Source organism: Chenopodium quinoa, unplaced genomic scaffold, assembly GCF_001683475.1.
Source record: "Chenopodium quinoa cultivar QQ74 unplaced genomic scaffold, ASM168347v1, whole genome shotgun sequence".
Classification (NCBI taxonomy): domain Eukaryota; kingdom Viridiplantae; phylum Streptophyta; class Magnoliopsida; order Caryophyllales; family Amaranthaceae; genus Chenopodium; species Chenopodium quinoa.
In genome coordinates this window covers 6,939,840-7,003,745 of record NW_018742205.1, presented here as the reverse complement: position 1 = coordinate 7,003,745, position 63,906 = coordinate 6,939,840, and the positions used below count along the sequence as shown (strand labels likewise).

The 63,906-nt window shown below is 35.0% G+C and overlaps 2 protein-coding genes and 1 long non-coding RNA gene across 4 annotated transcripts; 1 reads left to right on the top strand and 2 right to left on the bottom strand.

Annotated features, from left to right (window-relative positions):
* Positions 1–3,873: 3,873 nt before the first annotated feature.
* Positions 3,874–12,814, bottom strand: LOC110731079 (serine/threonine-protein kinase HT1-like). Of its 2 annotated transcripts, none has more exons than XM_021910925.1 (6): positions 11,899–12,814; positions 10,782–10,914; positions 10,417–10,612; positions 9,865–9,989; positions 5,685–5,843; positions 3,874–4,524 (listed from the first exon to the last, which is right to left on the bottom strand). In XM_021910925.1, the coding sequence occupies exons 1-6, from the start codon at positions 12,060–12,062 to the stop codon at positions 4,219–4,221; spliced, it is 1,083 nt and encodes a 360-aa protein (XP_021766617.1). In that variant the 5' UTR covers positions 12,063–12,814; the 3' UTR covers positions 3,874–4,218. The 2 variants fall into 2 exon arrangements, with proteins under 2 accessions (XP_021766617.1, XP_021766622.1); XM_021910930.1 differs by having other exon boundaries at positions 10,778–10,914; positions 11,899–12,073.
* Positions 12,815–22,798: 9,984 nt separating this feature from the next.
* LOC110731073 lies at positions 22,799–33,641 on the top strand. The gene is made up of 3 exons (XR_002513251.1): positions 22,799–22,981; positions 24,071–24,132; positions 32,792–33,641. It is a non-coding gene; the product is annotated as an uncharacterized LOC110731073 (long non-coding RNA).
* A 5,710-nt stretch (positions 33,642–39,351) lies between these two features.
* On the bottom strand, positions 39,352–53,074 carry LOC110731063 (protein DETOXIFICATION 53-like). The gene is made up of 3 exons (XM_021910915.1): positions 52,804–53,074; positions 52,218–52,502; positions 39,352–41,244 (listed from the first exon to the last, which is right to left on the bottom strand). The coding sequence occupies exons 2-3, from the start codon at positions 52,359–52,361 to the stop codon at positions 39,859–39,861; spliced, it is 1,530 nt and encodes a 509-aa protein (XP_021766607.1). The 5' UTR covers positions 52,362–52,502; positions 52,804–53,074; the 3' UTR covers positions 39,352–39,858.
* Positions 53,075–63,906: the final 10,832 nt, after the last annotated feature.

Below are 63,906 nucleotides of genomic sequence, written 5' to 3'. Positions count from 1 at the left end.
ATGCTAAGTCCGGTGGTGGGTGTGGCGGCGCCTCATATGCATGCTCCTGATCGTCTTCCTCCTCCTCCTCGCGTCGACGCCTAGCAGGCATAGCTGGCCTACCAACGTGGATGTGCTCCCAAGCCCATAACTGTAATAAAAAAAACAAAAGTTTAGTCTAACCATAACATTCTACTGAAAGAACCCAGTCCATATTCAGATGATGGAATGTTATATGCGGGCATTTGTAGAGAGCTTGCATTGTATGATGGAAGAAATGTTGGTTGTTGAGTACATACAGGCACCGTTTCCACATACAAATCAGTAGGAAGAGACCTCATTGCAACGACACCCCTCAAAACCTCCAAATGGTCGTCATTCAAAACAGGTAAGATTTGAATCCCGCTAACACTTTCAAACCTCATTTTGATGTTCACTTCAACACTTGTTGGCTTTGAACCAATTATAGTATAAACTTTATTCAACAAATCATTGTAAGTCATACAAGGTTTTAATGCTAGCGGTTCCATTTTTCCTCCTCTATACTCGACATTGGGTCCGACACACAAAATTTCACCCCCCCAACGGCATAACAAAACAATCAATTGTGAAGCCATGTTCTACATAACATCAGACCACATATTAGGTGACACATATGCACAACTAAAACCACAATGATTCCAATAAATCCCCAAGCAAAGCGTACATACAACGCAGTGTTCAACAACATACTAACTTACCTACTTAATCTAACAATGTAAGATACATTTAAATGTACTTAACTCAACAATGTAGTTCGTACTTCCCTAAATGCTTCATATATGTAGTTCAACAACTAAATGCTTCATATAAATTATACGAAATTATACAACATACATATAACTATACTTAATTTCAATAATTAAACAACAATGTATTATGTAGTTATACATATTTCGCATACTTGAACAACACTATAGTACATACATTGTAAATTACAAACATAAATTCCCAAAAAACATCATACACAAGTAAAATAGTTAAATTCAAGACATACCTCAATTTCGATGAAAGTAGGGCGTAACAGTGTTGAACAAAGAAGGAGGATTAATTTTTATTGACTATGATGCAAAACTAAGCTACGGAATGTGATGAAATTGCTTCAAATATGGAGAATTGGAAGTTGGTATGCGCGGGGTTAGGGTTTGCAATTTGGGGGTTTGGTTGAATAATGAAGAACAGCGATATATGCTGTTAGAAATACCCGACTCTAAAACGCCAACGACGTTAGCGCTTTTGTGTTAAAAGTAAAACGCCAACGGTGTTAGCGTTTTTGTGTAAATGTTTTTTTAAAAAAAATTTGCCCAGCAGTAAAACGCCACCCTTGATGGCGTTTTACCTTTGACTAAAAATTAAAAAAAAAAAATTGTCCAGGGTAAAACGCCACCCTGGTTGGCGTTTTACCCTGAAAGCTTAGTTTGGTAAATAGTTTTGCCACGCGTCTTGTTTGGGAAATTGTTTTCCAAAAACGCTCAGTTTGGCAATTTTTCCTAAGATATCACTCCCTTGTCCCTTTTGTCTTGTTGTATCACGTTGTGTTCTGTTTGTGTTTTACTAACCATGGTTGCTAAATGCAACCCTATTTTACTTCAACGTAACCCTCTTAAATACTCCTAAACATTTTTTTCAAAACACTATGTCAATTAGATATTCAGGCCTTCGTTTTTTAATGAATTCATTAACTCAACTCTTCTTCTTACTCTTTTTATTTCAGAAATTCAATATCACTTTGCTCTTTTTTTTAAAAAAAAAAATCTGAACCAGTTAGCATTTCTTGACCATCTTTTAATTTTTGTGTTATACTCTTCTCTTCATCTTGCTCTATTTTCCCCCAAAATCTCTACATTAAAGTTGATAGGAATTCACAATGATTATTCGAATATAGTAGTACATTGCAATTTTATCGCGGAATTTAACAAAGAAAAGGCAAATTTAGAAACAGATTTGAAAATTAAAATCTATAAATTGAGGTGTTTCATATAGTTGGGCTAAAGCATATGGGTAATTTTCATATAGTTGGGCGGAATTAGATTGTTTTACTTCATGTAATTTGACTGAAATATGATCTATTGTTTCTCTTTATTGGATTGAAGTCTTTGATGTTGTTTCATTTATTGGATATTTGGATTGATGCCTGATATTTAGTTTACATGACAATCCCTCAAATTGTTTCGCGTTTCATTTATTTAGTTGTTTGATGAGCAGTGAGCATGGATTACATGAAACTTTGAAGAGGCAAGAGGAGTTGCTTGCTTGAATAATTACATGGACGGACAAGTGTACATGTAGATTTACTCAAATTCAAGTTGAGTTTGGTAAAAAAAATCATCCGTTTCAATTTGGAACTATTTAGAATATAGGTTGTATTTTTGAAAAGTGGGAGGAAAAAAAAAAAGTAAGAGTGGGAGGTTTTTTTTCCTTAAAGCTTTACAAATGATGGAAATAAGGGCTGCGTTAAGAAAAGTGAGGTTGCGTTTAGCAATGCCCTTGCTAACTTGTCTACGTAAATGTCTCGTTTCGCATGTCCAATAATGTCAATTCCAAGCTCAATGATGTAGATTTAAACACATAGAATGAGGCGTTTACGTTTTTTTTCCCCCCAATTTGGAGCTCAATTTGGAAGTTGAAGGACTAAATGATTCCTAATACTTTACCCAAGCAATTTTTGTGGCAAAAATAATAATAACGAGCAAATCGATACATTTTTGGACACGCAAAACGAGACACTTACGTTATATTTTTTGCTAATTCTGAGCTCAATTTGGTATCTTATGGGCCAAAATAACCCCCTAACACCTTAAAGGAATTTTTTCAGCATGCAATTCGAGAAAAAAATTAATGGCTGACCACTAACGAAACCCTAACAGAAATCGTTATGTGTTAGCAAAATCTATATTTCTATGTTTTTTGTTGGTAGTAAAATTAAATAAAATTTTAGATAGATAGCAAATATCAAAGCGGTGCTCTTTAGTGGTAGTAAAAGTCAAAATTTCCTTATATTTACCCAATCAAAAGCTAGGATTTCATAAGTTGCGAATAACCAAATTTCTCATAATATTTGGCAATTTTCGAACATTTCTTATCAATTTCTTCGTGATTTTGTTATTCGTTTTGGTAAATTTGCATTATTGTTTGAGTGTAGCAAGTGCCTTGAGATTTGTCCAAGTTCAGTTTTTTTAGTTTGAGTTTAGTATCTCTCATGTAGACTTACATGAAATCCAAAAGGAGATTTATTTTTCTTTTACGATCAGGTGAATTTTGAAAATATTTTATTTTTCACAATTATAAGAATTCGATATGCAACAATTATAACTTTGCTAAGGATGTTTTTATAAGCAAATTGAGTAATTTCAATGACATAAGATTATTACGGAGTACTCCATATGATAAGCTGATTCTTCAACCCCCTATGCAAATAAATAAATAATTACAAGAGTACCAAGACAATGAATACATTACCACCATCACTTTTATTGTGGTTTGTACTCGTGATGGAGGGCATAGGGGTGTAACTTTCAGCAGATTATCGTCAGGGGGAAGAGTAGAAGAGATAGGGAAATCCCCGACAATGAGCTACGCACCTGGGATTCAAAGGCCTTTTTCCGTAAAATTTATAATCGAACTGATAACATAACACAATGGACCAAGTAAAGCCAGTGTCCTTGCTGCAGCATTGCAACATGGTGACTTAATTAGAGGACTCTAACAAAAGATTCAAAACCTTCCACGTAACATACTTCGCATTAGGCTTACAAATTGTACTCTAGTTAATCCACAGCGACCACAAGGATTGATCACACATACTCTGAGACCATATAAACATGCTTAACGAGATACACCAAAACTGAAACAAGCTACATCAAAGGATATATACGTGTATAAATCATCTCATTACGGCACTACTCCACATCACACCACTCTAAATGAATCCTGCCGAGCAACGAAGTGATCAAGCCATATATATTTTCTTTACAATGAAGTGAACGTTGGTGTAATATTGACAACTTGTGTATTTCCTTTTATTTCTGAACATGAACATGTTCCCCCACTAACATGCTATCTCTTTCAATAATTATCATCCTGAGCTAATCATCAAGTTCTCCAACTAATCAAAAGATACTACACAAAAAAAAAAAAAAGGGAAGAGAAGAGAATAACCGTCTATTGAATGTTTCAACACAAAATTTTACCCGGTTTTCTTTATTGCAAGTTCCTTGTCCTCTTTGTAGCAGCAAAAAGTTGGCGAATGAAAGAGAATTTCCCCCTAGCACGTGCTGAGAACTCAGTAATGGCACCATTACTTGTTGAAGCAGCCTGATTGGCCTCTGATTCTGGCAAGCACGGCTGTGGAGGTGGTGCTGGTGGTTGGAGTGTAAAGAGATATTGATTTAACATGCGGATAATCTGACTGAAGCTAGGCCGTAAGTTAGGGTCTTCAACCCAACATGACTGTATGATGAATGCAAGTTCTGGGGCTATATCATCTGGAATTTTTGGTCTCTCTTGCTGCATTACAAATTATGACAAGAAAATTATTCAGACACTTTCACATTAAAAGACATAATATCATAGTTATATTGTATTATAGACGGATACTACAAGGGTATTTAGCTTTTAACAAAGGACAACCCATACTTTGTAAAAGACTGAATAAAGGTCCCCTTCAAAACTGGATTATTAACATACTCACTTCAACCCTCAATAATTTTCTTGTGTTTTTGCTTGTCTCAATAAACATTGTAAAATACAAGTAAATTTTAAAGCAGAGCTTACTAATTTTGTCTCTCCATCACATCGAGCCATCAGCCTTCCTCTAAATTCTCTCGTACTATTTTTTCTCTCTACACTTTCAAATTTTTAGGATACATATTTTACCACTTTTTCTTAATTAATTATCATTCAATAACAAGACATTCTTTTAAGATCATACATAATCTTGTATAAAAACGATATAGAAATTCTAAGTTAGATGAAGAGAGATGCATACTTCAGCAACCTCCAAGTAGGATCAACCCTATGTAAAGTACATGCACAATTACAACAACCTAGTATGGATCCATGTATTGGGAAGGTCAGGAGAGATCCAAATGGATGTAGCATTCGTAACCCTTATCCAGATAAAGTAACATATAATAATCTAGTTCAACATAGTATTTGAAGGCATATTTCTCAATATTGGAACAGTCCCAAACTAAAAGCATACTGGTCTACTGGATACGGTTTTCAGTTTTGATTAACAGAGACTAAGCTTGTGCACTGATCTGCACTAGTGCACCAGACTAATTAAGATAAAGTAGGAAGTTGGAACTATGCTCAAAAAACACAAAAGGTTCGCTAATACTAATACTGCAAGGGTGTCCCAGTTCTAAATTAGCATCCTACTTTCGCCAAGTTTTTTCAAAAGTTAGAACCCACGCCTACCCACTCACTTCAAACTCTTCACTTTTCTGCCTATTTTATCTTTGTGGCTTTGTGCCCTGAAGCAAAGTTGACTTACAATAGGGAGGGAAAGAGTAATTAGGAAACAAGCTTAAACAACAGGACCACAAGAAGCAAATAAAAGAAAATATCCATGAAAACAGAAGGTGCAAAGAATTAAATAGAAAAATCATTATATGCTGGGCACAGACACCTAACAGCAGCAGAGTGATTTTAACTCTACACACCTTAAATGCTGCAGCATACGCAGCTTGTAAATTGGACATGCCTTCAAAAGGCATGCGATTAGTCAACAACTCCCACAAGACAATTCCAAAACTGTACACATCTACCCTGTTGTTGTAATGCTTCTTTTCTCCTTGACGCAAAGTGACTGTGCTGTACAACTGCAAGAACAAACCAGGATGCATATACAAGGTTATCATAGACTACAGAAGGAAACTAAGGTCATGTTTAGTTCACCTTATTTTTACTTATTTCAAAAAAAATTAGTTTTAATCAGATTAGATAAGAAAAAATAAGTTCAAATCAAATCAGAAAAAATAAGTTCCGACAAACTTTATCGTTTTATGGTGCGGTTTTTTATCACTAAATATCTTTAATTTCATAATGAAAAAAATTATGAAAATTACATATTAATAAAGTACACATTATTACGAATTTAACAATACCCCACTTAGCGTACACATAAAGTCAAAGTTTGGTCAAATCAGACAATCATATCAGATCAGAGCAAACCAGATCAGATCATACTACATCAGATCATATCAGACCAAATCATATCAGACCAGGTAAGCAAAAATAAGATAAACTAAACAAGCCCTAAGACAATGTTCCAACCTGATTTAAAGCCTATATTATCTTCAACAACTTTACAAACTTTTGTTTGTTTCAAGAAAATGGAAATTACATTTCTTTAGAAAATATCCTAAGGACTAAAAGACCGGGGTGTTAAGTTTAGATAAGTTCAAACATGTTATAGGAAAAATTAGCTTCGATAAGGGCTAAGCTTACAACTAAGAAAGTTAGGATATGTTCAAACTTCAAATTAGAAAAAAATAAGCACGAATAAGGGATAGAAAGTTCAGATAAGGGCTCTCATGTAAAATGAAGGAAATTTAAACCAGGAAATACATCCACAACATGACAACAATCCAAATTCACTAAATGTAAGAGGCAACTACTTTGTGTATTTGAATGATATATCATGGTGCATATGATTTACCAAAAGGATAAAAGAAAGCATGCGATCAACATAATCTAGCAAATTACATACTAGTCTACAAGACAGTATATCACATAGTACTAGACACAACTAATAAACATTAAATCCTAAATTATGCCAGAACATGGCATCCTTCAGTTGTTAAATTGATTGGATGGGCATAAGAAGAAGAGAAAGTACCTAAGAGAGGAAATAGTAGTCTTTTGGTCAATCAACTGATTTAAACAACCTCTACAACAATGAAATTTCTTGCTCTGGACTATTCATGGTTCCACTCTATCACTAATTAAGAACTAAAGTACTAAAAGAGCATAGTCTAGCTAGAATCTCTTTTATATGACTATTTGCTGACTTCAATTAAATATGTAATAACTTAAAACAAAGTGATATGTCAGCAAGACATGCCTATAAAACTGAGGATCATCTTATAGTGCCAATATAAAGTACTTCCTCCGTTCTCTTTTAAATGCAACACACACTTTTGCACAGAAATTAAGAAAGTGGAGAGAGGGGATAAAAGTGTAGTCCCACATGGACTTAAACATTTTAATTAAAGAAGAGATTAAGTGGGATGTACCCACGTGATGGACTTGAGATCTTTAAACCCACCCACCTCAACCAACAACATGCCACCACACTCCCATCGGAAACCACCAACATCCCCACCACTCCAACCGAAAACCACCACCTCTTCTACTGAAACCACCACCATTCCCACCGAAAACCACCAACCCTTCTATTGAAACTACCACTCCAGCCGAAAACCACCACTCCAACCGAAAACCACCACCCCTTGCACCGAAACCACCACCCTTTCTACCAGAACCTACCAGACCACTACCACTCCCAGTGAACAACCACCGAAAACATCTAAGTCACCCTATCATGCTCACCGAAAATACAAAATTAACCTTAGGATTTTAGATCTACAAATTGAGGACTGAAGCAAGTAAAAAGTGGACATAATCCAACAATTTCAGAGTGTAGAAAGTTGATTATAGTGGTCTTGGGAAGAGGGTAATGGTGGTGGTGTTAAGAAGAGGATGATTCATCATAAATTTGAAGAGATGGTGTTTCCGGCGGCTAAGGTTGTAAGGTTTGTAGATCTTGTGGATTTGGAGATGGTGATGAAGATTGGTGGTGGTTTCGGTGGGATTATGGTGGTTTTGGTGAGATTTAGGGTGGTTTCAGTGGAGTTGGTAGAAGTATCGGTGAGGTTGATGGTAGATTCAGTGGTTTTAGTGGTGGTTTATGTGAAGGTGATGTTGGTGGGTGGATGATGGTGGAGGTAGTGGGCTGGTGGCTATGGGGAATAGTGGGGATGAAGAGAGAGGGAGAGGGGGAAAGTGCACCAGTAAAATGAGTGTGGGGTAGAAGTGGTTTGAAGTTTAACTAATGTTTAAGAGTGGTGTGAGAGTAATTAAAAAATGTAATGTTGTTTAAGTAAGGGTAAAGCTGTAAATTCACTCAAAAAAACTTACCATATATAGTGTGTTGCATTTAATATGACATTTCCATTTATGGGAAGTGTTGCATTTAAAAAAGAACGGAGGAAGTATACAATTAGAGGAACACATGGCAACTGTTTACAGGGATTCAAGAAAGGGAAAGGTAACCAACTACCATGATTCCCTTATCGTTTATTAGGCTAATTTAATCATTCGCTATACCCCATCCATTCCCCCACTTTCTTCTACCATGATTCCCGTTTCCCACACCCCCAAGGAAACATCCTAAGCCCCTCCCTAACTCTTCTACACCCAACCAACTAAACTACCACTTTGACCACCCTAATACACCATACCGCCACCATTTAATGCCGAAATTGTCATAACCTCTGCCAGATTCGCCCCGACCACCGAAAAAGTGACCGACGGCAAAACCATCCTAACCACTAGTGTCGCCGCACCCTTCAAAAAACACTCACTTTAAAAATTGGGAGAGGAAAAAAAAAAAAAAAAAAAAACCCTTCATGAACACCCAATCCACCACTAACCCACCACCGAAAACACAACCAACCCACATGAAACCACCCTTCCACCACCATGAAAACACCATCCAACCCTCCCAATTTCACCAAACCACTTCAAAAAAAAAAAAACCTAACCATGCCAGCATAGCCCTAAGCCCCTAATACAACAAAAACAACTCTTAACATTTAAAAATCACACCACTTACTCTAAAATTAACCCCAAACATCAAGAAATTTCATCAAAAATAATAGATCTAAGAGAAAGAGTCGAGAGAGAAAGGAGGAGAAGCGGCGTATCCAGGGAGAGGGGTGTTGGCCTCAATGCGGCAGTAAAGGAGGGAGGGCGACGGTGTTGGAAGCATAGAGGAATGGCACTAGTAGTGGTGGAGAATAAAGGTGGTGGTGGTGAATAGAGGAATGGCATGGAAGGATAGATATACATGGTTTCCCTTTCCTTTTATAAATAAAATGTCCAAAAAAAAAAAAAAAAAAAAAAACCTAGGAGTAATAAAGGAGTTGCTTTCCTTTCTCCTTCTACCCCATATACATGGTTTCCCTTTCCTTTTATAAATAAAATGTCCAAAAAAAAACCTAGGAGTAATAAAGGAGTTGCTTTCCTTTCTCCTTCTACCCCTTACCCCTTTACAAACCAAACACCATATGCCTAGATATGTTGTAGCCCTCTTCCTAAAATAATTTGCATTGAATTCATGGTGCAAAAATATAGCCGCAGCGTTTCAATACGGCCATATTGCAAAGGATTTTCAATTGATTGGTCCAAATTCCAAAATCATCCGGTTCAATACAGGATGCATCAAAAACCCGCGATCTCATCTAAATCAAATGATTCAACGTATCAACCCCTAATCGCCCCGCATTGAACTTTACATCCCGTGTTTCCCTCAAAAGTTACTTGCTATTTTGAGATAGAGCAAGAGTTTCCTCACATCTCCCCAATTAAGGCTCTATGCCCCTAATAGTCTAAAAACACTAATAGCTTACAATTATTGTAAGATCTTAACAATACTTTATAATCAAATTCGTATTGCAACAATCGCGTCACGGTCCGCAGTCAATGCATCAACTCTGTTCCCGCCACGCCAGGCCGTTCTAGGGATCATGACCAAAACCGAATTTTCGAACCATATTTGAGATCATCCAAGAAAATTCAATTTACCACTCATAAAAATAAATAATAAATAATACCTACCTCAGGAGCCATCCAGCGATATGTCCCAGTTTCTGCAGTCATCATCTCAGTCAGAGTTTCTTCTCTTGCAAGACCAAAATCTGCAAGCTTCACAGACTTGTGATTGGCAGTAAGCAGCAGATTATCTGCAAACAGCATAACAATAGACAATCGATATAGAGTCTCCACAATGAACAAAAACTTGTCACAGTTAATAACATAAATAAGCAAACAAATCAAGAAAAGGAATTATTTGCATTACAACCTGAAAGGCTGAAATGATTAAATATATGTAGTATAAATATACATTCAGAAACACACTTGGCAACAGAAAATGAGAGCAAAAGCAAAATTACATCATACAGTTGGAAAACAAGTAGAATAAAGTGAGAGAAATTAAATTAAAAAATCTAGTTTAAATGCTTCAATCTCATTACATCCCAAGTCTACCAAACAATTAGGTTATGAAATAAAAAAAAAAAAAAAAAATACAGATGGTAGTTGTACTTAGTTCACTTCCTAATATATCAGTATGTAAAATAGTCTACAAACAAAGGATAGTCCTGGCAATACCAGGCTTTAAATCTCTGTGTATGATTCCATTTGCATGCAGACAGTCCATTGCACGAGCAATGTCAAGTGCATAACTCAACACCACATTTAGCTCAAGCTGGTTTGGACGAAGACTGTTTAAGTACTTCCGCAATGATAGCCCTGGTAACAATTCCGTAACTATAACCATCAATGGGTCTTTGCAAGCTCCAATAAACTGCAATGAAAAATAATGGCTAAATATATGACATGCTTGAAGCAGATTTCCAAACCAGAAAAATACAGCAAAAATACAAGCTTCTCTGCTGCAACAGATAGAAGGAATAGGGAGGTTTGAAGTAGAAAAAGGGACACAAGCAATTCACAAATCAAAATTAAAGACCTGCCTTGACGAGGTTCTCATGTTTAACTCTAGACATCATGTTAACCTCCCGTATAAAGCGACTTTCGAGCAAAGCCCTCTCGTCAGTAGTACTCCCACGGTTAAGAACTTTAATAGCCACAATTCTGTCACCATATCTGCATTAAGGAAGTATAAATTACTACACCAATAGCTCATAGTACATACCAAAGCAATGCCCATATGGTGCTAGTGCTACACAAAGGCCCTCAATAATAAGAGTCACATAGCACAATCTTATAAAGCACTACAACAAAATTTTATGAACAAGACATTATTTACCAAGTCCAATGTGTAACTTAAAGACTGAATTCAGTATCAAAATGTTTTTAGCTTCATCTTTAACTAAGTGCACTATGAAAATCATAGGAAGAATTCAGTGCATTATACTCCGCAATATTTGTAGCTTCCCCCCAAATTGCTCACACTTAACAACTATGCTTTTCTTTCATACCCCAATCGAAAATACCAATTGTAATAGGGGCAAGACGGCATACATCCAGACCTAATCTCAGGCCAGCTTTACTATTATATGAAGATATAGGGTTCATCTAATCTCTCCTCACCCCACCCCACTTCCCTCTAAAACAGAAAAATGGTTACACTTTACAACTATACTATTCTTTTATACCCCAATCTAAAATACCAACAGACAACAGTAATAGGGGTAAGACGGCATACATCTGGACCTCACCGAACCTAATCTCGAGCCTGTTGTAGGCACTAATACCGGGTTGTTGCTGCTATTGCTGTTCTTGTTACAGTCTAATTAGCATGATGACAGCATACAAATCTACTTCTAAGCCCCCTATAAATTTTAAACTGTTCTATTGACCAAAGTAAAACTAAAACAGTTACAAGGAAAAACAAAATTCAGCAAACATTTACAGAAATCAGCTATTACTTAGCCAATTAATCAATTATAACAACAAACAAACAAACATAAAATAAAAATTACCAAAGCCTTAAACATAAACACTCTAAATTAAGCAACTTTAAAACACTATTAACAATATTATTACATAAAAGGGAATAATTAACAAAACAAAATCATAAAAAATACAATTTCATTTTTTTTTTTCTTTTGGTTAAATTAATCTGACCTGCCTTCATAAACCTTGCCATGAGCTCCTTCCCCAATTTTGGACCCAATAAACAACAATCTCGGGTCAACCAGAAGACTCTCATCAAGTGACCCGGTGATCGACCCGTTTCTAGAATTCGGGTTGTTTGACCCACAATCATTCTCTTCTCTTCCAAAACTCATACTCTTTAATTAATTTTCTCAAATAATCCCTGAATGCCTCATTTCAAAAAAAAAAAAAAAAAAAAAAAAAAAATCCCCAGAAAAACCCAAAAAAATCAAACTAAATTTTTAAAAATAAGCCTTTTAATGTTGCATCAAAAGAAGAATCTGGGGTTTATCAACCCCATAAAAACCCAAACTTTCTCTCTCTTCTGAATAGTCAAATGTTGAATTTTTTTTGGAAATTACCAAAACAACAAACAAACAAACAACCCCTTAATACTATTATTACTATTCTTTTTCTTGAAATTTCTTGATTGAACTTGAAGTTTCTTAGTACCCGAAAATGGAAGCAAAATTGTGGGGAGGAAAAAGGGTAGCAAAAAGAACAGAGAAACTTACACTTGAAGCAACAAAATAAAGATTAAAAATAAAAAAGAGGGGTTGAAATTTTAGTGGGATTATTGTAGAAAATTTTAAAAGCAAAGTTTGAATCTTTTATTGGTAAATTGAAAAAAAAAAAAAAAAATAGTCTTTTTTGAGCTAATTTTGAGCTGAAATGAAGATTAAATGAACACTAATTCTGAATTTTTGTGGGGTGTATGATTTGCAGAGTATTTTTACTTTCTCTCTCTAAGCACTAATTTTCTCTCTCTAAAAGTGAAAATGGAAGTTCCGGTGAAGATATTCGCAGGAATTTGTTCCGGTCAGTATTTTGTTGTTTTTTTTAATTTAATTTTTTAGAGCTGATTTGGTATTGTTTTCTGTTTTTTTTTTAAAAAAAAAATCAAAAATAAAAAACAGGAAACAAGAAAAAGATGTTTTCATTTTTTTGTTATCAGTTTTCTAAATTATCAGTATTTTAATAAGTTTGACTAATTTTTTATTTATTATGTGACATATATTAAATGATTTTGAAAATCAAAAAACCAAAAAACAGAAAACCACAATAATGCCAAACGAACCTTTATTTAAAAACTTGAAAAAAGTGAGAGGTAAAAAATTTGATTTGATTTTTTAAAATGAAATCGAGAGAGAGAAAAAGGAAATATGAAAATACATGTGTCGAATAAGACGTACACACGTGGAGAGCATATGAAGTGATTCATGTTTTTTTTAATAAAGAAAAATATTGATGTTCTTAGTTTAGTATTGGGAGCTCAATCATTCTCCAAATAATTTTGCTTGGCTTGGCTTGGCTTGCTCTTTGCTTGGAATTTGGAATCTAGGCCACCAACAAAATGGAGGGGGTTAAGGCATAATTTTTTTTTTATTATTTTATTTTATTTTTTTTGACGGGGTTAAGGCATAATTGGAGTATACTTCTTTCGTTTCAAATCAGTTGACATGTTTTTCTTCATCAAACATATCAATGTACAAACCATAAATACTCAAATTATTAGTGATAAAATTTTGGATTTTTTGACTTTCACCACCAAAATAAAACTCGAAATTTACCACCAAAACTTTTAAAACCTTTATTTACCACAAAAAAAAATTCTAAAAATTGCATTTTACCACCTACCATTAAGAAAATCGTTAAATCTAATTGTTTTTTTTATAAAAAAAATCTTTAATTTTCGTGTGCAAAACATGTTCTTTATAGGTTTAGGGGAGTATTTTGGTCCTATGGGTCCAATTTGAGGTCAAAATTGACCAAAAATGATCGAAAATGCCTCGTTTTGCATGTTTCACGTAAATCGAGGTGTTTTTAGTAGGAAAAACGAGTCATTTACGACCATTTTTTTTTGTAGATTTTGACCTCAAATTGGATCCAAAGGGCCAAAATGCCCCCCGAAACTCCTAAAGACCATGTGTTTGGCACAAATTCGAAGAATTTAAAAAATCCGTTAGTTTTACCGGTTTTTTTGACGGCAGGTGGTAAAAAATCATTTTTTTTTTTTTTTTTTGGTAAAATAAAACTTTTAGAACTTTTGGTAGTAAAAAACAATTTCGTGGTTTTTTTTTTGTGGTAAAAGTAAAAAAATCCTTAAATTTTAGTAGGTAGATATTTTGAATATACACAATGAATAAGAAAATCTAACAAAATCACACATGACTATGATTATTCTTTCTACATGTGTTTTATTTAAAACGGGGGAATGATATATTGAACTTATCAATGATAATGATTGTCAAAGAGAGATGTGTGAATAGTGAAAAAGTGCAAATGATGCGATTGAATAAAAGGAGGAAGTATATGATTGGTATACTATTTGATTTTTTTATTTATAGTGAAATCATTTCATTAATAAAAATTCATATGGTATCTACAAAAAAAGTTTGAATCTAATAATAAATAGATAACATATCAAATCAAATAAAAAGTTCCTTCGTATAAACTATGATTGTCGATTAAATCTCACATTGTGGAATATTTTATGCTATTATTGCTGGAAAGCCCATTTACAGAAACAAACTCACGATTAGTTGTAGCTGTGAGGATTATCTTCATTTGTTTTTTCTTATAAGTGATCAACAATGCCCCAGCCCAATGAACCAAAAAAGGTGCAAGTTTGGGCAACCCTAATAACATACTTTGTATATTTTAGTTCAAAAAGCTCAACCCTATGAACTTTTATGCTTTGACTCTAGACCGAAGTTTGATCACCTCTAGTTCTTCTGATTTCAAATTTTTGATGACTTTTGCAATTCCTGCATAATTCTTCACCAATGAAACCATTTTATAGTATTCCATTACAGTACAAAATTAAGTCAATATAGCAACAACTAAAATTTGTTGCTATTCACCAAAAATCCATTGCCAACTCTAGTTAGCAACGGGTTGGAAACGAAAATCTGTTGTTACTAAAAGGCTTTTTGCCATGGGATTTTGGCTACCATTTGCAAAATAATTTTGTTGCAATATTGCATTCATCTAAATATAGTTTCCATGATGGTTGTTGTTCTTGGTGCATGCGTTGCCAACTTTGACAACAGATTACCATTAGTTGTTGCTAAAAGTAGCAACAAATTATTAATGTTGGTTTCTAAAAATAGCAACAAATTATTAATGTTGGTTCCTAAAATTAGCAACAAATTATTAAAGTTGGTTCATAAAAATAACAACAAATCATTTATATTGGTTGCTATCAACACTACAAGACAAAAACCCAATCCTTATTAGCTATTCGGTTCAACCCGATCCCTTTACCAATTTTTAAACCTTACTCGGGTCAACTCGGCTCGGCTTTGCATGTAAGACTCTTTGAATCCCCAGTCTCAAGAATTGCAGTTGGTAGGAGTCGAACACATGACCTCAACTCTTACCAACTATACCAAGTACTATTTGTTTAATTCTATGCTTGATAATAAGTGAACGAAATATTAGAGACGGAATTAAAAAATTTGTCTCTAAATTACAGACGAAATCAAAAATCTGTCTCTAAATTAGAGACGAAATTGAAAGCTATCTCTATTTGATGTCATTATAGCAACAAATAACAAGAAGAGTGTCTCCAAATAATATTATACTTAATATTAAAAAGTGGCCTACATATAAATTAACAACAAACTGTAATACAACTTGTTTCCAATGGCAAAAAAAAAAAAAAAAAAAAATAAAAAAATTGTTGTCATTAACTGACATTGGTTATGGCAACAAATAAAAAAATATGTTATCAACTAGCAACAATAGTTTAGACGACTTGTTTCTAGTGGCAACAATTCAAAAATTCATTGCCTTTGTTTGTTTCTAAATCAATACAAATAAAATATCAGTTGTCATAATTTGTTGCTATATGGCAACAAGACAAAAATATGATGCCATCTAGTAACAACTAGTAAGACAATTTGTTTTAAACAACAACAAATCAAAAACACGTAGCCATTAATTATTAAAAAAGTAAAGCATAATATGTCGCTTTTAATTAGGCAATGAAAAAAATTATTTTAGTTACTATGTAGCAACGTTTTAAAAATTTATTGCCAAACTTTGTTTCTAAAAAGCTTTTATTTTTGTAGTGTTATATCAATAAGAAAATTATCCTTCCTCTAAATAGGGAAGAAAAACTTTGTCTTCCGAAAGAGAAAGTTCTTCATAGAAAAAGTGGAGAGGAAAAACTCCATTTTTCAAGGAAGAATTGTTCCTCTTAAATCAAAAAAGGAAGAGTTATATTATAAACTTAACAACGCGTTTTGTGTGCAATTGGCCACACCATGTGACTAGTTGTTAAAAAAAAAACAAAAAAAAAGTATTTCCTATAATACTAACCGAGTAACCCCTGTAACACTGACTGAATAACCCCTATAACATTGATGAAATAATCCCTGTAATACTGATCGAGTAATCCTATAACACTATCAAAGTAACTCCCATAATGGCTGACCACGATGTGACTAGCTACATATAAGAATTTCTGTAAAACTAAACAAACAAAGACAAAGGAAAAAAATACAAAGGAAACAAAGATTTATGACTTGTTGCCGTTAAAATTGGAAGGAACTCCCTCCAAAACCCTTTAATATGAGGCTAGGGTTTTAGATAAAGGAGAGAGGAGATAGGTTAGGGAAAAAATTTTAGATTGTTAAAAAAATTTAGAGCGCTTATTAATTTTGTTTTCTCATTGCTTTCTCGCAAAGTCATGGCTAAAGAAAATTTTATCATTTATTTAAGCATTGAGTTGAAATCATTATAAACTTGCGTATTTGTATAAAGTAACTTAAGATATGTAAAAGGTTAATATGATTGAGGCATTTACCTCAATCTATCTCATCGACAACCTTAAAATCTCCTACTTTTATCAATTTGCTTGTCACCAATATTTTGCATTTGCATGTTAAATCCAACCTTAACTCTGGTGGTTGATGCATTTAGAGAAAATACAAGTTGATATCAAATATCAACCAAACTTGTTAATATAGGGGTGTTGCAGTCTTTTCAATTATGCTAGTGAGGGGCAAATTGTAAGAACAAAGATTCCAGCTCATTCCCGTAATTCGAACCCCGTTTCCAAAAGAATCGACGTTAATGATCATCGTCAATTCGCATTCAACCAACGCAAACTCTTGTGGCTGCCTTCAATGGAGAATAAAAGTTCATCTTCAATGGTGAAGCAATGAAAGCTCATCTTTAATGGTGGAAACAATGGAGGAGTTCAACCCATACCCTTAGGGGTTAATTATACCCTAAATTACTCCTTTTTACTTAGGGTTTTCATTTAATTTGGCGGCAAAGCCGCCGATAATGTTTGAGATTCGCCGCCGATAGTGTTTGAGATGCGCCATCGGTAGTGTTTTATAAGATTGACGTGCATTCCTTCATTGTTAGGGAGAGAGGTGGGTTTCACTTTGGGGGAATTGTTTCTCTCTCCTCCTTCCCAGATTTACCCACAAATGAGCACAACAGAGTCCACCTCAACTTTCCATTATTTTATCAAAACTTTTCCAAAAGTCTTGCCTATTATTTACAACATTGCCATTATATTAACAATGTTTGTTGATATCTGATATCAATGAGGACCGGCTCATGCATTTATATCCTTCCCACATTAAAATTTCAAGTTACAACATCAAATGTGGTCTTAAGTTCTAGACCATAATTTCTAGCATTATATCTCTCAAATTTCTTTCTCAAAGTTTCTTATGATAAGTCAAATTTTCTTTCTCAAATCCATGAAATGCTTTATATCTGCAATCATATCGGTCGTTCATATATTTCGTAACATAACATAAAGTTGAGTTTCATCGATCCAAAGCATAAGTAGACTTAACATTCTAACTTTTTGCCAAATATCATGTCTCATACGATAACACACTAAGCAATAATTGCCACATATATATGTGCCATGTAATATAAGCAAAATCTTGATTTTTTTTTTTTTTTTTTTTTTTTTTGTTTTTTTGACGGGAAGAAGAATAATAATTTTGTCCAAGTGTTAATCTCTTTTTGGCTATTTATGAAAGTTTTTAATGATTTTGTTCTAAAAGAAAGTGACGATAAACTCATACCCATATTAAAATGTTGAGAATCCGACATACATACTAAAAAGGTAATGAACGGTCTAGATAACATAACTTAGGATTGTATTTTATTGGAAGTCTACGATGGCCGGCAAAGTGGCAAGAGATCGATCAGTTTGTTGTTCACATATTCATTTCATAAGATAAGCCATAATATTTGTTGGATAATATAAGTAATTGTTGAGTATATATTATAGTGGATACAAAATGTATACAAATAGTAATCGTGGAACAAAGTGGAAAGGCTAGCTAGAAAATAGTATCAGCCCATCATACATGATACTTGGTATCTTAGCACCATGAATATTTTATAAGCTCATTTGAGAAATCTCTAATTAAATAATTAATATACCCATGTATTAAATTGTGACTTGTTAATAATTATGCCCATTTAAAAGAACTTTTGCTATATTTTATACAGTTTTATTGATCCGGTAAGAAGCCCCATTAAGCAATTAACAATGATTATGCCCAATCGGTATAAGAAGTTGTTATACTATAAGCAATAAAACAGAAATTACTTATCTCTTGATGTGTGAATCAAAACTGACAGTAGTTGTGTCGTGGCGAACCACTGACCTAAAAGACGATTCCGCGCTACCTCCCGGTGCAGTAGACAAGAAGCGGTCGCCCTCTAGGATAAGCACGGCGCCGGAGTTTATGTACACTCACAAACCCGACTGGAATTCAGAATACTTGCCCAAAAAAATTAAGAACAGTGTTTAGTATTTTAGAGAAGAGAGAGAGGTACGAATTGTTGTATATTTTGGCTGAAGAAAAACCGAGTATAAATAGGCAGCAAAGGGAAAATGGCTAGCAGAAAAGAAGGAAACTGCTCGGCCAGAAAAGCGTCCAGATTAATTAAGTCGATTAATACAAAGCAATAATCAAGGAGAGTAACGACCAGCTATAATCAAGGAATTAATCGCTGAACACATTCCCAACAATCAGAAAATCTCAACAGTCAAAACTGGAATAAATGTTAAGGAATATTCTGTCAACAACGAAAGGAAATAAAATTTCTCCAAAAAGATAAGAGGGACCCACGCTCGCGCATCGCATTCCCCAAGACCCCAAGTCCCGAGGCACGAGCTCGACCCGACCTGACCCAAGTCCCGAGGCACGCGCGCGCGTGTGTGTGGTACAACAGCTACCTCCAAGTCACTCAACTAACATATAAACCAGGCAAAACCTCTCCCCCCAACCAATGTGGGACTTTTTCCCTTTCATTTGTGAGTCTTTCTCTCTTGTTTTCTTCCAACACTCTTGTTTTATATCAAGAATTTCCAACAATCCCCCACAGGTTCGAAGAAATGAAAAAGAACTCAAAGGAAGAAAAAAAAATGATTCCGGGCAAAATAAAACAATTGCATAAGTGTCAATGTCTCGCGATTTGAATTAACACATAGTGGACATCAAGCTATGATCCCTCACCTACCAAGTGACCTTCCTCTTGAACTCAATAGGGAGTTAGGGACCTGTCACTTTGAGCCACACAATCGAACATGTATAATATTCTGATTCCGCAAATAAAGGTGACGCATTATACTGGTCATACGTCCAAGCTTGGATGCTCATAGGTGCTCTAGAGTATAAGCCCACGAAATACTCATAGGAAGTGGCCACACTTCCACACCTAAGTAGGTGAATCCCATCAAGTGTGAGCTACAACACACCTCCAAAAATATAGATATGGGTTCGTTAAGAGTCATATGCTCAACCTCTTTCTCATTTGTAGCTAAGCACAAAACAAACATCTAGAGATGGACAAAAAATAAAAACTGTGCTTCCTAATTATTATATAATATTTCCCTTTGAACTCATAGTGAGTAGGAGTTCACTATTTCACAATTCATACAACGGGCTTTAGCCCCATCTCTTCCGATGTTTCCAAAACTAGTTTTATACATAGGCCTTTAGCCAACGGATCCGCAATGTTCTTTTCGGACTTAACATAGTCCAGTGATATCACCCCTTCAGACTACAAATTTCTGACGGCCTTATGCCTCAGACGAATGTGTCTCTTCTTCTCATTATAGGCATGGTTGTGTGCAACAGTAATCGCAGCTTGCAAATCACAGTGAAGTGCAACTGAAGGAGCTGGCTTTGCCCATAGTGGAATATCAGCAAGCATGTTCCTCAACCATTCTGCCTCATGACATGCCAATTCAAGAGCAATAAACTCAGATTCCATAGTAGATATAGCAGTACAAGATCGCTTACAAGATCGCTTACAAGATACGACTCCACCCCCAAGGGTGAAGACATAGCCACTGGTGGAGTTAACTTCATCATTGTCGGATACCCAGTTGGCATCACAAAAACCCTCCAAAGCTCCAGGAAATTTGGAGTAGTGCAAACCCCAATCCATAGTACCCTTAAGGTACCTAAGCAACCTCCTTTGAGCAATCTAATGATCACTGCTTGGGTTATTAGTGTACCTACTTAACCTACTAACAGAATAAGCAATGTCAGGTCTAGTGTAGTTCATAAGAAACATAACACTACCAATAATTCTAGCATATTCAGACTGATCAACTGGATCACCATTATTTTTCTTTAGGTGGAAGCTTGGGTCATATGGAGTCTTAACTGGATCGACATTAAATGAGTCAAATTTCTTAAGAAGTTTTTCAACATAGTGTGATTGATTAAGACAGATGCCATTTGGATTCCTTTTGATTTTTACTCCCAAAATCACATTTGCCTCACCCATGTCTTTTATTTCAAAATTGGAACTCAAAAACTATTTTGTCTCATTTACCCGATCCAAGTCAGTCCCAAAAATTAATATGTCATCCACATAAAGACAAATAATCACACAACCAAGACTATCATGCTTAGAATAAACACATGAGTCACCTTCATTAACATGAACACCATTACCAGTCATAGTCTTATCGAATTTATCGAAAGCCCATACAATGACTTGACTAACTTACAAACCTTGTTCTCTTGGCCCAGAAGAACGAACCCTTCAGGTTGGACCATGTAAAATCTCCTCATCCAAGTCACAAATAAAAAATGCAGTTTTGACATCCATTTGGTGAACAACAAGATAAAAAATGCAAGCAAGAGCAATTAAAGTCCTAATGGTTGCAATTTTAGTGACAAGGGAGTAAGTATCAAAATAATCAATGCCAAACTTTTGAGTAAAACCCCTTACCACTATCCTTGCCTTATACTTTTCTATGGATCCATTGGCTTTCAATTTTTTCCTAAAGATCCATTTACAAGTAATGGACTTACAACCTCTAGGAAGTTCAACCAATTCCCAAGTTGTTATTATTGAGAATTGATTGCAACTCACTATCAATTGCTTCTTTCCAAAAAAACAGCATCAACTGACCTCATTACCTCATCATAGGCTCTTGGATCATCTTCCAAAACAAAGATATGCAAAAAATCATCATCAGTTAAGGAAGATTCAAATAAAAAGGAAGTAATGAAATCGGGACCACAACTGTTGTCCTTTCGTGCCCTTTTGCTTCTCCTTAATTGGCTCCAAAACAGAATCATCGTTAGTAATAGGAGCATTAACAATAACAGAACTACTAGCAGGTAATTCACTATCATTAGGGGGAGACATTTTCCAAGGAAAAATGTTCTCAAAGAATTCTACATCTCTTTCCTCAATGATATGGCCACCTGCATAAAAGTTGTTAGTACCTTTAACAAAGAAACGATAAGCTGCACTTTGATAAGCATAGCCAACAAAAATAGCATCAACTGTTTTAGGACAAATTTTGTCCCTTTTGAAACTAGGTATGCCTGCTTTTGCTAGGCACCCCCACACTTTCAAGTATTTCAGGTTTGGTACTCGACCTTTCCATATTTCGTATGAAGTCTTGTCAAGCTTCTTATGAGGAACCCTGTTCAAAACATGACAAGCAGAAAAAATAGCCTCCCCCCACATGTTATTAGGAAGCCCAGAACTAATAAGCATATAATTCATCATATTCAGTAAAGTTCTATTTTTTCTTTCAGCTATACCGTTTTGTTCGGGTGAATAGGGAGTTGTCGTCTCATGTACAATGTCGAGTTGCTCACAAAATGCCTTAAGAGTGTCAGGATTATACTCACCACCCCTATCACTCCTAACCCTCTTAATCTTCTTGTTCAATTGGTTTTCTACCCCAGCTTTATATTTGAGGAACATTTCCTCAGCTTTGTCCTTAGACCCGAGAAGATAAACCATGCAAAACGTGAACAATCATCAACAAAAGTAATGTAATACTTTTTACCCCCTCTGCTCTCGTGATTATTAAAATCACCCAAGTCACTATGAACAAGTTCTAGTACTTCAGTCTGTCTATCTACTGATTTAAATGGCTTCTTTGTGAATTTGGCTTCAACACAAATTTGACATTTCGAAAAATCAGTGTTAGAAAAACGTGGAATCAAATTTAAATTTTTAAGCCTTTTAATCGAATCAATGTTAACGTGACCCAATCTAGCATGCCATAAATCAATAGACTTAGCAATATAAGCAGAATAAGTACTAGCATTCTTATTCATATTGTCAATTTTAACATCAAGAGTAAAAAGTGTAATCCCCCATATTTTCCTTAGCAAATTATAATTATATTTTTTTTCATATACAAATACTTTGTAATAATTTTATACTTTATAAATATTTTCTTTTGGAAAGATTTAACAAATAAAACCAAGAAAAATCTTTAAACCATATTTTTTTTTATTAAGTAAACTTACCTTATTCCTCCCCATTCTTTTTTTTAATTAAGTAAACCCCTCCCAAAAACCCTCCTAACTGCTTCTCCTTATTACTCCCTTTCCCTCCTTCCCTGCCCTCATTCACGAAACACTCACACACACAAAAAAAAAAAAAAAAAAAAAAAAAAAAAAAAGAGATAACGCTGCCCAGTCACAACCACCGAGCACCACCACCACCGTTGCCCAGCCTGCTGCCACCGCCTGCCCGCAGCCGCCCAGCCGCCCAGCACGACCGTGCCCAGCCGGTTTCCCCTTACTCCCTTCTCTTCTATCTTCCTCTTTTCTTGTTTAATTTCTTTAAAAATTCAATCTTTATATAATTTTTTTGATTTGATTATGCATATGCATGATAAATATTGCAAATTTATTGAGTTATGTTGCGAATTTGTTGAGTTTATGATATACTAAGCATGTGAATAATTTCAGATTTTATTAGCTACGAAATTAGGGTTTAATTCTTCGTGAATTTCGCAAATTTTGGGCTTAAACCATGAATAATTGAATTACCTAATTACCTTATATTTAAACATGGTTCTATCTTTAAATTTTGATGATTGTAAACAAATTTCAGATTTTCAGAAAATCTGATTTTGGGTTTTAAGTATTGATTTTTCATGATTTGGGGGTTTAAAACATGAATGATTGATTTAAGTACTTACCTTGTGTTTAATTAAGATCCTAACCTTAATTTTCGATGAGTATAATAATTTTTAGACTTTAAAGAAAGCTGAATTTTGGGTTCAAGACAGGAGGATTAAATTATTTGATTATAGTATGTATAAAATTATGTTTAAACTTAATTACCTTGATTATAAACTAAATTTCAGATTTTAAATTATATATATATTAAGGTTTAAGTTGTGAAATTTGAAAGTTTAATGGGGTATTTATGAATGTAATTGAATTTTAATCATATACTTCAAGTTTGGATATATGTATCCCTATATTTTGCTACTAAACTGAAATTTCAGATTTTAATCTTAACTTTAAATAGCTTTAAGTCATGGTTTTATGATGGGTTTTCAAGTTCTCGACATACTAATGTACTATATGATGATTGTTTCAAGTGAAAATGTTTGCGAGATTGTTTTACATGCTTAAAACGAATTTTCAGATTTATTACATTACTTTAAAGTTGCTGAAATTTTTGCTATAAGCCATATTTTTGTGATTTAAGCATATAAACTCATAGTTCAAGTACTAAATTATTAACTTTGGCTATTGGGAATAATTTAAGAGCATTGTTTCAATGATTTAAAGGATTTTAAAGTAGTTGGTATTGCTGTAAAATATATTGCTTGGGTGATTGATTGAACTACTGTTGTTTTGTTTAGGAGAGGACTTCATAGAAGGTGACTTCTAGCTTTAAGGTGGCCAATCAATTTGTTTACTCAAGGTACGTACAAGAATACGAGGAACCTTGATTTTAGGAGCATGTTTAGGGACTTGGAAAAACCTAGAATCATGCTAGGGAACTTGTGGATTGGTTGGAATTGTTTGGTAATGAGTTGTTTGGTAATGAATTATTTTGATTACTTGTTCGTTTATATTGAAATAGAATGAGTAAAGGAAGAATTAAAGTCTTATAAAACAAAGTTGAGAATTTGTGGTGCCTTATGCACTTAAGGTGTTTATACACCGAGGTAGTTAAAGGATGCAATAATAAATTGAGAATTTAATTGGAAACTTGAATGATTTGTATGATTGATGTATTGGTTGTGTTGGTTGCATATGAGTCGTCACCTAATCTAAACTGGTAAATCACGTAAAGTGCAAGAAGGATGAGCAATAAACCTCTGGATTTGTGCACATCTAGAGTAATGACAAACATGGGTTGGGGTTCACGGGGTATTAGCCGTGCACTTTCCAGAGGTCGTCTGATCTACGAGTCTCTTGTTTTAAATTCTTTTAAAATTATAATGAGTTAGATGAGATCTCATGCTAGCTAGGGCCACGGAGTCGCGCCCGTCTGCCATTGGATGTTTATTAATGTCTTCCGAAAGGAGGCATAGGGTTTTCTTATTTAATGTTCCGGAATGGAGCACAGGGGGACAACCCGGTCTATTGCTTAATCCAATCAATTAATGAGATGTTCAATGTTATTTAAACAAAAATTTAGTAATGAGTAACTATGGAGTCGTGTTCGAGTCAATGATAATATTGTGAGTGTATGGAATGCTTGTTAGTATCATGCTAGAACTCTTTATTATATTTCGTAACTTGTATGTGCTCAGCGTTGCTGACTGCGTGCTCTTGTGTGTCTTTATTTGGTCATGGCCTTCGCCTTCAATGACCCTGTAATGATCCAATTATTACACTTGTGATATTGGGGAGCAGATTCATCATAGGTTTTTGCATAAACTGTCTTGCATCAGGGTGATGGGATTTGAGTGGAGAGTTGGTTAACCAGTTAGCTAATTTCATAACACAGATTGAATTTTATTTTGGTGTTGGTTCCATTACTTCCTATTTTTACTGGATTTTGAATAAGGGCCGTTATGGTTCCAACTTGTAAGACTTTGAGTTTTGACTTCCAGTTTTGGAACTTACGTTCTTTTTAAAACTAAGTTAGTTTTCCGCTGCTGATTTCTGAAACTAGCCTTAACGTTTGAACACGTGGCGGTAGCACTCCAATAATTCTCTTACAGGTCTTGCAGGTTTCACAGGTTATACAGGTCTTACAGGTTTTACAGGTTATATTCATAGGTTTTTACAGATTTTCTTTTAAAGAGAATTATTGGGGTGTTACAAAAAGCCCCCCATTACAAAGCCCTTCCCCACAAATTCCCCATTGCGAGCAAGAACTAATCTATCAGAATCAAAGGAGAGCTTCAGTCAGCTTTCATGAGCAAACTGCCCGTGCATTTCTGGAACATGCAAAACATTAGTGAGAGTAGAGGTGTCCACCGTGCGAGTCGTGCGAGCTGGGTTAGGGTTAGGTGGGTCGCGGGTTGGGGTTTCATGACACACGGCACGACACACGTAGGGTAGGGTGGGCCGGGTCGTGGGTTGGGTCGGAGAAGTTGGACACACCAGGGTTAGGTTCGTGGGTTAGACGAGTCGTGGGTGGGTCGAGCTGGGTTTGTGGGTTAGACGGATCGTGGGTGGGTCGAGCTAGGTTTGTGGGTTAGACGGGTCATGGGTGGGTCGAGCTAGGTTTGTGGGTTAGACGGGTCAAGGTGGGTTAGTGAGTTAGGGTGGGTCGAAGGGTGGGTTAGTGGGTTAGGGTCGGGTGGGTTTGTGGGTTAGGTGGGTTAGGGTCGGGTGGGTTAGTGGGTTAGGGTCGGGTGGGTTTGTGGGTTAGGTGGGTTAGGGTCGGGTGGGTTTGTGGGTTAGGGTCGGGTGGGTTCGTGGGTTAGGGTCGGGTGGGTTGTGTGGTGTTTTAATTTTTACAAAATTAACAATTTGATGGCTTGCTCTTAATTAAGATGCCTACGTATCCTTATATTATAAAATAAGGAATCAAAGCCAGCGTAGTTCTTATATTGTACTTCTTTTGAAATTTGGGGGGGGGGGCTTGGACCTATCTTTAGAAAACTAAAATTTAATTTTGCAATTAAATTGTAATTTTCGAAAAATAAGTTGCCTACGTATCCCGAAAGAATCAAAGCCCACGTAGTTCTTAGCGTACCTGATTTAGACTTTTCTAGCCACCCATGTTTGTTGCATCATCATCCCCGGAAGCTGCATCATCCGTTGACGACTCCAATATCATCACAGGATCATCTTCATCGTCTTCGTCTTCCTTTAAACCTTGAGTTCTTCTTTCAGCTTGATCCCAATCTTTCTTACAAACACAAATTTGAATGCTTTCCGGAGTTAAGCGAGATCTTTTTTCATCTAACACTCTTCTACCTGCACTAAAAGCAGACTCGGAAGCAACAGATGAAGCGGGAACTGCAAGTATATCTTTTGCAATTCTCGCCAATATAGGAAAACTTTTTTTATGTTCTTGCCACCATTTTATAATTTGAAAGTTGTTGTTGGTCTCATGTTGATATGACAAATAATCATTAATAGCAAGTGTTGAAGAAGATGATGATGAGAATGATGTAGATGCTTTGTGTTTTTTTTTCATAACTTTATCAAGAAAACCAAATCTAGAATCGGAAGTGCTAGTAGTAGTTGGTGTTGCCAAATCAAAACCATAAATAGATGCATAATGATCATAAAGGTCTCCCAAAACAGATTTGCATTTGTTAATATATTCACTAACATCATAATCGATACTTAAACTTGTATAATAAAATTCTAAAAGATTTTCCAAACCTTCAGCTTTGACACCGGGGTCAAGAATAGCAGCAATTCCATAAATGATTGGAAATTCACTAAAATAAGTATGCCACTTACGTTTCATGCTATCAAGAACGGGACGAAGTCCATCAATCTTCATATGCTCTTCGATGGTGTGAACAACTTTAACACACTCAATTATGACTAAATGAACGTTAGGCTCATAAATATAAGAGAAAATATGAGTTGCACTATCAAAAGCATTTAAAACATCACGAACAAAAGAAGCATTAGTCCAATGACTTTCGGTTATTAACTCAGTAGGATCAACACGAGTCTCATTGTAAAGTTGGGTCAAAATATCACGATACTTTATAGCATCACTCAACAACTTGAAAGTAGAATTCCAACGGGTAGGGGTATCAATAGACCATTGTCTTTTCTTAAGACCTCTCTCTTTACACATAGCTATGTACTTTCTTCTAACTGACTGAGTAATCCTAATCCATTTTATAACTGTTCTAATTGGGTTTAGCAATGGTTGCAACTCAGCGAGACCCTCTTGAACAGACAAATTCAAAATATGAGCACAACATCTAACATGCAAGAGACTACCACCCAACAACAAATTCAACTCGGAGTCATTTTTCAAATAGTCAATACACTTTGTGTTTGCAGTTGCATTATCAAGAGACAAAGAAAAAACTTTATTATTCAAGTGAAATTCTTTTAAACAATCCAAAATACGAACTTTGATGTTAAAACCGGTATGCCTTTCTTCCATAGCTTGAAAACATAGTATACGTTTTTGAATAAACCAATCATCATCCACCCAATGAGCAGTAATGCAAAGAAAAGGTTCGCCAAAACTAGAAGTCCATGTATCACTTGTAAAACTAACACGACCATCAAAAGTACGAAATAATTCAATCAAACCACTCCTATACTTATAATAAGAAGTTTGTGTATAACGTCTTAGGGTATTTCGGGGGACACGAGTAAATGCAGGTTGTAATGCAACTTTATTAAAATGCTCAACGTTTGCATTTTCACCGTAACTAAAAGGGTATTCATTAGCAATAACTAAAGTACTCATTTCATCAATCATTCTATCTTTATTATAAATGAAAGGTGTACCTCCGCCGGGTTGGTTCATGTATCCACCCAATTGTGTTTGGACGCCACCCCCCGAAGGACGGGGGCCATTTTCGAACAAGTCGTGTTTATTTTGCAAATGCCGACTCAAGGTTCCGGTTCCATCTCCCGTTTTCCAATTATATGACTTGACATTTGCACCTAGCGCCTTGCAAACTAGGCATGTACACGTGAACCTCTTTGGTTGACCAGGTTGCCATCCCGGGGGTGTGACCTCAACTCGTTCAAAATGTTTCCACACCCAAGAAAAATGTGCTCGACCTCTACTTTCACCGCCACCACCTTTCATAAATCAAATTATTAAAATTAATTTTTAAATGCTATTCATGAAAATAAGCTTTTAAATTTTAAATATTTTAATTATACTTATTTAAACGCATTTTTCATGGTAATTAACTAATTGTAAATCATAGAAAATTGGAAACTAAACTAACTTTATAATCATTAATAATAGTTTTTTTAAATATTCATAACAATAAAAATTTAATTAGAAATTACCTTGAGATGAAGGTTGAGATGTTGGTTGCGATGGAGGTGGCATAGTTGAACTTGATGATTGGTGGGACTCGTGGGAGAAATGTTGTGGTGGAGACATTTGAATATTTTGCCTATCTCCTAAACCATAATCTCCATATTCATTGACAAATTGGTTTAAATTTTCCGTATTAATTTCATACGAAAAATTTGCACCACCACTCCTTTGGCTACCACTTCGACCACCACTTTGACTCCTTCCCATTCCTCCTCTTGAGCTCATTTTTTTTTTTGTATGATTACTAATTATAATATGGAGAAGAACTTTTTTTTTTTAGAATCTTAAGAATACTAATAATAATATTAAGGAGATTTTTTTTAACAAAAATATAACTCTATATAACACTTGAGAATTTGAGAACAATAAGAATTTTTAAGTAAGAGAGAAAGAAAGCTTGAATTTGTGTGGAAATTTGAGTGAAATGGAATTGGTATTTATAGGAAAAATAGAATGGATGATCATACACTTAAAAAACTAGTCGTTAGATACAAAAAACTAGCCGTTTTTTTTTAAAATGGATGTTAGGCCGTGCGGGTCGTGCGAATTGTGCGGGCTGTGCGGGCCGTGCGGGTTGTGCGGGCCGTGCGGGTTGTGCCGGCCGTGCGGGTCGTGCGAATTGTGCGGGCTGTGCGGGCCGTGCGGGTTGTGCGGGCCGTGCGGGTTGTGCCGGCCGTGCGGGTCGTGCGAATTGTGCGGGCTGTGCGGGCCGTGCGGGTTGTGCGGGCCGTGCGGGTTGTGCCGGCCGTGCGGGTTGGGTGGGTCATGCGGGCGGGTTGGGTGGGTCATGCGTGCGGGTTAGGTGGGTTGGCTCGTGCGGGTTGGGTGGGTCATTCGTGCGGGTGGGCCGTGCGGGCTGGGTTGTGCCAGGTGGGTCGGGTTAGGTGGGTTCACGGGCTAGGTGTGTCGAATTAAATGAGTCAAAACGGGTTGTGCGATTTGGGTCGAATCAAACGGGTTAAACTGAGCTGGGTTGAAATGGGTTGTGTCGAAAATTTTGGACCCACGACACAACCCGGATTAAATCCGAGCTGTGCCGGATTGAAACCGGGTCGGACCCACGTGACCCACCAGCCGTGCGAGTTAGGGTGGGCTGGGTCCAACCCGGCCCACTGGCCACCTCTAAGTGAGAGTAAGCAATTTTCCAGAAGTGAGAGTGAGAACGATCTTCCCTTTGCCTTAGATAGAAGCAAAAGATGAGTTGCCCATAAAGACATTTTCACCTTCAATCTTGTCATAGGTGGTGAACATGTCCTTGTTGGCGCAGATGTGCCTGGTTGCTCCAGTGTCAACAATCCACTCAGCAGCATTACTTGTAAAGTTAGCTTCTAAAACAACAGCAACAATAACGTTAGAACCCTCAATAAGATTCGCTTGACTCTGTCCATTCTTCTTCTTCTTGACTCTACAATCCTTAGCCTTGTGACCAGTCAAACCACACTCAAAACAGGTACACTTAAACTTGTACTTCTCAACCTTCCCTTTAGGCTTAAGAGAACTGTTTTTGGCTTTGGACTGGTTGTTTGGTTTGGGTTCAACAAGATTGACCTTGGCAGAAGAAGAGGAAGGGAAAACAGAATGGCCTTTGTCTTTGATATGGTTTTCCTCAATTTTGAGGTGTCCAACAAGCTCCTCTAAGGTTAGGTCTTTCTTTTTGTGCATCAATTGGTTACGAAAATCCTTCCAAGAGGGAGGGAGTTTCTCAATCAACACGATAGCAATGGTAATATCACAAATAGACAGACCTTCAACAGCTATATTAATACACATATTCTCATAAGCATGAATTTGATTAATAATAGGCTTATCATCAACAACTTGAAAACTCAACCACTTACTAACACAATAACGTTTAGTACCAGCATCATCAGTCCCATATTTTTTCTCTAAAGCATCCCAAATATCTTTAGCATGATAAAAAAAACCCATATAAATATCCAACAGATTATTTGACATATAATGCAGCAACATGCCCTTACATGTTCTACCATCTTTAGCAAACTTAACATCAGTTTCGGACCAATCATCCTTATCAACAGGTTCAATAATGTCATCAAGCACATACGCAACATCAATTTTTTCCAAATAAAAACGCATACTAACAGCCCAACGTTTATAAATCTTGCCATCAAGAGGTTCTAACTTAGACATATCAGGAATCAGAAATTTGGAAGACATACTCGTCTTTTAGATTGTTATACTATAAGCAATAAAACAAAAATTACTTATCTCTTGATGCGTGAACCAAAACTAACAATATCCGTGTCGTGGCGAACCACTAACCTAAAAGACGATTCCGCGCTACCTCCCGGTGCAGTAGACAAGAAGAGGTCGCCCTCCAGGATAAGCACGGCGCCGGAGTTTATGTCCATTCACAAACCCGACTAGAATTCAGAATACTTGCCCTGAAAAATAAAGAACATTGTTTAGTATTTTGGCTGAAGAAAAACCGAGTATAAATAGGCAGCAAAGGGAAAATGGCTAGCAGAAAAGAAGGAAACTGCTCGGCCAGAAAAGCGTCCTGATTAAGTCGATTAATATGGAGCAATAACCAAGGAGAGTAACGACCAACTATAATCAAGGAATTAATCGCTGAACACATTCCCAACAGTCAGAAAATCTCAACAGTCGAAATCGGAATAAAATGTTAAGGAATATTCTGTCAACAAAGAAAGGAAATAAAATTTCTCCAAAAAGATAAGAGGGACCCAAGCCCGCGCATTGCATTCCCCAAGTCCCGAGGCCCGAGGCCCGAGGCCGACCCGGCTCGGCGCGGGCGTGTGTGTGGAACAAAATCCACCTCCAAGTCACTCAACTAAGTAGTGCTAAGATACTACAACATATAAACAAGGCAAAACCTCTCCCCCCAACCAATGTGGGACTTTTTCCCTTTCATTTATGAGTCTCTCTCTCTTGTTTTCTTCCAACACTCTTGTTTTATATCAAGAACTTCCAACAGTTGCTACATAAAATGAATTGCATTACATTAATATAACCACCAGATAAGTATCAAACTTATATATCGAGAAAGTATTGAAAAAATTTGAATATATTAATACTACTCCCTTCAATTTAAAATTCAAGTGGACAAAGTAAGATAACCCTATTGTCTCTATATATATGACTCAACGTGAAGAGAAGTATCCTAACTAGTCCTAAATCCTTACAAAGTCTTCTTGGTTCAATATTTATGGGCCAAACACTAGAAGGAACGATAACAGTATCTCTATCTCTAAACATCCCATTCACTTCACTTGATCTGTAACAAGCTTGACTAAAACTAAATATTATCATTTAATACTAAAATTGAATTTATTGATTATAACTTATTAATATTATTAATTAAAGCTGAATTTTGTTTTATGAGGGTACTTATAAAATCAATTTTTACCAATTAAAACAAATACTCCTTATATTTTTAAGGTGAGTTATACAATACCTTAAGCATGCCTATTAAAAGTATTTTTTTATTTATAATTCTTTATATTATTCTATATCTTTCTATATCTTTTTATACGTACTTTATATATTGGAGGTTCAAATTTTTATGATTTGATTTGAATTAGTTCCATTACTTACAATAAACAAAAATACAAATTCCAAAACTCGATGACCGTTTCACTATTTGTCAAATGGTTAAATGGTAAGACAAACCTATTGTAAGGGTGCAAGATATGCCACTCTGCCTTCTCATTATATAGTGAGAAAGTATGTTTCTAGTAACGCGAGTCATTAAATACTATAGTGGAAACTTGTTTGTACTAAGTTATGTTTTTTGGGTAACAATTGGATACCAACAAACACTAAATTTTGATTAGCACTTATAAAGCAATATTTTGATACTAGATAGATTTCAATTAAGCACAATATTTTGCCTAATCTTCAGGACTATGTGTTCTGTTGAGCTAGATTTATTGTTTTCTAAAGCTTGTGTGTTCTTTGTTCTTCCACTAATCTCCCAAGATCAATGGAATGTGGGATATTGATGAATCACATTTACATAGGATTTATAGGCACGCTTATGCTAAGTTTATAGTTGCTTTTTAGGTCTTTTTGTCACTTTTTAGGTCACAAATGCATAAATTGTTTGTTTGTAATCTATTACACTTCATTTGTGTTTTTCTTAATGATTCAGGTGATTTCATAGTCATTTGGAGCTTTCGAAGTGTTTGGAGTTGATTAGGATGATATTTGGATGGAAGCCGATGAATTGAGTATATTAGTTGAAGATCCCATGTTCGTGGATGTTGATTTTGATTGTTGTGTGCATGGAATATGAACATAGCATTCATAAGGGTTACAATGTGCCTTTCCGAATTGAATTTGAGTTGAAAACGAAGTTAAACGATGGTTTACAAAGTGTCAAAACTGACCTTTGTTCACTCTTTTGATCATAACTTGAGTTCTACAGATCGGATTGAAGTAATTCAAGCTGCATTGGAAACTAGGCTTGAAGAGATTTTCAACGGTAGGTCACACGCCTATATACAACTTATGCATCAGAATTTACAAGCCTGTGAAGTCGACACAATGCCCAACAACGAGTGAGCGAGAGCTCCCGAGCTAGCTCGCATGTGCCGAGAGGAACACCAGCCCTGAGCGATAGCTCACTCGACCAGGGAGCTATAGCTCCAACTGACCCACGACAGCAGCAAGCAAGGGGCATCACAACACGTCTTTCGCTTGGCCCTCGATTCCATCGAGCATCTTCGTGCCACGTCATCTTCTATCGTCCAATCGTTTGACAACTTGTGTAATTTATATTTTCTTATTTCTTTTCTTCATTTATTTTTAGATTAGAATTCCAGGGAATTATAAATACTCAAGGAGACTTATTTTCTCCTTATGCTTTTATTATTGTTTTACGTTCGTTTTAGTATCTCCCTGGCCATAGTTTCTCTTGGCCAATTCCATGAATTCCTCCATGGATTGCTCTTGAGTTTGTGACATTAATTCAATAAGGTATTTTATTTCTCTTTTTACTATGTTTTCTTTACTAGATTTAGTTTTAATTATTTATTTCATGCTAGAGTAGTTTATTTCTATGGTTTGGGAATCCATGTTTATACAATGAATTTTGATTGATGTTATTGATATTTTGATTATTCATATCTCTAATTGATAGTGTTATAATGTTATCTTACAACCTGATCAATTGTTTGATTAATTATTGTTAATAAGAGTTTGAATCGAAAGATCTTACTTTTAGAGGCTTACCTACAATTAGCAATTCTGATTATGTTAGCAATCGAACTACATATGTTGAATTGAGAGCGTTAAGATCTGACCATAGGCTTAGCAATTGTTCTAGATAATTGATTGATTGAATTGTTATTGATATTTGATAGATTTAGAACTATAAACATGGTGAATCATAACCCTAGGTCTTTTTACTAATTGTTTTATTCCTATTTTAACTTAGACTACTTTTCTATCCAAATTTCGTGATTTGTTTAGTTTTTCCAATTTCTTAGAGGTTAGATTGAATACCATCTCTCTGTGGATTCGACCCTACTTACCCTACTACATTGTTAGTTAGATTTGTTAGGAATTTATTTTTAACAGGTGTATGACAACCTATCAGATATAAAGTCGACAATGGTATTGTCTGGTATATCTTGCCGCATGTTCGAAGGCAAATAGTTGGATTTTCAAACCGGCTGTTTATTGTAAGGAGGTTGTGCAGGTGTCTCAATTCTTTTGTAGTGTTTGTAACATTGGAGCTAATAGGGCTTCTTTGTGTAGTTCACCGAACTTATTCCATAGTTTGTAGCTCTTATTTTCAATTCATTTATTAAGCATATGTCAAAAACACAACATTCACTAGATGTTGGGTTTGAGAAGTGTGGAGAACAGTTCAAGAAGGCAAGAGGGTGCATAGCTTTGGAGTTAAGCTATGGATTGTTTGCTTGGTGCAAAGCAACAATGAAAGGCAAAGGCTGACTTCAAATGAGCATATCTCAAGATTTAGAAATGATATTGTGATGATTCAAGTTGGAAGTGATAGCTCATCTCAAGAGATTTCCAACAACTGGTCATAAGCTTGATTTGGTTAAGAATTGAGGGAGTTATGGCCGTTTTACGAAAAGCTTTCTACGTAGACGCACAGTGCGGGAGTTCGACCGAACTGTTGAAAGTTCGGTCGAACCATTTGAAGGAAATCAAGTTGTAGCTACTGACTTGGATGTTCGACCGGACATTTGGCCAATTCGACCAATCCTCCCTTAGTTCGGTCGAACAGGGGGTAGGTTCGGTCGAACCTCTTGTGTATCCCTGTTTTCTACGGTTTTGCGACTTAAGCAACGTGGCTTATCTAAGACCGTAGGATTATTTTATTTTTTTCTTGCACTATATATACTCATGTTTTGTCATTATAGAGAGAGGAGGGTGAAGGGAAAGATGTAGAGAGAGAGCCTCAATGTAAAACCCAAAACACTTAGGATTTGAGTGTTTGAGAGAGTGAGTTTGGGGTGGGGCTTTCATGGTGATTGAAAGCTTGTAAACTACATTGTTCTTCATCAAAGTATTACTCCATAGTGGATTCGTGGGTTTTTCTCCCGATTCTCGGGTTCCCCACCATAAATTCTCCTTATCTTGTTTATTACTTATTTTTCCGTCTTCGTTATTATTAATTGCGTTTATCACATACAAGCTAACACATTCCGTAATCCTTTCACTAGAATCATCAAGTACTCCCATTATTTACTACATGAGGTTAAGCAAAAAGTGATTGCTAACTCCATAACTCTACTTTTTCCTGTTTTTCGCACAAGTACATCTACAAAAGTACTTAAGAGTAGAATGACAGAATGTCGTTGGAAGATTAATTCAAGTTGTCGAGATCTTGAAAAATGTACATACAGTAGGTTATTTGATGGGGAAATGTGAAAATAATTTGTTTTGCTGGTCAACTTAATATTTTGAAGACCAAAATTGGTCAAAATAAGTTGTTTGTGATGTCAAATAAAATAGAAATCTGGTGTATGCTACTGACTTTTGAGAAATATGTAGCGTAATTTGTCAATGACATTGTACCTTACGCGTTTATGTCATTAGTTTATAAGCCACAAATTGTAGTAATAAACTATTGAGTACATCATTTTCTAATAGTAGTTAAACTTGTTTATAAAAACTAAACTAAGCTTTATAACTTGCTTATATTATAACTACCAATACCATTGGTTACCTTATTTGATACTACACTAGGAACAATTTTATTTTATTTGGTAAACACTTTAAAGAGTGCTTGGTAAAGCCAATTGCAATTGGTAAGTTGACTAACATAAAAACGGAAATATAGTTGAAAGACTATGCTTCACACGATGCAAGTAAACAGTTGTCGATATCTTTGGTCGACAATGAGCATAATATTATTAGTACGAGTAAAATTTAGGAGGTTGATATTTCAGATGTATGAAATTAAATTTTACATGGCTTACAAATGTATATCTTCCCATAAATATTTCATTATCGTAATAATATATGTTGCTTTTAATACTTACCATTCAGCCAACGATGATGATGTCAATCACAATTAATTATTGTTTGGAGCAAACTCGTTAATTAATTGATTTGAGTCATTAATTAGTTTAAATGATTTAAAGGGCTATGAATCATTTTCAATTTGATTTCTTGACATGTAAAACCCTTTTAGAAGTTTAGTGAGTCATATTACTTTCAATAATTTTCTCCTATTTGCATCTAATAGCAATTAAAGGCCGATATAAATTATAAAACATCCTTTTTTAGAGTAATTATAATATAATTGAACTATCCCTTTATGAAAAATATTGTTTTTAGATTGCATTATAGAGGTAAAAGGAAAATTAGATTTCTTTTTTTCTTTCTAGTAGCCTTTAAACCAACTTAATTTTGTAGATTTTTAAGGAATTTGTTCATTTGCCACATCATCGTCATACAAACCCCTCACCCAATAAGCTTATTATCAACAATAGATAAGCTTGTTAAAAGGTTTATGTAATTAGAGTCATAATAAGAACCACTCAATACAACTGTGCAGAGTAGGTCAGGACTATTTAGACACTTGTCAAATTGTAAAACAGAAGGAAATAAGAACTGATTTGTAAATACAAATCTTTCCTTTTGTGACTTCCATCAACAATAAGACTTTTGTTGATAAACTTGTAAAAAGGTAAAACAAACCTCTATATGAATCTATTATTGTTATTGTCTTATCATGGTGAATAGAGTTGCCTCCATATTACCTTTATTATAAACATATAGGTGGCAAAAGAGAAATCATAATTATTATCCAAAAACAATAATATAGATTGGCAAGAGAGACGTTATAATCTAGTAGATGACATGTCTGAAACAATGTCTCTTTGTGTGGCAAAAGTCGTCTAATTCTTTGATGTGGATTTATGATATGACAATTTCACTTATTATATTCCTCAAGGAAAACGTGGGACATTATTAGTTTGTTTCTTTGTGTTTAAAAGCAAAAAAAAAAAATAAAAAAAAAAATTAAAATTGTGTAATATAGTAAAAAGCTATCTCCTCAACGTGTTCCCGTTTCTTCTTGTAGCAAACACTTACCAAGAGAATGTGGAGAGAGCACCTGTTGATAGTGAATTATTATTTTTAAACACGAGAGAAATTTTGGTTAAGTACAATTAGTATGTGTACATAATGATGCATAAGTTTAGTTTTTTTTGAAGTAATGATGCATAAGTTTATAATGGTACACCAAATTATTAAAATAGTGTTGACATATTATCACCTTGATTAGCAGATCTTCTCTAGTCTATCGAAGTGTCTGATTATGGGTCTCATATATATTGTCTGTGCTCTTTATTTCTCTCCATTGTTTCTTCTCTCCTACTTGTGATAAACTGTTATAAACGAAACTGCAGGAGCAAAAATAACAAGAACAATATTACCGGGAAATAGACTGAGTCGCGGACAATGTCGCTCTCTATAGAACATTCACGGTACTGCCTTTAATTTGTGCAAGCAGATCGAACTTTCACCGGATGTCCCTAGGATAAAATAGCCTCTCAAAATATAGTGTACCAGTGGATTTGCACAGAACCACCGGGCAAACTAAACACCAAAACTAATAAGAAACTGCTCGAATTCTATATTTTAGGAGGAAGAAGTTTAGAAAAAGTTTCCTGTATATGAAAACGGTGAGCAAAGTATTCTTTTTATAGCCAAAGCAGTAGCATAACGGTAGCCATTAAAACCATTCTTAAAACCAGCGAAATTAATGTCAAAAACGGTAATGTAGAATGAAAATTGGAATAAAAACGGTTATGAATAATGGTAGGGAATCAGTCAAAACAGTTACCATAAATCAAGGAATTATAATTCGGTAATCAATTTGATCATCCGATCCGATCCAGCCCAGCCCGGTTAGGCGCGCGCGTGTGTTAGGTTGACTCGGTAGGTAAGTCTTCCCTCTCCACAAAATGTGGGTAACCCTTGGGCCACACCCAAATATACTACACACTTGTATAAAGAGAGCAAGACTCTCATTTCCTACCAATGTGGGACTTTGTGATTTTCACAAAATTCACACCCAAAACACAATTTGTTCCAACATAAACTATTTTTTTTATTAAACAATTGAGTATATTAACAAATTTGCCCCTTAATAATTATGTTATTGCAATTACAAAAGCATAACAATGAGACAATTCATTTAATTCAGCAAAATTCCTCTTTACATTTTAGTTTGGCTTAATTAGTTTAGTTCATTCAACCAGTCTTCTCTATATATTTTCGCTCAATTCAATTCAATCCATTTAAAAAAAAATAAATTTATAACTTAAATATCTTATACAGTACTACTTATTTAATTTCCCTTCCCCACCTCACAAAGACACAAATTGGCTTGGCAAAAAGATTGACTTAATTACTGAGATAAGTAGGCCAAGACAAGAATTCATACGTACCTACAAAATAAAATAAAAATACTTTGTTTCTTTTGGTTCTACCTATATTTGGTAATAGGTGGGTGGTTTTTGGGGTTAGGTGGGTAGTTTCAAGTTTCAAGTGGTGGTTAATATTTGATCATGTCTATACATGTGAATTTTAACACTAAACAATGCAATATTTGGTTAGAAATTGCCCGAATCTAAAAGCTAGTTTATGTTATTAACGTCCATTAGCGTAAATAAAATTATTTATCATTTGACACATTTTTTTTTCTACTCTTTCGAATTCATAATACATCTTTGTTTCATTTTGTTTAGTCATGTTTACACAATTACACAGTTTATAGTTTTTATGCCGTTTATACACAGACATAGGCATACAATATACTCGCACAATCACACACTTGTATACTCACACAATCACACACTTGTTACTTTTCATTCTTTTTGGGCCTCACGATTTATTCATTTTATTCATGTGGACCATAATAAAAGAGCCCAATAAACCAGGAAATTCTTCTTTAATTGGGCTGGACTGTTAAGGCCTTATAATTTACCCCATTTGTTTTACTTCCATTAAACGTAGTACTAATGAATATGTTCAGAAATTTCATGTGCTTTTTAAAGATTACATTCACAAATCAGACTCAATATGATTAAAAAGTTCAATTTTACTATTGCTGCATGTGCATTGTACAACATACTATCATAAAAATGAAGACTGTCAAATTTGACTTTCGACAAAATTTAAAAAAATAAGTATTCCGTATGAAATAACAAGAAATGTATGAAAAGCAAGTTCTATTGAACATTCAGGTGTACAAAATGGAAGGTATACCGTATACCAATACGTGGTATACTCTATTTTCGACAAGTTATTGAAGCATTTTTTTCTATATCTATTATGGATTACTCGTATTAGTTTGTTGTACTATAATCTTGTTTTAAGGCAATTCACTGATAAACTTGCATCCTTTTGACTTTCGTACACAAACTCGCATAGTATCAACTTCAAATAATGCAAATTTCTATACCCAAAAATAAATGCAAGAGATGATACACCCCCTTACTCTGCTAGGGGAGCAATAATTTGAAGAAGGCGGTATTTGCCTGTACAAAATATTAGTAGTAAAAATTGTTGTATAATCAATCATTCATCTCTATATGAAAGCCATTGTTATTATTTTGCCTTCCCTTTCGATAGCTGAGACCGTCTCAGCAATTAATCTCCTCCAAAATAATTGCACCCCAAAAAAGATTAATTCATATTTACTTTCCCATAATAGTAACCCAAAAATCCTCAAGATAACAGTCCTGTTTCCAAGTCCTCAGTTTCCTCAGCATCTTGTGTTAACTCTTCGGACCTCTTAGCCTGGTGTTTCCAATCGGTCCTAATCAACGTGTATATCATCATGAACATACACGCGGCTTGAGCTGCAGCTAGCCCAAACCACAGACCAATGAACCCAATCTTGAGCCAAAATGCCATGGCAACAGCAACAGGCAAGCCAACCAAGTAGAACGCGACAAGGTTTATTTTAGCCCCGATTTTAGTCCTTGCTGAACCTGTCAAAACCCCACAGGCAGCTGTCTGAGGACAGTTTCCGATCTCACAGAATCCTAAAACAGGAAGTGCCACAGAAATCAAGGACAGAATGTCAGGCTCTGAAGTGTACATCTTCCCCCAGACTGATCTCACCACTATAGTGAACCCGAAAGCTGTCACACCCATAGTTAAGCCTGAAACTAACCCAAGGGCAGCCAATCGTTGTGCCTTAGTAGGCTGGCTAGCGCCCAACTCATGGCCTATACGCGTTGATAGGCCCATGCTTAGCGCATGTGGGAAGACATAAAGGAGGCCTGTTGTTTGTATAAGTATCCCCATTGCCGCGACACTGGCCTTAGGATTCTGCAACAGTCCACAGAGGAAGAGCATAATTTCATACCACCACCATTCTAAGCACACAGATAACACACTTGGTAATGCTAAACTTAGCACCATTTTCCAGCCTTGAAATGGGGAGAAAAAAGTTAGACCGTGCCACGGCTTAGGCTCCATGTTCGAACAGAGAAGGTAGATGAAGATACTGAGGTCCAAGTTAATGGTGTTACACGCCGATCCTAATGCAACACCTTTAACACCTAATTTGAGGTATATGACAAAAAAGTAGTTGATTGGAAGATGTAAAACTAGGCATATTGTAGTAGCAATAGTTAATGGTTTTGTGATGCATTGTGTCCTAAGGAAGGACCTTAAGGGGTGGAGGTGAACCTGAGCAATGAGCTCGGGGATGGAGAATCGCAAGTAGAGTTTAGCAACATCGATTATATCTTTGTCTTGGCCAAGAAACAAGAGAATTGGCTCCATGTTGAGCCAGAGGAAGGAGATTGCAATCGCGGTAAGTAGAAGTAGGCAGAGAGTTCTTTGAAAGGTTTGGCTAATAACTGACAGTTTCTTGGCCCCGAAAGCTTGACAGCAGATGGGTTCCATTCCCATGCTCATGCCTTTTATGACTGAAAAGCCGGTGATGTTGGCAAAGCTGATTGCTAGAGCTCCTCCTGCTAGTGGCGCGTCTCCTAGATGACCGAGGAATAGCATAGAGATGACAGATTTCGAGTGTAGCAAGAGCGTCATTGTTGTTACAGGACATACTATCTTCCCAAGTGATCTCAGGTCCTCTGCAAGCTGCATCATTTCATACAAAACCATGTTAACTTAAGCACACATATACATTTATACATTATATCAATATAAATTGTGTAGTATGTAACGATTGCAAACTAATGTGATTTTCTTTCTGTTTTCTTCGTTTATCTCATCCTTTATACACCTATGTTAATTGACTATTATGGATTAAAGAAAAAACTTTATTTGACTAATCTTTATTAGTAATTGACAAAAGTATTTAACTTGGAATATGAAATGGATTCCTTAATTTCTTTGGACAAGATATTGTCTAGGAAAATACAAACATTTTGTAACAGGAGGAAACTTAGTTACATCTAGAAAAAGAAATTCAAAACAATCAAATTTTTTAGATCAATAAGTCAAGGAAATTTCATAATTACTAATTGAAACTTCCTATAACTAAATGAATAAATTCAATATGAGTGTATATAGTTTGCAACAAACATAGGGAAATTTATTCAAAGTTGAGCAAAAACCTCATTAATATAAGGCTGAACAACGTAAACACTTCCGTATTAAATCTATTCAAGCTGTTTGATTACATGTTTTAAGTTGTAACTCATACTATGACCAAATCATGACTAGGGCAAGACAATAAAAACTCGAAAAATTGTAACACCAAGGACGACATGAAAGTTTATGAGTATCTTCGTGATAAGCTAGGTTCCAAACTGCTTATAAATAACTACTGACGTAAACAATATATAACAAGTTGATATTACATTTTGGTACTTGTTTTTATATTTCTGGTCAAGTGTGAATAATACAAAAGTCAAATTATTACATGCAGTTAGATATGGAGACAATGTAGCGTAAATGATCTAGGATTTCTTATCTTGAGAAAACGCTAATCAATCATCTAATTGACCAAAAATATTTTTAAGCAACTAGTAAGATAGCCGTGCGTGGTCACATGCAACAGATCTTATTTGCCTCCACTTTGCATTGTTTCTTGTACTCGACGATGTGATGCTTACGTGTAGATTATTAGATTTCCAACTAAGTACACTATTTTATTCTTATATTTTTATATTTTTGCTTAGAATAATCTCACGTCTTAAAAGTCAAGTGTACAAAAATACTAACATAGGAGTTAATCGATTCTTGCACGTGCTTAAGGCTATCTGACATCATCTAGTTAATCATCATCATTAGGTTAATTATCTTTCACTCTTTTATTTAGTTAATGATAAGTATTAATAGATCGATTTAATTGTTTAACAGTTTAACAACTAACACAGACGTATTATAGTGTTGACCAAACACAATAATGCGTCTCTTCTTTAACCTAAAGTTACTTTAGTCTGTTTAGTTAGAAATATACCATTATATTGACTGATATTAGTTGTCTAACTTGTTAGGCAGATAGACTTTTCTTATATATATATATTTATTAAAAGGACTTTAATTTGTAATTTAAGCATTTGAACTTGATCTTGACCACTAACTTAGTTGTCCCATCAACTAAATAAGTTGAATAATTTAACATGTTAGCTTTAGCAAAACATTTAGTATAATATCTCCCATATATATATGCTTTTAAAGAACACTTAGTATTGATTTAATATATTATCAACCAACTAATAAATATTGCTAAAAAACATATAATGGGGGAAATATATAGAAATTCGATGCCAATACTCTTGCTTGAAAAGAGTTGGGAAGAAAGAAATTTGGGTGTATGGATTTAATGGTGTTATTCTCTTAGGTAGTGGGCGGCTCTTTTGGGCTCTACTACTTCTTTTGCTGTAGCTTCTTGGCATCTTATAGCCTGATACATACTGTTTGTACTTGTTAAGATTAAACAGAAAATCATATACGTAGGGTCGTAGGCCACAAATTCAAGCTCCATCAACTATATTTACTTGGGAGTAGAGGAGTATCTTACCGTCTTCCTCTACTCTCAAGCAGAAGTACTAAAACAACCACAATATGCACCACTTTTAATTGACCAACATAATTGAGCTAATTGATCTGTGAGAGGTGTTGGTTCAGTAGGTTCCCTTCTCCTTACCAAAAAAAAAAAAAAAAAAAAAAAACATTTTCATACATATGTCATTAGTTTTTAACTATATGCAACAACTTAATTGATTTCTGCACTATTCACCCATTAGATTTAATTTCTAAGTTTAATTAGGACGAGTAATGCATTAAAAACAAATGTTATTACATAATATGTAAAATGTTGTTGGATTAATTACCATGTATACTTTTAAAATGTACACTTTTTTTTTAACTAATACTACGTATACAATTAAAAGTACTGATGATCAAAGTTAAGTATTATCAATTATAAAAGCCAAATTGTCACATGTATTTAGAAACGAAATAAGTATTATAAGATTGCCTTGTGTATATTAGAAAATGACAAGGACAAGCAACGAGAGATTGTTATGTACACCCGGCTGCACGGTGCACTCAAAAATAATTATTTCTCATTTGGATGATTATTGTTCATTTAATTAATCATCAAATGAAGAGCAAAAACTAACCTTGGATTAGTTGGGTGCACCGTGTATCCAGGTGTATATAAACAATAATCTCTCAATTTTCATATATTTTGAGATGAAGAAATAACCAATGCAATTAATTGTCAATAGTAATTCCTTTCAAAAAAAAAAAATGTCAATAATAATTCACTAGTTGTCTTCTAAAAAAAAATAAAACAAATAATTCACTATTGTAAAATTATCCTCTAATAAATAGAAATACTACGTACGAAATAATTAGGAACACTATATTTGATAGGTACATTGCACAGAAATTAAAATTTTTTAACTAGTCTTAATGCAATGAGAAACTTTATGATATGGTTTGATATGATTCTACAAAAGATTTTATCTTAGTTACTAATCTTCTGCCAACACATTGAAAATCTTCTTATTTTCTTGCCACTTATTTTGTTGTGTAGACAAAGCCACATACCATAGCACAAAATTTGTATATTCTTAAAGTCTCCACGTTACTTAAATAGAAGTGATTTGGGTAAAAATACCCATGCCACGTGGCCCATTTAAAAGGGGACATGTATCACCCCAAGACAGGTCCAATAAGGGCCGCTCACCAGCTGACACGTGGCACCCCCTATCAGTAAAGGAAAAAGGCGGCTTTCAGGGCCCGATTCCCGAGAAAGCCGTAAAATGGCGCAGCCCACCAAATCTAGGTCAAGATGACCTAAGAGAGGGCACATTTTCAAATGACCCTATAAATAGGGATATTCCCCCATTTCAGGGACAAGTTCATTTATTGCAAACACTGAGTTCTCTCACATCAGAGAAAAAACCTGATCTCGGAATCCGAGAAGATCTCACTTTACCTTTTTCGCACCTTTTTACATTATTCGACCGGTTCTAACTTGATCGTCGGAGGCGGAGCTCCTAGGGATGAACTAATGTGGTTTAAAACCGAACCAAACCGCGAACCAAACCGAACTAGAAATATGGTGCAGTTTTTTTTTTTTTTTTTTTCTAATATGGTTCGGTGCGGTTTGAGGAATCCCAAAACCGAATTAATATGGTTTGGTTTCGGTTTTAAGATTTGAAAAACCAAAACCCGAAATCCAAACCGAATTATGGCCCATATCCAAATTATAGCCTAACCCAAAACTAATTTCTACCATACATATATAAAGCCAAAAAATAATAAAACTTGTGTTTTTTTATGTCCTACAATGTCAACCAATGTGGGCGATGTTGGAGTGAACGACCAGTTAGATGGAGCAAAAAAGAAGACGATGAAAAATTTCGGTGTGGTTTGGTTTTTTTTTAAAAATTCAAATTTAAAATGGTGTGGTTTGGTTCGGTTTCAATAATAATATGGTGCGGTGTGGTTTGAAAAATCCAAAAATCGAAATAATGTGGTTTGGTTTCGGTTTGGGCTATAAACCACACCGCAAACCGAACTTTCACCCCTATGAGCTCCTACCACCCGGAGTCTTCGTTGTTTTGCAGGTACAGGCGCCCAGGATCCAGACTTAGTGACGTAACTCTCCGAGGGACACAGAAAACCCCAAAACATTTGGCGCCGTCTGTGGGGAGAGTACCTCTAAGATGGTTTCACAACAGTCTGTACCGCCTCCTAATGAGAAACGGCCTACGGCCGAAGCTGAGATCTATTCGGACCATGACAATGATGACGACCTTGAAGTCGAAACGTATGTAGCGCTAATGGGTCACTCGGAACCAGACGCACCCGTCCCAAGGAAAGAAGGGAACGGGGCGATGATCAAGCTGGTCCAAGTAAATCATCTGGACAGCCGTCTGGACAACACCAGGCGGTGTAAGGGACATCCCCAGTCACTCGAGACGAACTCATGAAATTCATGACAAGTTTCAAGGGGGAGATAAAGGACCTGATCAACAAGAGGACGACTGCCTCCAACAAGGGCCAGTCGGCCAAGAAGCCTTCTCTCTCTAAGAAGAACAAGCCAGTCAGGGACCGAGAGCCCACTCCGCATCCTAAATTAAAGGAGGTGAAGCGGCCCTTGATTGATATTTCCAAGATTTGATTCCTAAAGACAGGGAAAAGGAAAGGTCATCCGGCATGTTCAGCCGGATGGCTCAAAGAGGACATACTCTAATGCCCGGTTCCTAATCGAGCAGAAGAGAAACCGGCAACTGTCTGAGTCGGCTTCAACGTCGAGTTACCCAGACAGCTTCCAGAATACCTCAATGAGATATTCTCAATCTGTACGAGAGAGTCAGTCAGGCGGCCCGTCCGTCCACACTGGCCCTCAGATGATCTATTCGGCCCCGTATGTGCCTCAGCAGCCATACATGCCGTATGGACAACCTTACATGCAGCCGACCCTCTTTGGGGGTCAGGCGGCACAAAACGTTCAACCTTTGGACTGGCAGCTCCGTTTGCTAAAACTTGGGGAACAACCTTCTGCGTTCTCCAAGGAAATAACCGAGGCGGCACAACAGGCCAAGATTAAAAATGTTTTGGTGGGTACTTATGATGGTACCACCAACCCTGAAGATCACCTCATGGCCTACACCAATCTCATGTACTTGCAGGGGTTGGATGACGCCACCTGGTGCCGATTCTTCCCGACTACATTGAAGGGCATCGCCCAACAATGGTTCGGCAATTTTCCAGTCGGCTGCATTAATAACTTCAAGACGCTTGCGTTATTGTTTGCTCTAACTTCTCTATGAATATCCCTACCAAGAAAACAAGTCTTGACTTGGGTGCAGTGCAGCAGGGGGATAGAGAAGGCTTCGGTCATACATCAGGCGGTTCAATCTAGTGAGAATCCAGAATCAAGGGCTGTCTAACGATGTGGCTTATACAGACTTCTTCAAGGGTCTGAAGGACGGGTCAACTTTTAAGTTTGACCTCGTCAGAAAGAGGGTTGCCACCCTCTAGGAAGCGCTGATGGAGGCAGAAGCCTATGTACAGGCGACCGAGCTCTGCACCATCAGCAAGCAGTCGGACTCCATGAAGTCTGACAAAAAAGAGAGTCGGCAAGCTCAGCCGGCTAAGAAAGCTGAAGAGAGTAAGAAGAGAAAAGAGATCTGGGCGGTTGACGACTCTGATCAGCCGTCCCAGAAGAAAAAGAAAGTGTTTAAACCGTACGTCTCAAAGTACGAGTTTAACAAAGACTGCTACTCCATCCTCATGGAGATAAAGGACCGGGTGACCATAGAGAAGCCCGCTGCTATGAAAGGTTCCGCTAAAAACCGGAACAAAAACAAATACTGCCACTTCCATGAGGATATTGGCCACGACACCAACGACTGCTATAGTCTCAAGCGGCTGTTGGACCGTCTGGCTGATAAGGGGGTGTTGATGTCTTACATCCTGAAGTCTAAGGTGACCTTGAAGACAAACCCCGGGCAGTCGTCCAAAAAGGATGCTCAACCTGCTAGTAGTTCGAACACTGACAAAGATTCGATCTACACAATAGCAGGCGGCTTTGCTGGAGGGGGCCCAACTATCAAGGGCACCAAGGACCATGTCAGATGGCTGGATGTCAGTTTAGTTGATGAGGGCCAGGCGTCTACTAACACCTTCCCTGAGGTCATCATCACTGAAAAGGATAGGGGCAAGGTCCGCCGACTGCATGATGATCCCATTGTCATTGAGTGCAAAGTGGTTAACCTGAAGGTCGGCTGGATCCTCATTGACACCAGAACCTCGTCTGACATCATCAGCTACAAGTGCTTGTCAACACTGAAGTACAAGCTCGGCAGCATGCACAAGGTGTCTCACCCCTTGGTTGGTTTTGGGGGTGGGGTTGTACACCCAGTCGGACGAATTGACCTACCCATCTGGCTGGGAAGAAAGGAGAGGGTCGCCACATGGTTGTCCGATTCTTAGTCGTAGAGGAGCTGACCGCCTATAATCTAATATAAGGTCGTCCAACTCTGAACGAATCCAAGGCCGTCATTATTCCATCTCTCATGCTGCTGAAATTTGAGAAGGATGATGGGTCTGTTGGCTCCCTGAACGGGGACCAGAAGACGGCTAGGGAATTCTACCTCTCAGATATCAAACCCACAGTGGCCGCAGCCGGCCGGTGTGAGGAGCCAGTAGACCTTGACGATGTCAAGGAAGCCGAGCCTGCTCCAACAGCAGCTGGCAAGAAGAGAAAGGCCGACCAGTTGGTGGCCGTGAAAAAAAAGAAGCAATAGCATTCACTAACCGGGGAACGTTAAGATGAACTCCGTCCCCAGCCGGCTGGTGACATGTTAATATTGCTCTAGACGACAGCCGTCTAGAGCGTACTGTTAAGGTTGGGGCGGCTGCTCTTGCCAAGCTGGGTGTAGACTTGCACAATTTGTTGAAGGAATTCAAAGACATATTTGCCTTTGAAGTGTAAGAGATGTCAGGCATCAGCCTGGATCTAGATGTCCACAAGCTCGCCGTGGATCCCAAAAAGAAGTCGGTTAGGCAAAAGAAAAGAAACCACGGCGAGGAAAGAAGTCAGGCGGCGGCCGCCGAAGTGAAATAGTTGTTAGACGCTGGGTTCATTCGGCAATGTCACTTCCCAGATTGGGTTGCGAATATTGTGCTTGGAAAGAAGCTGAATGGTACCTGGCGCATGTGTGTTGATTACACTGACTTGAACAAGGCATGTCTTTAGGATAGTTATCCACTTCCAAAGATCGACAGTCTGGTCAACTCTACTGCCGGGCATGCTTTGATGAGCTTTATGGATGCCTATTCAGGCTTTCACCAGATACCCTTGTGGAAAAAAGATCAAGAGAAGACGACATTCGTCACTGATCAAGGGTTATTCTGCTATACTGTGATGTCGTTTGGCTTGAAAAATGCGCCTGCTACTTTCCAACAAATGATTAATACAGTTTCCATTAATCAAATTGGGAGGAATGTAGAGGCGTACATTGATGACATGATAGTCAAATCCAAGCTACAGACGGATCACCTTGCTAACCTCCGAGAAACCTTCACCACACTTAGGCGGCACAAGGTCATGCTCAATCCCAAGAAGTGTGTCTTTGGTGTTGAGTCTGGGAAGTTTCTCGGATTTTTAATTGATCAAAGGGGAATAGAGGCCAACCTAGAGAAAATACAAGCGGTCATTGACATGAAGTCATCCCGCACTGTCAAAGAAGTTTAGAAGTTAACAGGTTGTCTGGCGGCATTGGGGAGATTCCTCAGCCGGCCAGGTGACAAGTGTCTCTATTTTTTCTAAGCTATATATCAAAAAGAAGACTAGGTTTGAATGGGGGGATGATATTGAGGCGGCCTTTCAGAAATTGAAAGAATATTTATACTCTTTGCCGAGGCTTGTTAGCCCTCTGCCAAACGAAGCGCTTTACATGCATGTACTTAGCCGTCTCACACCATGCTCTCAGTGCCGTTCTCCTTGCTGAAAGAGACGGCGTCCAGCTCCCGGTCTATTTCATTAGCCATGTTTTTCGAAATGCTGAACTACGGTACCCAATGGCAGTCAAGAAGTTGAAGCCTTACTTCTTGGCACATCCAATGGTGGTCTACACAGACCAACCCCTCATGCGGCCAATGACAACCTTGGAGTCATCTGGTAGAATGCTCAAATGGGCTATTGAAATGCAGAGTCTTGAAATCTCTATCTAACCAAGGAAGGCAGTGAAGGGTCAGGCATTTGCCGACTTCATTGTCGAAATGACAAGGCCGGCTGAGCCGGAGAATCTTGATCAGGTTTGGAAAGTGTATGTAGACGGGAGCTCTACTATGAACGGCTGTGGTGCAGGGATTATATGTCAGTCCCCCGAGGGGGACAAGTACGAATATGCACTACGGTTTAAGTTTCAGGCCTCGAATAATGAGGCAGAGTATGAAGCCCTGCTAGCCGATATACGCATCTGCAAGGCGGCAGGAGCAAGAAAAATTGACGCCTGCTCTGATTCTCAGTTGGTTGTTAGCCAATACCATGGTGACTATGAGGCCACCCATCCGGCTATGATCAAATACTTGCAGACGGTCAGGGCAGAAGCCGGGACGCTTGAAGAATTCCATTTAAGTCAAGTGCCACGGTCAGAGAACAATCAGGCGCATACTATTTCTTAGTTGGCATCATCCGCTTCATGTGATACGCCTCGGTCAGTCTTCTGGGAAGTAATGGAAAAGCGAAGTATTGAGGAAGATCCCATTGGAGTCCTAGATCGAAGCTCAACCTGGATGGATGGCATCCGGGCCTATCTGTCAGACGGCGCTTTGACAGATACATATCCAGAAATGGCTGCAATGAAAAAACGTGCGGCCAACTTTGAGATTCATAATGGAGAGCTTTTCAAGAAGGGTTTTCTGCAACCTCTTTTGAAATGCATCACCCCAGAAAGGGGGCAAGAGATTCTGGAATGTCTTGCCCCCACAATGGCCCACAAGGGTGATGATATTATGCACGCCACGTCACCCCTATGAGGGGCAAATGATTTGGGTAAAAATACCCATGCTACGTGGCCCACTCATAAAGGGACACGTGTCACCCTAAGACAGGTCCAATAAGGGGCCACTCACCAGCTGACACGTGGCACCCACAATTAGCAAAGGAAAAAGGCGGCTTTTAGGGCCCGATTCCCGAGAAAGCCGTAAAATGGCGCAGCCCACCAAATCTAGGTCAAGATGACCTAAGAGAGGGCACATTTTCAAATGACCCTATAAATAGGGAGATTTCCCCCATTTTAGGAACAGGTTCATTTATTGCAAACACTAAATTCTCTCACATCAGAGAAAAACCTGATCTCGGAATCCGAGAAGATCTCACTTTACCTTTTCCGCACCTTTTTACATTCTTCGACCGGTTCTAACTTGATTGTCGGAGGCGGAGCTCCTACCGCCCGGAGTCTCCGTTGTTTTGCAGGTACAAATGCCTAGAATCTAGACTTAGTGACGTACTCTCCCGAGGGCACAGAAAACCCCGAAACAAGAAGGACCAAATATATGTCAACAAGTACATAGAAAAGAATGTTGTAAAAAAAAAAAAAATACATAGAAAAGAAACATTTTCATGATACCCGTATTTGACAAAATGGTAACATCATTTATTTACCAATATTTTCATTTCACTAATACAAAACTTTAACTGTTCAAAACATGAATGAATAATTGAATATTAGCAAAACAAGTAAAAGCATATTAACTCTAAATTAAGTGGTAAATAGTTCATAAGTTTGGTCTCCCCATAAAATATAAGTTTATTCCCAAATTATGTCATTAGTTGCACCAAACTTATTATGTTGACTTTGTTAGGGGAAAAAAAAAAACAAAAGGATATTAGGGACATTATTATAGATTTGAGATTACATTTGAAACATATTATTATATCAATCCTCACTTATATGCTAGTCAAATTTGTAACATAAAGTTTCTTAATTGAGCTTACTTCAAAGAATTTCAATTTCATTCATCTCATTAGAAACCTCCACATCTCCACCCTAGGCCCTAGCTAATTGGTCAGGAAATGAAATTACAAAACTGCCCATGGATAATATGACAAATGTGATTTCGGTTACTAAAAGTAAGGCCCACATTGCCAGCTCCTAGAATAGAATGGGAATAATGATGGATTAAAGAGGGCAAATCTGGTAATAATTAAGGTCAAGGGTACAGTAATTATAGTGTTAATTAAAATTAAGAGAATAAGTTCCCATAATTTTGAACACTAAAAATATGAAAAAGTTTACTAAGTAGGTTGCTCCTTTTTACGGGTTCATATCAATTAGTGCTACTAATGAAGATTCTTAGTCTAATTTTGAAGGAATATTAGAGGACTACTCCACTCTTTAAAAAAGTATGGCCCATCTTATTGTATACTAAATTTAGTACTTAAATTCATTTTTATATTTATGGACTAAAGGGAAACATCGTTAGCTGTCTACTACCGAGCAGGAGCGCTTAGCCATAATAAAGCCTCTAGGGTATGGTCACCGGGTGGCCGGGTTAGGGGTCGAATTCTGTCTATAATCTATATCGTTGCTCTTTGCAATCACGAAGTACCACTCGATACTCCATAAAAACTATTGAAGTTTCTAAGTTTGTAACATATATAGAAAAAAACAACACACGTAGAAATTCAATAGACATAAACACCTCTTAGGTTACGCAAATGTGCAATTACGACTTGGTACTTTGGTAGCGATTTTGGGTAAATGGTAATTTTCATTGAAATTGAATTGTGGATTTTTCCTACATTTAGTAACTATGAAGTTTATTGTAAGATATAGAGATAATTTTAATGGAATAGTGAGAAGAAAATTGCCCAAGTATGATTTTTTTATCAAACTCTTAAGCAAACCTAAAGTCTATATAATAATATTAATAGATTAACATAATAAGGTCATATAATATTTACTGCAACATTTTGTTAGAGGAATTTAAAAACCCTTACACATTGACAATTCGCCATTCTCTTACTTATTACATAAATAAAAGTAAATTAATAAAGAAAGAAAGAAAGAAATATTTGATTAAAAAAATAGAAGAGTGAAAAAAGAAAAAGAAAAAAGGCTGTTAATTACCTCACTTAATGGGAGACGATGGAGGATGCCATGAAGAAGTCTTTGATTGGTGCTATCATGATCACATTCTTGTTTATCTTCTATACTAGGTTGGATCAACGAGTCGCTATCGATAATCGCTCCGGATTCATTTGCGGGGCACATAGCTTATCGGGATTTATACTGCGTTGCTGTTGTTGTTGTCGTCGTTTTCGTTGTTGTTATTATTATTGTTATTATTGATGTTGTACGGACTATAGAGAAAATGACAGTTCCGTGCCACGGACTGAACTAAAAGAGATTTTCCTAAGAACAGGAGAAATTCTTATGTTAACTCAAGAATGAAAAATTATGCAAAAATATTAGTTTTTTTTTTTAAAAAAAAAACAGAGGAAAACAGAGAATGAGAGGGAAAAAAATCAGGGAAATAACAGGGGAAATGAAATTAGGGTAAAGAAAAGAAAATAAAAATATATAAATATATAAAAGGAGTTACAATTATGTGGTTACTATTATGTCTGTATTTTTGTAGTCAAAGTAATGACATAAATGAAAGATTTTGTTACCAAGATAGTAAATGGTAATTTAGTGGGAGATTAATACAAACCTTTGCAGGAGACAAAAGTAGCCAGTTTCCTTGGTCATGCGGGGTTCAATAATATCGACAAAAGGCGAGGTAGTAATGGTATTATTGGTACATTTTTTGGGATGAATTAAGGATATAATGTTGCCAAGTTTTCAACCCATTTAAGGGTAGCAGAAAATTTTGGTACGAGAAGAAGAAAATGGAGAAAATTAGCCACTTAGGTATAAGCGAAAGAGATTGATATAGAGAGGGGAGAACTTTCTTAAAAAAAATTTAGGGTGGGACTAAACACTTGATACTACTAGTATGTGTTGCGGCAAACAAAGGTTTCAATGTATATATATATATATATATATTAATGTTTAGAGTGCTTTTATATATAAAGTTTATATACTATGATTCCACTCTTTGGGTTTTTAAAAATGTATATAAATGATTTGAGGTAGGCTTTGATAATAGCTTCGTTCTGCTATAATGTATCCTATACCAAGAATTCTTAAAAATTTATCCAACGATAAATTATTTTGATGGTTTTACCGGCCATTTCATTTAGTAATATCTATTGATAAACAATAATTTACTGAGTACTTTTACACGTATAATTGATACGAAATACTACTCAATATCCGAGTTATCAGATTTAAAATTAAGACTTGGCCAATTTAGCCAATATAAATTCATCATAAATTGCTAAATTATTTTTAATCTAGCTTCAGAAAATATTTTGTAAATCGTATAATACAATGTTTTTTCTAAAAAAAGTATAATAAGGAGAAATACAATAAATGACAGTAAATAATTTGGTTTATTCAATTATTGTAATGTATTCCCTCAAAAACAATATATAAAAATTTATTATATGGAGAAAAGTATAAAAAAAAAATTATTCTAATTAATAAAGTATTGTCATATATGAATTTGGGTTCACATAAATGAGATTTTTTATGTTAAAGATAAACAAAAATTAATAAAATTAAATAGATAAATAAATAAATGGGTTTGAGAGGGAAAATTCTCTCCAAAAAAGTTTCAATTTGGTAATTAACTAGATTAGTGCCCGTGCGATGCACGGTAGTAATAAACTTTTTTCCATAATTAATTGTGATATAATATAAATATGAGGCAACTAATGTAGAATAAACAAATGCAATGCATATAGAAAAAAATAAAATAATAAGGCAAAATTTATAAAACTACAATTGAGAAAAAAAATATATACATTTTGCCTTATAGTAGTATATATACATTATATTACATTAATGATGCATATTATTCCAAATAAAACTATACAATCTAGTGACTATATGACTAAAGACTTATTTATACATGTCTTTTAATAAACATGAAAATATCAATCAAACAACGAAAATATTTTAGGTAAATGTGTATGGAAAAATATAATTAAGAACACGAAATAAAAAGAAATACATTTTATGTAAAGATAATATATAAGATTTAGAATAATATTATTATAGTTGTATTATACAAATATTCCAAAATAAAAAGATTATTATTTGCTAAAAGGGGAGGGGGAGTTTTGGAGGGAAAAAACAGCACCAGAAAATAACACATGTCATTCCTGATGTTTGTAGTATTATGTTATTGATTTGTCATAAAAATAATATAAAAGATATGGAAAGATATTATTATAGAATCAAATATTAACACAAAAAAAAAGGTTAAAAAGAGAAGGGTAGTTTTGGAGGGAAAAAACAGCACCAGGATGTGACACGTGTCACTACCGGTGTCTGTTTTAGTATTAAGTTATTGATGATAGATTGATATATATAGATAGTTTTTTTTTTTTCTTTTTTTTTTGACGTGTAATATATATAGATAGTTAGCTAGTCAAATTACCTATTACAATCATCTAACTAGAAACATCTAGTACAACTAGTGAAGTAGCTACTTCCTCCGTTATTTTTAAGTGTCTCGGTTTGATTTTGCACTATTTACATACAACACTTTAACCAATATTAATGTTTATATATAAACATACTCATGTGAGTACTAATAATTAGAATTATCTCAATGTATAATTTCAATTATTAAGCTTTTATAATTTTTAATCATAGATAATTAAAGATATTATTGGCAAATTTAATTTAATTAAGACACTTAAAAAAAATAAAAAAATAAATAAAAAAGAGAGAGAGTAAGAATTATCGAATAATTGTCAATTAGGATCTATTAGTCTATTACTGAGTTGTCTTTCCTTCTTTGTGTCCCTCTTCCATCTTTTCTCTCAACTAGCCCCACGATAAACAAATGTATATGTCCCGAGCTTAATAGAAAGAAGAAGTGTTAAAATTAGGGGGGAGAGAGGAAAAATATTGAACCTCAACTTGTACGTTATTAGCTATTTGAGTGGCTATATTCAAATAGTTTGAGAGGAGATATTGTTAATAGCAAAAAACTTTATTATATTACTTTAAATATATATATACAAAATTTTATAATTTTTTTAGGGATATATCGATAATTACTTTATCATGTTGTGTGTGAACGTTTCATTCTCTATCCCTCAAATTATGTTTGAATCATGCTGATTTTAAAACTTTTAACAAACGTAATTGATAACAACGAATAAAAAATATTGCTTAGAATCCGTAATTGATTGATGAATGTGAATGTACTAATTGTGAACGAAATTGAAAGACCATGAAAGATGCTTCGTGACATTAAACCTATAATACTACAACATACATTCCAATATTAATAAGAGCTCATCAAGTTCAAACAAAAACAAGTTGATTGTAAAGAGAGGTGACTATATATATATATATTGAAAACAAAATATTCGTTTGCTGATTAGCTTACTAAACAATGCCATCTATGAGCATAAATATATACGAAGTAATATACTTCTCATGTGAATTTTATGTCAATTGATTATTTATTGTACAATATTGGAATTTAAGGCCATTTCCTTGATACCTTAGACAATTCAAATATCAAACTTGGGAGCTTAAAATTGAATCTCAATACTCACCTAAAACCAACACAACCATGATACAATCAACATCATGCATTACAATTGTTAGATTTTGGGAAAACTCCTCAAATTAGAGTGTGTACCATTGATCAGTATATATAGAGTTTACAATCTAGTCCTAATTACGTTAGGAAACCTAGTACGATAAGGATACAAAATACACATAAAGTCTATCCTAATCTGCGACAAATCTTATCATAAATATAATATCTATCAGCAATATTTAATAGATATTACTAAAACTAAACGGGAGATACCCACCCCTAGCCCCCGTGATTCTGCCACTGTATATCGAAAGTATAAGCCACTAACATTGATCAAAGTAGAGTTACTAGAATACATAGTAGTAAAAGATTTTTTTTCAATTTTTTTTAAGGGAGGGCTTGAATAATGCCTTTTTGGCAAGGCTAAAATAAGCTAAGAGGGAAATTTTTACCATCCATAGCCACACGGGGAAACATGTACACAATTTGATATGCACACTTTTGGGCATTCTCCAATCCGCATCTTCTCATAGCTGCCTTTTCTTTTTTGCTTTGCCCACGTGAGATCCATGACCCAATAGTATCACTTATATGGGGGAAATAGCATCCACTCCTTCAAAACAAGCACTTTGAAGTTTTTCACTATTTATGTATTAACATAATAAAAACATACTAGTATTTTATCATAAAATATATTGTTAGATTGGTATTAATATAAAGTTTTATAATATAATTTTAAAAATAAATTTTATTAATATTTAATTATATAAAAATAAAGTAAAACTAGTGCATTAACATGTGTGCAAAGTTGACTATGTCATATATTCTGGGACAGAGGGAGTAATATAAGAAGTTTATGTGCAAAAATTTTATTTTTGGAAAATTATCTAAGAAGTATAATAATTCACAAATTTTTATATGTGGCTGGTCGTGTGGCTGGGGTTACTTATATGGGTTACTTATTTTAGGGTTACTCGGTTGGTCAGGGATTACAAATTTAGGGGTTACTCGGTCGGTCAGGATTTATTCTCACACAGAAAACGCGCCAACCGATTGAGTAAATTTAGAATAAGTAACCCCTGAACGACTGAGTAACCCCTAAATAAGTAACCTCAGAATAAGTAACCTCGGCGAAAACGTGTTAAACGACTGAGTAACCCTAGAATAAGTAACCCTTGACCGATCGAGTAACCTCTGAATAAGTAAGCTCTACACACCAGTAATAATTTCTTATCTAGGAAAACATTATACTTGTAGTTTTAATGACATGGCATAGAAGGATTTTTTTTTTTTAATTTATTTATTTTTTTTTTTTTTAATTTTTTTTTTTTTTTTTTTTTTGTGTTACAATTAAATTATATGACAAGAACTCATGTCCAAGGATTACCGCTACTTTCTCTCCCACTCGTTCACTTTTAACAAATTCATATGTTACATATAATTGATGATAACAAAGAGAGAATAGTGAAAGATTTGTAAAAGTTTTAACAAGCTTACATGTCAAAGAGCAAATAGTGAAAGTTTTGTAAAGTTTTAACAAGCTTACATAGACATAAGTTCACATTTAACATGCGAATGTTTTACCAAATTTAATATGTGAAAGTTTTATGAAAGCACATGCATATAAGTTCACATTTAACATGTGAATGCTAACTAAGAAATGGTTGAACCCCTTGATTTATGTATTCTTTTATATTCCTTCACCTAAGAGCTCATTGGCTCGATATGTATCTGGATGTAGCATGAGCTTTTATATACCAAGCGTAAAATAAATTCCGCTTGGAAAAAAGGAGGGGTAGATGAGATTTGAACACATAACTTTTGTGTCACATTGCTCTAATATTATGTTAATTAAAGGACCAAGTCAACTATAAGTTTAAGTTAATGATTGAAGCCTAAAATTGATTTATGTACTCTATTAGTTAGTTTTTATTTCACTTATATTAAATTTTAAATTAACTTAAGATCAAGTATTAGCATTGCTTGTATCAATTACAACCTCGTATTCTACTCCAATTGAAACTTCCTTCTTGACTCTTTGTTTGTTCAGTTTGGTTATCTTAATGTATGTATTTTCCATGTATACTGTGTGTACATTAACTAATTTGCGCATAACCATCTATCCTAGTTGGGTCATGGAACGCACATAGCTAGGCAAAACAAAAATAATGAAGTTGGCTATATATTGAAGAATGCCCAAAACTACGCACGAGATCGAGCTTAGAAATTGTGTTATGTGTGGCCATGTTATTTATCCTTGCCAAAAGGCCTTCAAAGATCACAAAATGAACACATACTAGTACTAAAGATTAAATAATTATCTTAAGACAATTTTGCTTCCTCTATGATATTCAAGGTTATTAAGCAATTGTCTCTCAGGATAGAACTGGTTTCATTTCTTATAAAATGGTATTGTAATATAAGAAACCAGTGAACAAACTAGATTAGAGTAACCGCAACTATATGCATGTATTTTTAGAGAGAGTAATTAAAACTAATAATCAAGTATCCATAAATCAGAATAACCAACAACTATTTATAGAAAAAGAAACATGGATGAAAAGGTGCAAGTAATGAAACAACACAACTATTTATCAATAAAATTAATTAATTAATACTAAAACAGACACCGAGAGTGACACGTGTCACATCCTGGTGATGTTTTTTCCCTCCAAAACTTACCTTTCCTTTTTAGTCAAATTCTTTATTTTTTGGAATATTTGTATAGTACCACTATAATAATATTATTACAAATTTTTATATTATTTTTATAATAAATGTATTCCATTTTAGTTGGCGTCCTTAATTCATCCATACACATTTGCCTAAAATATTATTTCAATTATTTTTTAATTATCTTTTAAATGGAGTATTATAAGATTTTGCCAAAAAAGTAATAATAAATGATTCATATAATTGATATTAAATATTTAAAGAAATTACTTTAAAACATAACCTTTTTTTTCAAATACCTCTAATAATATTTTATTTCAATTTAAATATTAAATATACATTCAAATTAATGACAATTTTGTTTCAGAAAATTTACTACTACGTGTCTAAAAAATATTAAACTTTTACTTTGCCTTTTAATATCGATTATGACAATATAATTTCTATATATTTGATGTAGTGTATGTTTTATCAAGTTTATTTGTTAGATATAATTAATTTTTTTTTTTTAAATAAGAATTACCGTGCATGGCACGGGGCCTAAGCTAGTTATAACTAATGAAGAGTTAATGAAATAACACAACTATTCACATTAAAATTACCAATGAAAAGTTACAATTATCCAAACATACAATCCAAATAGTCATACAAATTGTCATACAACACTACTCTACATTATTATTGTATAGATACATAATTGTTCATTAATACAAAAATATATTTATGAAAATAAATATCCAACAATCCTTGCCAAAAGGCCTTCAAAGATCGCAAAAATGAATTTGATCAAGTTCTATAGCAAATGTGATCTTCTCTAATGGTCCGAATAATATATATACCCTATGTTGCACCCACACTATAAGCATTTAAGAGGTCATGATTTGTAATGTTTGTATTGGTTCAGCGGATCTTATTATTTTGACCTATTATATTCTTCACAGTTTCACTTATTCATAAAATCAGATAAGTTCTCATAAGAAAAAGTTCGGGAAAAAAAAAAAGAGTTATTCAAGTTCAAATTACAACTAAAATAAGTTTTAATAGGTCCAATAAGTTCAGGTAAATTCAGATTAGTTTAGATAAGATACGTGAAGTTCACACAAGTAAAAATCAAGTGAATTAAACATACTCTAAGAATTACTAGACTGAACCATATATTAAAGGAGCTCGAAGGAAAAAATAAATTAAAAATAGCTTGATAAACAAGTTGTAGGGAAACAGAATTGTTTTGAGCAGATGGGATGTAAAGGTGAGATTGTTTCCAGATTAATCAAAGGCGAGATTATTTTGAGTAGAAGTGATAAAGGTAGGATTATTAGTTTATATTATTCCTATATTCTATGTACCTAAAAAAGGGACTAACAACATAAATGGTATGTAGATAAGTTTTATACCATATAAAAATAAGGATTGAGGGGCCTTTCCTCTTTGACTTGGAGTAGAATACTTCATGCCCATTAAATTTTGTCAAGTAAAAAATCTATTAGGATTTCACTAGCATGTTACTTTTTCTTTATTAATGCCTTCGATTCTCCATAACCAAACTTTTGAGGGTCCATTATCAATTGTTCATGCATTATCTTGCTCTTATTTTGTGTGGAATCGCACACATACTGAGCAAGAAGAGAATAAATCATCACCAAATTACTAAAATTTACCATTTTTTTTTTTAGTTATTTTTATTAATTATATTTATTATTTTTGAGAGAATTAAGGCGCAATCTCATATTGTCTTTAGGAGTTCATAATGAGTTGTGGAGTATGGTCAATGCATTATATAATGCAAGGTTTGTTCATTGTGTCGTCTTCTTAAAGATTCCTCGTATGAATTCTTTAAGATTACGTACCTTCATTTCATTTATATTTTCTTGGTTTTAATTATTGATACTTCTAGAGTTCTAGGTGTTCTCATATTTAATTTGTTTTTAAGGATACATTAAGATTGCATCCTAAGTTTGATCATGTTGTCCGGTAATACGTACATTATTGGCGGTTAAAAGAATAAAAATAAGTTCCTGTGTGATACTTACCAAGTTTAGGGAGATGTAAAATAAAATGTAAATATATTAGGTGAGACTAGTTCACCACACATTTGGTGAGATGATATGACGATTTTTGTAAATCTATATGTTTTTTTTTTTTTGAAACCAAGTCAGAATTTCGGCCTATTGCTTTGTAAATCTATATGTTTGAAAATAGAGAAATTGACGAACAATCATTAAAGAAAAACTAACCCAAGAGGATTAGAAGAGAAATATTACACAATTCCAACGAGGTGGCAACGGATGTTAGATCTATTCGTGCAAGGTTAAATATGAAATTGAATTGAAGAATCGTCAATGAATTCTATGCCATTGTCTTTATTAGAATTCCAAACTCTATTCTTCATAAAATTTCAATTAAAATTCACGGCTAAAGTAATTCATTGCCATTGTTGGTTAAGCATAGCATTTTCAAACATCACACAATAGTGTTTCATATTGATAAAAAAAAAATAAAAAATAAAAAAGAGTTAAACACTTATAAAAATTAAGAGGCTAATTCTCCAATTGTCATATAATCGAGTTTATGATGATGTAACATTGTAACCTCATTTAGTGTTATAAAGTGGAATCGCTTTAGATGACGAGTGTGACCCAAATCCATATTTAACATTATTAGATGATAAAAATAACTAGAAGTAGTAAGCAAATGTGCTAATAATGCAATGCAAGAGGATATATCACCTGAGAAGAAAGATACTCTAAATTCTTTGGGAAGTTAGTGGCTGCATATTAAAAAATTTAAGAACAAAACTTCTACTACTATATATATATTATACAAAGAATTAGATAAATGTGTATTTTTTTCTTCTTTGTTTTAACATTCGACTCATAGTGCGTAGATAAAAGAAATAACTACTTTATATCCCATTTAAAATGAAAATTATACTCCCTTCGTCTCATAATATAGTTCTTGTTTTCTTATTTTGGAGACTAAAAATGTTGTTTCTGTTTTTATTTTTGAATAGTATGTAAAGACCATTATACCCTCATTTTTTTTTAACTTACTCATTGTACTTCCTGAATTACTTTTGAATTTTGCACATGCTTTGTACTTTTTTCCACTTTCTCTCTCTAACTTACTTTGCACTTTTATTAATGTACTTCATCCACTTTCTCCTCCTATTTCTTAAATACCATGATAAAACACAAATAGAAACTATATATTGGGACGGAGGGAGTACAAAGTATTAATCTACGCCTTACTTTATAATATCTATTTTATATCTACTCTAGGAAATATACTTAATTCTGTACAGTACAATAATTCTTTTTTTTTTTTCTCCATTATAACAATTCCCACTTTGAACTATGATGTAAAGAATTATACTACATTTACTGTAGAATAAAAAAAAACAAATTTGCAATGCTTTGACTTAATTACATTTTTGTTGACTCATAATAATTCAGTCATATATATATGCATGTATCTATCAATGAGTAACAAACTAACAATTATAAAAGTTGTAATTTGTTAAACAATATTAAAACGAATCTAACAAATTTTTTTTTTTTTTTTTTTTTTTTTTTTTTTTTTGCATGGTATAATATGTCAATATTATCAATAGCTTAGTTTAAAACATTACAACTAAAAAACAGGAAAAGTGTTTCATTTCATATGTACTTTTTTTCCCCTTTGTTTAAGTTTAACGATAAGCATCATATCAAAAATTGATTTACCATTATATGGCCCAACATACACTGCTGATACATGTAGTTTTCATAAATTTCATCTCTTAAATGCTTGGCCAAAAGCAAGTTGACTAATGTAAGAAGGCCCATTGGTACTATCTTTAGTTCTTTTATCTTATCTTGTGTATTTTTTGACAACACTTTACTTGGCAGTTGGCTCTTAATATTATTTTTAAGGCCTTTTAGACCACCTTTTCATCTTTTTCAGTAAAAAAATGTGGGTGATATAGTGATACTTATGATTTGAACTTCTTCTCCAATAGAAAAATTGCACTTTATTTTGCAACTCATGTTACATCTTACAATGTTGATGTTTAGGGTAGGAGGAGACATTAATGAACTATGAATGGATATATAGGGAACTAGTAAAATGATATCTTCTCCATTTCCTTTAGAAAATGGATGGTTAGTTTTTCTAATGAAGGGTTTGAAGGACGTGGTAAAATGTGAAATTAAGGGTTTTTGATACCTCACGTGTCAAAATGTGAATAAGACAGGTAAAAAAACCGGAAAAAATGAAATTAAATAAAGCAATGAAATATCGACAATATAAAAAGTAAACAAAGAAATTGAGGTTAGTATGAGGACAAATCAAGATCATGTAAAATTCATATGAAGAAATTAAAGAATGAACAACACGTTTTGTGTGCGACTGGTCGTACCATATGACCACTTGTAAAAGAATAATGTAACCCCTGAAACATTGACCTAATAACCCCTTTAACACTGATTGAGTAACCTCTAAAACACTGACGAAGTAATCCTGAACACTGACAATGTTAGTATTTTTTAGCACTCATAGGCCCTAGCCCGCCCATTTTATTGTCATCTCTATACTACAAAGCATTCTTTCACGAACCCTGTTGAATAAACCTTGCACCTTAAGAATAATGTCACATCATACGTGACATACTTGTCAATCTGTTTGTTAGTTTTACTTTCCTCTCAAAAGAAAATTAAATAGAATTAGTTACCATTCCTCAAGCGAGCAATAGATCTTCAAATTCACAAAATGTTTTGATCCCTTACCCAATTGGTGATGCTTTTATTTGGAGTATATCAACATCAATAAGTACATTACAACCAACATTAAAAGTACACAAATGCAGAGAAAGAGAATAAAAGTCTTAATCTAGACATTGTTCCTTCTAGTCTTTTACAACTAATACGAGTTTTGAACGTATTCATAAAAGCTCTATTTTTTTTATTTTATTTTTTTTATTATTTTTGACGAAATAAAAAGCCCTATATTTGAAGTACTAACCTAGCTTTATGTTTTTTTTACCTCCCCTCTCTATCAATTAATCCTTAATATGTATACATACATAATGTTAAATAATGATGATTTAAATTAGAAATTATGAGAGAGTAGATTACAATGGCATTCATTTTGAGCAAGCTTTCAACGTAACGTGATTAATTCAATGTATTTCATCAAATTTTTTTACAAGGAAAAGTGTCTTACAGGTCTAGAATCTCTTAAGATTATTTAACCCACATCAGTTTAGTAGGCAACACCTTGTGAGTTAGGGGTGATAAGGAAAGGGTCGGGTAAGATATTTCTCAGTTTCTCACCCCAAAAGTATCGATTCTTTATAAAGTTTGATTCTATAACTTGTTTTAAGGCTATGAGATACGAATCTTACCATTAGACCATGTATTATATTTTCATTAAAACGATAAGATCAAAGTGCTTATCTTATCTTTGCCAACCTAAACGTTATTTTATGCGTTGTGG

Excerpts from the sequence above, each read along its gene's own strand:
- LOC110731063 (XM_021910915.1), bottom strand. The coding sequence starts at position 52,361 with ATGTGCCCCGCAAATGAATCCGGAGCGATTATCGATAGCGACTCGTTG. Across the intron at positions 41,245-52,217 it reads ATCGTCTCCCATTAAGTGAG|CTTGCAGAGGACCTGAGATC; the intron begins GTAATTAACAGC and ends GAAATGATGCAG.
- LOC110731079 (XM_021910925.1), bottom strand. The coding sequence starts at position 12,062 with ATGAGTTTTGGAAGAGAAGAGAATGATTGTGGGTCAAACAACCCGAAT. Across the intron at positions 10,613-10,781 it reads AACATGAGAACCTCGTCAAG|TTTATTGGAGCTTGCAAAGA; the intron begins GCAGGTCTTTAA and ends TTTTCATTGCAG. Across the intron at positions 5,844-9,864 it reads ATCGCTGGATGGCTCCTGAG|TTGTACAGCACAGTCACTTT; the intron begins GTAGGTATTATT and ends TTGTTCTTGCAG.